This window comes from Neoarius graeffei, chromosome 20, assembly GCF_027579695.1.
Source record: "Neoarius graeffei isolate fNeoGra1 chromosome 20, fNeoGra1.pri, whole genome shotgun sequence".
Classification (NCBI taxonomy): domain Eukaryota; kingdom Metazoa; phylum Chordata; class Actinopteri; order Siluriformes; family Ariidae; genus Neoarius; species Neoarius graeffei.
This window is the reverse complement of record NC_083588.1, coordinates 8,392,098-8,464,186: the sequence shown is the minus strand read 5'-3', so window position 1 is coordinate 8,464,186 and position 72,089 is coordinate 8,392,098. Positions and strand designations below refer to the sequence as shown.

General features: G+C 41.0%; 1 protein-coding gene, 1 pseudogene and 6 gene segments (V, D, J or C); all 8 read left to right on the top strand.

Annotated features, from left to right (window-relative positions):
* Nucleotides 1–1,151: 1,151 nt before the first annotated feature.
* LOC132869420 (Ig heavy chain V region 914-like) lies at nucleotides 1,152–1,663 on the top strand (annotated as a pseudogene).
* Nucleotides 1,664–24,737: 23,074 nt separating this feature from the next.
* LOC132868338 (Ig heavy chain V region 914-like) lies at nucleotides 24,738–25,233 on the top strand. The segment is given in 2 exon segments: nucleotides 24,738–24,824; nucleotides 24,923–25,233. Coding segments are annotated over 2 exon segments (351 nt in total).
* A 6,287-nt stretch (nucleotides 25,234–31,520) lies between these two features.
* Nucleotides 31,521–33,774, top strand: LOC132869419 (immunoglobulin heavy variable 4-61-like). The segment is given in 3 exon segments: nucleotides 31,521–31,563; nucleotides 31,647–31,954; nucleotides 33,736–33,774. Coding segments are annotated over 3 exon segments (390 nt in total).
* Nucleotides 33,775–35,526: 1,752 nt separating this feature from the next.
* LOC132869418 (immunoglobulin heavy variable 3-7-like) lies at nucleotides 35,527–35,992 on the top strand. The segment is given in 2 exon segments: nucleotides 35,527–35,578; nucleotides 35,679–35,992. Coding segments are annotated over 2 exon segments (366 nt in total).
* A 3,339-nt stretch (nucleotides 35,993–39,331) lies between these two features.
* On the top strand, nucleotides 39,332–39,792 carry LOC132869417 (immunoglobulin heavy variable 3-74-like). The segment is given in 2 exon segments: nucleotides 39,332–39,383; nucleotides 39,482–39,792. Coding segments are annotated over 2 exon segments (354 nt in total).
* Nucleotides 39,793–47,125: 7,333 nt separating this feature from the next.
* On the top strand, nucleotides 47,126–51,978 carry LOC132869416 (Ig heavy chain V region 914-like). The segment is given in 4 exon segments: nucleotides 47,126–47,165; nucleotides 47,253–47,577; nucleotides 51,719–51,816; nucleotides 51,920–51,978. Coding segments are annotated over 4 exon segments (522 nt in total).
* A 6,095-nt stretch (nucleotides 51,979–58,073) lies between these two features.
* Nucleotides 58,074–60,910, top strand: LOC132869414 (immunoglobulin alpha-2 heavy chain-like). Its single transcript, XM_060902729.1, has 5 exons — nucleotides 58,074–58,116; nucleotides 58,210–58,515; nucleotides 59,612–59,695; nucleotides 59,792–60,036; nucleotides 60,887–60,910. The coding sequence occupies exons 1-5, from the start codon at nucleotides 58,074–58,076 to the stop codon at nucleotides 60,908–60,910; spliced, it is 702 nt and encodes a 233-aa protein (XP_060758712.1).
* An 863-nt stretch (nucleotides 60,911–61,773) lies between these two features.
* LOC132869154 (Ig heavy chain V region 914-like) lies at nucleotides 61,774–62,221 on the top strand (the record flags this gene model as incomplete). The annotated part of the segment is given in 2 exon segments: nucleotides 61,774–61,832; nucleotides 61,926–62,221. Coding segments are annotated over 2 exon segments (339 nt in total), but the record flags the coding sequence as incomplete, so codon positions are not given.
* Between the last annotated feature and the right edge of the window lie 9,868 nt (nucleotides 62,222–72,089).

Here is a 72,089-nt window from a genome sequence, read left to right as displayed (position 1 = left end):
ACCCTGGGCGGATGTGGCAAGGCCTGCAGCACTTCACAGACTTCAGGACCAGCACCATCAGCTCCACAGACAGCCTGCCGGATGACCTCAACACTTTCTACACCCGCTTTGAGACCTCCAGCTACAGCACATAGAAGAGGCACACAAACCTGCACCAACCAATGCCCCACCACCACCACCATCAACAGTCTCATCAGGCCTGGTACACAAAGCTCTGAGGAAGATCAACCCCAGGAAGGCAGCAGAACCAGACAACATCCCTGGGCGGTCCCTCAGAGTATGTGCCAATGAGCTGGCTGATGTTTTCACCACTATCTTCAACCTTTCCCTCAGCCAGAGCACCGTTCCCTCCTGCTTCAAGACCACAACCATTGTCCCTCTTCCCAAGAAGAGCCCACCCACCTGCCTGAATGATTTCAGGCTGATAGCACTCACTCCATTCATCTCAAAGTGCTTTGAGAGAGTGGTACTGGCCCACATTCAAGCCAGTATACTGGACCCCCTGCACTATGCCTACAGGCCCAACAGGTCCAGCTCAGATGCCATCGCTGCTGCCCTCCATTATACCCTCTCCCACCTGTAAAACAAAGACTCCTACATCAGAAGACTCTTTGTTGACTAAAGCTCTGCCTTCAACAGGGTCATCCCCACAAACTCACCCATAAACTGTCCACACTTGGTTTGCACCCCACCCTCAGTGACTGGCTCTAAGGTAAATAAGGGGAAAAAAGGTAAATACATTACCTTTATTTTGTAATATACTGTTTGTTTTTTTTTTTTTTTGCATTTTATTTTGCACTATATTGGCTTAACTTTGTATTATTTCTTCCACCTATTTATTGTTGTAATTTGGCACTCATGGAGGATGGCAAACTAAGAATTTCATTGTGCAAGAGGACATGTTCCTTACTGTGCATATGACAATAAACACTTTGAAACACTTTGAAACTTGAATCAGTTGGTCACAGAGATACGCAAGTGTTTAGTTTTAAAAGCCGAGTCTTCAAGGTCATGTGATGCATTTGATGCAAATCCTTCACTGAGGTCTCTTATATGAGGTTGGGGAGTGTGTGTGTGTGTGTGTGTGTGTGTGTGGTGAGGAGGAGAGCAGCTGAACAGTTTAATTCACTTCAGTTTTATCCCAAACAACGATGCTCTCATCAGTGCTGCTGCTGCTCACAGCTGCATTCTGTAAGTCTCCATGTTGGCTGAATGAGTTTAGATTTCATACCTGGTTGGGAAAATGATTTGATGATGTTTTATTGTTGTTGTTCTCAGTTGGTGTTGGTGCTGTGGAGCTCACTCAGTCAGCCTCTGTGCTCGTGAAACCTGGAGAGTCGTTCTCCATCTCTTGTAAGACTTCAGAGTCGAGCTATTGTTTCACTGGATACGACAACCTGCTGGGAAAGCTCTGGAATGGCTCGGATATCTGTGTAGTGGTGGTAGCACTAATCTCAAAGATACAGTGAAGAGCAAGATCAGTTTCAGCCAGGACACATCCAGCAGAACAGTTTATTTAAGAGGACAAAACTCTCAGACCGAGGACACGGCTGTGTATTACTGCGCCAGATACACAGCACTACAGACTCCCTGCAGCCCTGTACAAAAACATCCCTGTTCATTTTCATCTCCCTGCAGTCCACTTGTCCCCAGGGACACCTGATATAAATGAGCTCACAGGGTTCAGACCCCTCTGTATTTCAAAGACAAAGGGAAATCAACATCATGTTTCATCTTTGGCCTCAACATGAAATTATATCTTGTCCTGAGCTGAATATACAGTTAATCCATCATGAATAATCTGTCAATCCATTCCATTCCAATCCATAGTTAATGTGAATGAGGTGAAGTGTTACTGCAGCATTCAGACTCTCCAAAGGCCAGGTGATATGAACATCACAGTTTACGATTTGAACCTAATGTCTGTCTTTGGACACTGAAAGTTTGGCTTTAACAGTTTTAATAATGATCATATTCCAGTTCTCTAAACTAGTCTGATCAGTTGGAGGTAAATCTCCTCGTCTACAGATGTGAAAGAGCTCAGAAGTTGTGCCTCTTTTTGCCTGGAAAGTATGTTCACTTCACACAGTGCACAATGACAAAATAATCTCACAAATTTAGCTGTTTAAATTCGTGCTCCAAGCAACACCAGAATGATTTGTGTCCAGGAGTCCACAAGACAACAAATAACGCTGCTCATTAGTTGAGAACCAGCACCATTAGAATGAGGGGTTCAGTGATGTACTGCTCTTCTGGATCGATAAATGAAACTTCAAGAATTAACATTGCCATCATAAACATTAAAAAACATGAACTAGGATCTTCATACACATGAGATTGATCTCTGTCTTCGTGCAATTCTCAACAGTGCAGTCTGAACAGGGCTGATAATGATATAAAAGCTTGTTTTTTCTCATCATAATTATTATTATTATTATTATTATTATTTTGATGTATTATGGCAAAAATTCAGTTTACTTTTCATGATAACCAAAATAAGAAGGGAGAATTGCATCATTTATTTATTTATGAACCATTATTTTCACCAAAAAAAATCTTACTCATAATAATTATAAATAAATTATTTCCCACATTAAAGTGATGCTAAATCGAGACATGTGATGTGACTGTGATGAACATCTGCAGAGCTGCACTCAACACAGCTCCTCTGTGATGTTTATGCAAATCTCCATCTCCTCTTGTAATATTAGCACCGTGCTTATCTCGAGAGGAAGCGGTTCTCATTCGTCCTCCTTCAACACAAACATGTTTGCTTCAGCTCCACTGCTGCTGCTGGCTCTTGCCCCCTGTGAGTGTTTGGATCGAAGCTTTATGAGTTCATCTGATCCTTTCAGTTCAACATGGCAACCTTTTCTTTTTCTCTTTTCACAGATGTGTTCTGTGCTACTGAGCTCATCCAGCCAGACTCAGTGGTGATAAAGCCAGGAGAGACTTTAACCCTCACCTGTAGAGTGTCTGGAGCTTCGATCACTGATAGCAGCAGCCACTATGGAACAGCTTGGATTCGACAACCTGCAGGAAAACCTTTGGAATGGATCAACACCATTTATTATACTGGGGGTATTAACAAGAAAGATTCACTGAAAGACAAATTTGTCGTCTCTCGCGACACTTCCAGTAACACTGTGACCTTACGGGGACAGAACATGCAGAGTGAAGACACAGCTGTGTATTACTGCGCTCGTGAACCACACAGTGAGACAAATCAACAACATCCCTGTACAAAAACACCTCATACAGTGTACAGTATAACAGAATGACCACAAGATACAAAACTTGTCCATCCACATCGAACTAAAAAATAAATAATCCCACAAATTTCAACGGAGTTTCATGTTAATTTTTTATTCGTTTGTGGCGTAGATTTGAAACCACAGTGCTACATCTCTCACACTGCTGCACATTTATACACACTGTTATAACCAGAGATTAAATTGGGCGGAGCCCTCTGGAGCCCAGCTCCGCCTCCTCGCCTCGGCAGTACAGCCAGCAGGAGCTGAGCTCCTTCTGCTTCCGTCAGTCCCCCCAGGATTCCGCAGGCCTTTTTTGTGATTGTTGCGGGCTAAAATGTCTGATGTTGTGGGGGGGTTTCCAAAAAATTGCGATGAAAGTTGCGTTTTTTTTAGGTTTTTGTTGCGATTACATTGCGGGAGGAAGTGAAAGTTGCGAGAAATTGTTGCGATTTTCTCTTTTTGTGATTAAAATTGAATGATATGTTAAATATTAAGTTATTACTGAAAAGCGATTGATTAAAAAAAACAAAGACACTGAGAAATGGTCCTATATAACAACTTTACCTATATAAAAGATTACCAGGACTACAAAAATGCAGAAAATAGGCTTTACTTATCCAAATGCACCTGTTGGTTCAAAAGTTAAAGTGCATAGAACCTCACAGCACAACATGAAGTTACCTTAAAATATAATATAAATGCCTCAGCTTTCATGTAAGAAAAAAAAAAAAACTATTAATACTAGTACTGTGTGCAGGCAGTCTCTCCTGAAGACTAAATTAAACAATAATTATAAACTAATAAAATAAATGTCTCGGGCTTCATAGAAGAAAAAAAAACAATTTGAACAGAATCTCACAGTATGATGCTGAAGCTTCCTAAACAATGGAAAATAAAATACCATTTTGGCAAAAAATGTTGGCGTCCATTAATTTCTTATGAAGTAAAAAATAATGTAAAGTGCACACAGTCCTTCACTGTAAACATAACACACTTTCAGTAACAGAATTTAAGCCTACATAAACACTGACTCACAAGTTTGTCGACGTCACCTCAAGACGACGCCAACGATTGGTCAAATTTGCGGGAAAGTTGCGGTGATTGGATATAACTGCAACACCACCCTGAATTAGCTGGGATTGGTTGAATTTGCGTTGAAGTTGCAAATCGCAACATCCTGGAGGGTCTGTTCAGTGTTTATTATATCATACTTTTATTCATTTTCATCTATTCTAAAAACACCAATATGAGAGTTTGTCAATAATGATTTAGACAACAAAAAAATAAGCTAAAGTGAATTACACCCATCAATTTAAAAAAAAACATTTTCATTGGAATTATCATTGAATGCGCATGCGCTGCGAGAATGCGTGACGTCACACAGCATCATCATACGTTTCATGTTAACGTTAGTGGACTTCAGCTCGAGAAATTGGCACCACTGTTTTCTATCAGTCCGTCATACTTTATATTTTATGAAGATTTATGTCATACGAAGTTGTAACTATCTGCTAAACATGATGCCTTAGCAAAGAAGTCATGGTTCTTTTGTCTTTAGTTGAGAAACTTTCTCAGGCAAAATATACTAGTGCAGCAGATGGCAGCAGTAGCGTTAGCCAACACTGACAGACAGGATGCTAGTCGAAAAATTCACGCCTCCATTTGCTGAAGTTCAGATCTTTTTGTCTCTAGTTCTGTCATATTTTATCTTCATTTACTAAGTTGTAGCTGTTTTCTGTGTTTTTAGCTTTTAGGTAAATATCAGAAAATTGAGTTAGCTAATTTAATGGATGCCCGCTAACTTGTCTGTGCGCGTGGAACGTTAGCAAACCTCCCTCGTGATGGTGAGAACTGGCAGCCTGGACTTTTCCATTGGCGCGTGCGCTCCACTCCCAGTCCAATGCTGCTTTGGTCAGCCAGAGTGATGAGGCTGCTGTGGGACATAAAGACTCGACTAAATGACAAAATTAAACAATTCAGACATCCCTTGTCTCCCGGACGCTCTGGGAGTCTCCCGGATTTAGACAGTGGCCCTTGCGCACCCGCCTTCGTGCTAAAGAAGCTATCATTTTAAAGACGAAATGATTTGATGAGAGAGATAGAGGTCGTCTGCAAAAATACTACACAGGACTGATCACTCGCACATTTCACTTGCGAGTGGGAGGAGCTGCTAGAACCAGTGGCAGAGGCAGCGCGAGGGAGTGACGGGGAGGGGGAGTGTGAGCATCAGTCCAGACATGTGGAATCCAACCAAACATGTTAAGAAGTGGGTTATGACCCAGAGGTCGGCAGACCATATAGCATGTAGACAGAGACAGGAAAGGCAGGAAAAACTTGATCTAAGTCCTATTTGGAAAGTTGTAAATTAAATTGTAATGACTGGCTATTGCTGATATGCTGTTTGATGTTGTGACATGGAAGTAAGTTTAGCAAACAATTGATTTGATTGATGTAGATTTATGGTGTGAGATGTAAAGAACTATTGTTAATATGTGAATTGATGGTGTGAGATGTAAACAAGTAATGCAAATAATAGTGTAGATTGATGAGATGTAAATAACTATTGCTAATACAGTGGGGCAAAAAAGTATTTAGTCAGTCCCCAATTGTGCAAGTTCTCCCACTTAAAAAGATGAGAGAGGCCTGTAATTTTCATCATAGGTATACCTCAACTATGAGAGACAGAATGAGAAAAATAATCCAGAAAAAAAAAATCACATTGTCTGATTTTTAAAGAATGTATTTGCAAATTATGGTGGAAAATAAGTATTTGGTCAAAAACAAAAGTTCATCTCAATACTTTGTTATATACCCTTTGTTGGCAATGACAGAGGTCAAACGTTTTCTGTAAGTCTTCACAAGGTTTTCACACACTGTTGCTGGTATTTTGGCCCATTCCTCCATGCAGATCTCCTCTAGAGCAGTGATGTTTTGGGGCTGTCGCTGGGCAACACGGACTTTCAACTCCCTCCAAAGATTTTCTATGGGGTTGAGATCTGGAGACTGGCTAGGCCACTCCAGGACCTTGAAATGCTTCTTACGAAGCCACTCCTTCGTTGCCCGGGCAGTGTGTTTGGGATCATTGTCATGCTGAAAGACCCAGCCACGTTTCATCTTCAATGCCCTTGCTGATGGAAGTAGGTTTTCGCTCAAAATCTCACGATACATGGCCCCATTCATTCTTTCCTTTACACAGATCAGTTGTCCTGGTCCCTTTGCAGAAAAACAGCCCCAAAGCATGATGTTTCCACCCCCATGCTTCACAGTACAGTAGGTATGGTGTTCTTTGAATGCAACTCAGCATTCTTTCTCCTCCAAACACGACAAGTTGAGTTTTTACCAAAAAGTTCTATTTTGGTTTCATCTGACCATATGACATTCTCCCAATCCTCTTCTGGATCATCCAAATGCTCTCTAGCAAACTTCAGATGGGCCTGGACACGTACTGGCTTAAGCAGGGGGATACGTCTGGCACTGCAGGATTTGAGTCCCTGGTGGCGTAGTGTGTTACTGATGGTAGCCTTTGTTACTTTGGTCCCAGCTCTCTGCAGGTCATTCACTAGGTCCCCCTGTGTGGTTCTGGGATTTTTGCTCACCGTTCTTGTGATCATTTTGACCCCACGGGGTGAGATCTTGCGTGGAGCCCCAGATCGAGGGAGATTATCAGTGGTCTTGTATGTCTTCCATTTTCTAATAATTGCTCCCACAGTTGATTTCTTCACACCAAGCTGCTTACCTATTGCAGATTCAGTCTTCCCAGTCTGGTGCAGGTCTACAATTTTGTTTCTGGTGTCCTTTGACAGCTCTTTGGTCTTGGCCATAGTGGAGTTTGGAGTGTGACTGTTTGAGGTTGTGGACAGGTGTCTTTTATACTGATAACGAGTTCAAACAGGTGCCATTAATACAGGTCACGAGTGGAGGACAGAGGAGCCTCTTAAAGAAGTTACAGGTCTGTGAGAGCCAGAAATCTTGCTTGTTTGTAGGTGACCAAATACTTATTTTACCGAGGAATTTACCAATTAATTCATTAAAAATCCTACAATGTAATTTCCTGGATTCTTTCCCCCCATTCTGTCTCTCATAGTTGAAGTGTACCTATGATGAAAATTACAGGCCTCTCTCATCTTTTTAAGTGGGAGAACTTGCACAATTGGTGGCTGACTAAATACTTTTTTGCCCCACTGTATAGTATTTGATAACGAGGCTTCTGTTCCATTAAAAGCCACACATTCTCCATCAGATGAATCTCCTCCCCATGTTTGAAATAAATTTCACTGGAATGAAGTTTTAATCAAAGAACTGTATTAAAATTATATTCTTTCAAGATTCGTCAGATTGAACCTTTCATTCGTTTCACAGAATATTTCATGAACAGTGAAAATAAATGTGTAAATGTTTCTGCACCTATAGAGGGCAGTATCTCACTTCTCCTGAGGTTAAACTCATGAAACTTGCTTTTTTTTCTGAAATGAGAAAAGACACAACTATTATCTCTCAGAAATAGGAGCAGAGACATCGTCTAAATAACAACAGCAACACTCAACATATTAATTCAGACACCTTCAACATGTATATTATAAACACTGATATAGACAGTGACTAAAGTCAAGGAAATTACTGAATTACAAGAACTTTGAAGGTCACTTGCATGTTCACCAATTATTAAAATCAACCACTCAGCTGAACTGACAAACTGTAAAATGTGTCATCGCTCTCATCCTCGGCACATGCAAAATCAGCCCATGGATCTTCATATTATAGACCTGACAAAGCTTTAACAACAGACAAGGATTGGCATGAGCTCCTGACTGAATGAGTCAGTGATGATTTGTGAACTGAATTATTTCTGGAACTCCATTCAGTTTCTCTCGGATAATCTGGATAAGAGACACAGCTGAAAAATGAAATCTGTAAAGTTTGTGTTGTTCAGTGATGATCAGTGATCAGAAAACTTCATGTTCTTCTGGGTGTTACAGTGATGCACGAAAAGGTCATGAAATCTAATGAGTAAAGAGCAGTTATGGACTTGACAGCAGGAAACACAGCTGGAGTTTTACTGTCAATTTTTTATCTTCATGGCTGTTCCTCTGTGAATCTTTTTATGTCTCCAGTGGGCGTGACATGCAAATGAAATCCTGTGTTTGAACCATTTATGCCGATACATTCAGCTCAATAACATACCAGTAGTTTGTGTTTATTTACAGCAACAGGAATCATTTGAATTCTTTGAGATGGGACGAGGCAGAGTTTTGAGTTACTTTGCTCTCGCAATGTTTATTCAATGTTAGTCTTATCGAATTCACAATTAAAATATAACATCTTTTCCCTTCTTTATTTCTTTCGTTTTAACTGTACCACCTGTCTTTGTGTGTTCTTGTATTTCAGATTCCTGCAGTCAGACACTGATCGAGTCTGATTCAGTGATCATCAAACCTGATCAGTCTCATAAACTGACCTGCACTGCTTCTGGATTTAACTTTGGGAGCTCCTGGATGGCTTGGATCAGACAGGCTCCTGGGAAAGGGCTGGAATTTGTTGCAACTATAGAGTATGATAGTGTTAACAAGTATTTCTCCAGTGCAGTTAATGGCCGCTTCACCATCTCCAGAGACAACAGTCAGAAGCAGGTGTAGTAATGCTGTGGTGCTTTATTTAATTAGTTTAGTTACAACTAGCTTAGTTCAAAATCCTAGTGAAATCTGACAATACAGACAAATATGAATGCTACTCAGGGCTTAATTGGAGCCGGAACATGACGGAACAAGATCCGGAACCTCCGTCGTCGGATCCGGCAGCTATTTTCATTTCATTCGGTGAACAAAGGTGTTCTGTAAAGTTATCCTACCTCTTGGATTTGTCCTACCAAGCCTATTGCGCATGCGCGAAATCCAGGAGGGTAGGAAAATTCAACAGACTCGTCTGCCGAGCTGTGCTGCTTGTCAGGAAAATTCTATCTCAAGCTTCCAGCTGTTTTTTTTTAAATATTACATTCAAATTGTTTGATTTACTCAACCAAATAAGCTAAATTCAATAATTACAATGTAGGCATATTTGCAATTCAGAAACGTATAAAATACAGTATTTATAAACAAACGAAACGATGCCCCGTCATAACTTTGGCTGCACAGTGCCCACTGTGTGACAGAATTAGCAAGTTCTCGTACAGACCGTTTTATTATTCAAAACAAGTCATTACAAATTATTTGGCTCGGCCAAAGACTCGACCAATACGCACAAAACATAAAAATCGGCAAATGCGTGAAATACTCACCGATTTTCTATCAGCCCAGCTGATCGGTAGGACAAAATGCTTCTTCCTCTTCTGTTAAGTTTTATGGCAGTTGACAAACAATGTATTACCGCCAACTACTGGACTGGGGTGTAATCACGCGGACATTATTTAAAAAAAAAACGATAAGATTAAATGCAACCAGCTATCTTAGTGTCTTTAATAAAAGTTGTTACTGCATTAGTGATATGCCTTGATCTAGGCTCCCCCAGTAGGGTCTCTAAAGAGAAATCCTTTTTGGCTGCTTCAACTATTCTCTTAAGACCTTGTCTTTGTCTTGAGTATTTTACACATCTTAATAACATGCTCCACATCTTCTCTATCTCCACAAAACTCACACATGCCAGTGGGATTCTTATGAATAATATGTATGCTGCTATTTAATCCAGTGTGGCCTATTCTCATATGTGTGAACCATACCTCTTCTTGTCTTCCTGAGTAACTTGATTTGCTGCTTGATATTTCTTTTTGTATGCTGTACAAATGTCTTCCCTTCTTCTCCTTGTCCCAATCTGCTTGCCAGATTTTATTTACCTTATGTTTGATTAATACCTTGATTTCTGTACGACTAAGTGGAATATTCAACTGGACTTCATTTTTGACAGCTTCCTTTGCTAGCTTGTCTGCTTCTTCATTGCCCTTCACTCCACTGTGGGCAGGAACCCATACAAGCTGGATGACTATTCTCTGTTGATGTATTACAAATAAGAGGTGATTAATTTCATTCAATAGGTCCTGACGGCATGAAGAATTACCACTTTGTATGGATACCAGGGATGACATGGAGTCTGAACAAATGACTGCTTTAGGGGGCTTAACATCTTCTATCCATTGCAGAGCAAATACAATAGCTGACATTTCAGCTGCTAGAATAGACATGTTATCGGAAGTTCTCTTTTTAATGTTAACTTTATATTCTGGTATGTGTATACCTATACCCGTTTTACCTTCTGTGTCTTTTGATGCATCTGTATAAATTTGAGTAGTGTCACAGTACATAATCTCTAGATACTGCTCTACATCCTGATATACTCCACCATTCTTAGCTATTTCTTTTGTTTCCATTATTACAACAGGTGTACTAAACAACCAAGGAGGAGTTCTAACTAATGGAACAGTTTCACAACATGGAATGGCATCTATTTCCAACTCCTTTGCCTTCTTATTGCCTTCCCAACCAAAACTATGGACAGATCTGCCATACTCCCAACAATCTAATAGAACTTGTTTAGTAGGATGTGACTCCTCATGCCCACCCAAATTAACCCAGTATGCCATGCTTAGTTTAATACGCCTAAGATATAAAGGCATTTCTCCTGTTTCAATTTGTATTGCTGGTATTGAGGAAGTTCTAAATGCCCCACAACATATTCTTAAACTTTTAGCTTGGACTCTATCTAGTTCACTTAACAATGTCTTACATGCTGACATAACCACAATACATCCATAGTCCAACACTGACCTAATCAAAGCTATATAGATCCTTTTCAAGGAGGACCCTGATGCTCCCCAGTTATATCCTGAAATACACTTCAGTATATTAACACCTTTTTTTGCATTTTCCTACTACTTTCTGTATATGCTCCTTAAAGTTAACTTAATGTCCAACCACACACCCAAATATCTGATGACATTTACTTGCTTAAGATTTTGACCATATAGTTTAAGCTGAATTGTGGAATTTACCCTTTTCTTTGAAAAACAGATATATTGTGTTTTCTCTATAGACAACCTAAAACCCCACTCATTAGTCCACCTTTCTACTTCGTTTATTGCTGCTTGCATTTTGGTTCTTAAGTTATCTATATTTCGGCCTCTTATCCAAAGAGCTCCATCGTCAGCATATAAAGCTCTGTTAACTCTAATATCTTCTATTGCATTAAAAACATCATTTATCATAATGTTGAATAAAACAGGACTACACACACTTCCCTGAGGTGTTCCATTTTCTACTGAGTAGATACTTGATAGATTTGTCACTCTTACTTCTATAGTTCTATCCTTTAGAAAATCTTTGACCCAGTTAAACATTTTGCCACCAAAGCCCATCCTATTCAGTTTAAGCAGCAGACCTTCTTTCCATAGCATATCATATGCTTTCTCAATATCAAAAAAGGTTGCTAATACACATTCTTTGTTGATTTGGGCTTTTCTTATTTCATTCTCCAGACAAATAACAGGATCCATAGTGGTCCGCCCACTGCGAAACCCACTTTGATGGGGTGAGAATAGTCCTCTTTTCTCAACTTCATACACTAGCCTTTTCGTTACCATTCTTTCCATAATCTTGCATAAATTTGACGTTAAAGCAATAGGTCTATAACTCTTAACTTCAGTTTTATCTTTCCCTGGTTTACCAATGGGGACCACTACTGAATATTTCCAGTTCCTAGGTAATTTCCCTTGATTCCATATCTTATTATAAAGTTTTAAGATAACACATTTAGCAACATCATCAATTTCATGAATCATCTTATAACACACGCCGTCCTTCCCTGGCAAAGTGTTCTTGACTCTATTCAGGGCACTTTTAATCTCACTTAATGTAAACTCCTTATCAATCACACTTTCACCAGTCAATTTCTTTCCCAATATCTCTCTGTTTTCATCTATTACCCTATTCCTCCAGCGCAATTCTTCATCAGATAGATTATCTGAGCTATGAACTTTAACAAAAGCCTTGGCCAGCACTTCTGCTTTTTCTTGATTGGTTACTGCCTCCACATTATTATTTTTAATCACAGGTATATAAAATTCTCTTCTAATTCAGGACAAAACTCAGTCCAAATTCCAAGATATGACGTCATGTGTTCTGCGCATGCGCAGTATCACCTCCGTGGCCATCACAAAGGGGGAAAAAATCAAACAATAAATTAAATAAATAAGTAAATTAAAATTTGTTTCGTGTTCGGTTTTGATTTTGATATCTGTTATTGATTTCTCTCCTATGACATCCACAAAATCTATATGCGAAGGGGGGGGGGGGGACATGGGGTGTATACTTCCGCTCAATAGAACACCGGGTTTTTTTGTAGCCGTTAGCTTGCGCTGTGGAAAAAAATGGCAAAAAAAAAAACAAGAAAGCTTACTAAAATGTTTAAAATGAATTCTCCAACTTGTTTTGTAAACCCTTTATTTCTTAACTATTACTTGAATTGATTGCACTTATGTTTGCTGGCACTGCTTTTAAATCATTCTCTTTTGGGGGCTTTTTCCACCTTTATTGGATAGGACAGTGTAGAGGTAGTCTGGTTAACACCAGACCATATCACAAGTGAAATATGGTCTGGAATCCGCCTATTGAATTTCTCGTAGGGGAGGTGTGGTTTACGATTGTCAACGGCCGTTTATTGGACGTTGTGAATGTCTATCATTTGGGGTATGGCCAATCATGGCAGTTGTACCCGGTGACGTAGTTAGAGCGACGAAGAAGAGAAGGAAATATTGGTGGGACATAGCGATTCATTTCCGCCAGTTCGTTCATGTCGGTCAGTTCAGCAAAGAAATTCGTTCGTTCAGTTCGTTCACTTTGATGACGTCACACCAAAGCGGCACAACAATGGCTGTCGTCCGAAGTTTAGTTCATCTTGAGTGAACGAGAGGCGGCAGAGGTACCATCCACAATAGATTTTCATACATTACAATGTGCTTGAGAAAAAGATGGAAGAAAAACATTATCCTAGCATTATCTGAGAAAGACTACATAAACAAAGCTCTGAAAGTTAATTAAATGTAGATGAGAATAAAGCTGTTTTTATATTTATTATATTTATTTTAGTAGAGCCATGGTCTGCCGGCTATGCAGTTGTTCTCTCAAACCCATTAAGCAAAAAAAAAAAAATTGCTTATTTAACAGCAACACTCATTTCAGAGAATAAACAACTTTACAAGTCATCGTATTCAGCGAACAGTAGCCTGCGATGTCTCTCTGCTGCATTCATGATCATTCATTGTTTGGCCTGGTCATGGACATGGAAACGGTTGTTATGCACGAACATTCGATTGACGTCACGTCTAGCGAGACCTTTTCCAGCTGTTTGAGCAAGAGACCTCCTTTAAACCCATTAAGTAACACCCATTTTGCTCATATTCAACAGCAACGCTCATTACAAAGAACAAACCACTTTATTACAAATTGCATTAACATTAAAAAAACGAACACAGTATGCCGCGATCTCCAGAGCCACGTTCTTCATTGTTTATCACAGTCATGGAAACCGTTGCTATGCGCCCAGCCCAGTATTGGCAGCAGGCAGGCTGGCTGCTGGCTGTTCGTTCGTTCGCGAACTGCTGAGCTCGTTCGCTGTGAACTGAAATGTATTGCTGAGTGAGAGCTCTAAATTGTAAAATAAAGACCTGGCATGTGTCAACGCTCTGATAATAGGGCTCAGATAGCCCTTAAAGAAGTAAAGTGGCGCTGCTCTGCACAGATCAAAATGCAAGTTGGACGCCCTTCTGCTACTGAACAGATCCTGCTGATTCGCCAACGACCGAGATTCAGCGACCGCCCTGCTGCCAGCGAGCAGAGACTGCTGATTCGCGAACGACCGAGAACGAGAGGCAGCGCGAACTAGTTCTAGTCGTTCACTTCGAAGACTCGTTCAAAAAGAATGGTTCGTTCGTGAACGACACACCACTAGAAGGAAAGAGAAGGCAAAACAAAAATAGGAAAACAATGGCACCGAACGATTACTGCCGTTTTAAAACAAACTTTCGCTCTAAACTATTCAGAACAGTGTCTAAAGCTTGATCGAAAGTTTGGTTCGTATCGCTCGCCGCCATGTTAAATGTGATCCGTAAACAGTCCCAAATAAACTACAAGCTTCCGTTTGTCGAGTAGTACGCGTCACCATCTTTCCACCCCTCCCCACTCTCTGATTGGCTCCCTAACTCAGGCGAGCCTTTAGACCATAGTTTCCATGCTGTCTTTTCAGATCGGAACGATTGTGCAAAGCAGCATGGGATTTCCCAGGCTAGTGTAGAGACAGGAAATGAGCAGGAGAAAAACAGGGAGGGCGCAGAAAATGACCGCAGGTTGGAATCGAATCCGGGTCGCCGGATTTATGATATGGCATGGCACCTTATCCACCTGAGCCACAAAAACCTGCTGGCGCTGCTTTTAAATACCGTACTTAAATCGTTAAAATGAGTCATTTAACGCTTGTCTTGTGTGATCTGATCTCCAGTGGTGAAATAAACCGGTTGTGATATGAGTACAGTCTGTTATTTTAGAAGATAAATTTAATATATAATTTAATATATAGCCTAATAAAAAATAATATTTTATAACATAATATCACAACATATTACTGTCTGTACTAACTGTTCGTCACTAAAGCGTTTTCTAAGATCATAATGTCTGATATTATAAGGAGGTGTGTGTGCGTAAAGTTATAGTAAACCACCCCCCGCCTTTTTTTATTTTTATTTTTTTTGAGTCGCCGGACCCACCCACCTCCTGCGTTCCGGGACCTCCCACTTCACAAATTAAGCACTGATGCTACTCAAACATTTATTCTGCCAAATGAGAATACAGTATACCTTAACCCTTTTCAGAGCAGATATCAAACAAATAAATAAGCTTAAAGTGATAGTGAAGTTTAGAAAGAAAATTTGCTCACCATTTCTGTCCTATCTCAAAAACAGCTTTCATTATTTAAGTGCTAGCTAGAGCTACTTTACGAGATGGGCTAAAACACAAAGAAAAAAACTAAGGTCTTACTTGGTCTTACTTAGTTTAGCCCAAAATATAAGTTGTCATAAGTTGCCAAGTTGTACAACAACATCACAGGAAAGATGAACATCCTTGAGACTATTTCACAGTACGCATTCTTATAAACTCAATGTGTATGTCTGACTGAGTCTGACATAAGAGTTTTAATGTAAGTAACAGTGATATGTTAGAGAACAGAGGAGGAAATATCTTTAAATCAACAATTAAAGACAAAATTACAGTATATAACTAAGTAGAAGAACTTATAATACAGAAAGTCAACTATCCATTCTTATCACTGTTGTGAACTGAATATGAAATAAGGGGCTAGTTTATGCCATGCAAGACGGCTAATTCAACAGAAACAGAGGTGCACTAAAGGTGTTGATCAGACAGGAGCAGCTGAGTGGGCCATCGCTTGCCATTTGCTTTTATCCAAGCTTAATTAAGGCATATAAATATGGGGATTACTTTATTTTCACTCTTATATCATTCAACTGGAGGTGGATAGCCTACCGTGCATGTTGTCTTTTTTTCTTTTTAATTCAGTGGGTTTTTGATAGCCTGCACATCAGTGCTGATATGCTGACTTCTGATACACCCACCAAACGAAAGAAAACAAATTCAGAAGCCTATTGCAAAGGCCAATGCGGTCACAATGTTTTGAAATGTTTTCCTACAGTTTCCATTCTTATGCAATGTGTTGTCATCTTTAACTCGAGGAAAGCGTTGTGGGCTACTACGTTGCAGCCAAATAGGCTACCTCTTTCAATTAGTGGCTAGATCAAACTGGAGCTAAACCGTCTCAAAACGGTGCATTGGTTGAACTCGGCCCTGTTTTCTCTGTTGACATTTACTGACCTCGATCACGCAGACCTCTTCAGCATCAGCTCCCTTGTCACTCTCCTGTTCCTCACTCACTCTCTTAAAAAATCGTCATATATCCATCTCACCAATGAATTGAAAGGACACATTAAATCTTCTCTCGCCATCACTATTGCTACTAATGGCATTTAGTTTTCACTCACAATAGTTGAAGAACATACCAATACACAGATGGGACAGAATATAGAAAGCTGTCAAGTTTAACTGTTCATGCTAATATTGGCTAACATTTTCCATATGCTGCCATAATGTTAAAAGGGACAAGTAGCCTACAACATCACATTTTCTTCCCCTTAGATAAACGTAGGTAACGTTAAGCAATTAACAATGACTGACATCAACTTACAATCTCTTGTTCACTGTATCATTCACTGCGAATTAAGTCCTCTTCTTCTCTTAACAACTCTGCTGGCCTCAGGAACGTACCGTAACGTGACAGCAAATAGGCCTAATAGCATACAGCTCCCGCCTGAACCGCGCATGCCCGCCTACCTGGCTATGCTGGGAAACATAACGATAATTTTATTTGTGTCATAGCTAGAACTTGTAGACATATTGACTCGTTTTCTTGCTGGTTTGTGTTATGTGCAATTCTGCACTATTTTCAATATACAGGTACATATATAAAAACACTGAAAATTATAGGGGGGCTTGGGAACATTTTAGGGGGGCTTAAGCCAGACGTCACCTGTTACGCTCCAGTCATGCATACAAGAGGATTGCAGGCCAGTTCTTGCTTACCATGTGGGACAGAGGATCATGTTATCCACAGCTAATCTCCCCCTTAAGGTCTTCTCCCATAAGCTGGCCCCCGGGTTTGTTGGTCCCTTTCCTATTTCTAAGGTCATTAACACCACAGTGGTTCGATTGTCATTGCCCAAGTCCATGCAGCGCATCTACCTGTCCTTTTGTGTCTTTGTGTGACTGAGGCCCCTCCCCCTCAGATCATAGATGGAGGCAAGGCCTACATGATTGGTAAACAACTTGAGGTCTGTCGATGTGGTCGGCGGTTACAGTATTTGGTTAACTGGAAGGATTACAGCCTGAAGGAGAGGTGTTGTGTGCCAGCACACTTCACCCTCGACCCTTCGATCCTCAGGGACTTCCACCATAAGAATGCGGAAACTCTGTCTGGGGCACCTGGAAGCATCCGTAAGGGGGGGGGGGGGGGGGGTGTACTGTCATGATCCAGCCCAGAACTTCCAAATCCTGACACGTGCATTTGTGTTCCACACCGTGTTTCCCCGTTCTCCACATGCTGTGCTAGTACACCTGCTCTGAATTTGCTTTCAGTCACTCTGTATAAATACAGCATGGAGAATGACATGACACAGAAAAAGACTCACCATCAGGTTTTGTCTAATTCACGCTTTTGGTTTTTCTCTGCTACTTTTCCCTGGTTTTCTGATTGTTTGACTGTGACTGAATCTGGATTCTGTTTTTTCCAGTTTACCATTTGCTGGCTGTTTTTGGATGTCTTCCTGGTATTTATGTGACATGTATAATGTGTCTACCCTGCCTTTTTCGGATCTTTGCCAGGAAAGGACTGACTGTGTTGCTGTGACTGCTTCCAGTCTGTGTGCCTCACTGCTCTGCTCAACAGGTACATCTCAGTCTTTTATTTGTGATTTCTGGAGTTGCTCATTGGATCCAAATCTGCACCTAGGACCTTCGGGTTGTAACAATGTGGCCTCATCACGTCATCTGATATCAGTTGGAGGAAAATCCACAGCACAGGTTGGATAAATTAAGACTCAAAAAGAACAGAAACTGAAGACACAGTTGTGTATTATGGGACGACATCCTTCTGCGGTGTGAGATTTCTCAGGAACATGACAAGACGCATTTTATCATGCTGTTATAAAGTAAGGATTCAAATTAAAAATAACTATAAATGAATAAAAATACAATTTCCTGTTCTTTGAATGAATTCACATGAAAACACCTGATAAACTCACTCATTAACAACTGCCTTCAGCTTCTGATTTGTTAAAACAGAAACACAAACAGGACTGATAGATCGAGCTACAAACAGACATGATAAAATGTTTTAAATTATGATATATTTAAACTCACAGATTAGAGATGTTTGAGAGATGGGGAGGTTTTCTCATGTAGAAGAATCCATTAAATTTCCCTGAAGATAAGGAGTGTCTCCATGCAAATGTCCTTCCCTGTTGTATATTTAAGCAGTGAAGACCAAGAACTTTTACTACTTCTGCTTCAACACACACCATGATCTCTACATCCCTCCTGCTGCTGCTGCTGGCAGCCGTACAAAGTGTTTTTACATTCGATATTTAATACATTCATTTTGTGATTGCTTTTTTGCTTTTCATTACAATAACTTTTTCCCCCCAGGTGTTCACTGTGTTGATCTGATCCAGACCGGATCCACAGTATTAACCCCTGGTCAGTCACTGACTCTGACCTGTAAAGTGTCTGGATATTCATTAACTGATAGCAGCTACTGTACACACTGGATCCGACAACCTGCAGGAAAAACTCTGGAGTGGATCGGACAGATATGTTATGATGGGAGCATTTTATACAGTGAGAAACTGAAAAGCAGGTTTCAGGTTTCCAGAGACACGTACAGCAGCACAGTAACATTAACAGGGCAGAACATGCAGACTGAAGACACAACTGTGTATTACTGCGCTCGTGAACCACAGTGAGACAAATCAACAACATCCCTGTACAAAAACACCTCATACAGTGTACAGTATAACAGAATGTCCACAAGATACAAATCTTATCCATCCTGTTTCACTGATCCTTTCCTATCTGATTGAAAATTATAGGATATGATAAAAAGGCTTCTGTTCCATGAAAAGTCACACATTCTCCATCAGATGAATCTCCTCCCCATGTTTTCAGTAAATTTCACTGGAATGAAATTTTCATAGTTTGTGTAATTTCAAACACACAAACAATAGTTTTAATCAAAGAACTTCATTAAAATTATATTCTTTCAAGATTAGTCATATTGAACCTTTTTTCATTTCTTCACTTCACAGAATATTTCATGAACAGTCAAAATGAATGTGTAAATGTTTCTGCACCTATAGAGGGCAGTATCTCACTTCTCCTGAGGTTAAACTAATGAAACTTGCTTTTTTTTCTGAAATGAGAAAAGAAACAAGTATTATCTCTCGGAATTAGAAGCAGAGACATCGTCTAAATAACAACAGTAACACACTCAACATGGCCGGCACGGTGGTGTAGTGGTTAGCGCTGTTGCCTCACAGCAAGAAGGTCTGGGTTCGAGCCCCATGGCTGGCGAGGGCCTTTCTGTGCGGAGTTTGCATGTTCTCCCTGTGTCCGCGTGGGTTTCTTCTGGGTGCTCCAGTTTCCCCCCACAGTCCAAAGACATGCAGGTTAGGTTAACTGGTGACTCTAAATTGACCGTAGGTGTGAGTGTGAATGGTTGTCTGTGTCTATGTGTCAGCCCTGTGATGACCTGGCGACTTGTCCAGGGTGTACCCTGCCTTTCGCCCGTAGTCAGCTGGGATAGGTTCCAGCTTGCCTGCGACCCTGTAGAACAGGATAAAGCGGCGAGAGATAATGAGATGAGATGAGAGGAGACACACTCAACATATCAATTCGGACACCTTCAACATGTATATTATAAACACTGATATCGACAGTGCCTTAGTCATTCAATAAAATATGTTCATTCATAATTAACCATCTCTGAAGTGAAGGAAATTACTAAATTACAAGAACTCTGACGGCCACTTGCATGTTCACCAATTATTAAAAACAACCACGAAACTGAACTGACAAACTGTAAAATGTGTCATCGCTCTCATCCTCGGCACATGCAAAATCAGCCCGTGGATCTTCATATTATAGACCTGACTCTATTGGTTAAAAGGATGTTGATGCAAATCCATCCTGTTCTTATTTGCTCTGCATAAAAATCAGTGCGTTGCTCAGCTAAATCTCATATCACCCAACTGAATTCCAGAACTTCCAGCCATCACAGAGTTTGATTATGGAGCTGAGCGTCATTCAGCAGTGCATTTTTATCCTCATGTTAACACAAGGTCTCTGAGACTTCTTTCTATGTTTCCCACTGAGTGTATGATTGAATGTGTTCATGATTATTTCTGATTGCTTTATCTGGCAGGTTTTTGCAGTGCTGAGATCAGACTGGACCAGTCTCCTGCTGTGGTAAAGAGACCTGGAGAAACTGTGAAGATTTCTTGTAAAATAAGTGGATATTCGATGACGAGCAACTACATACACTGGATACGACAGAAACCAGGGAAAGCTCTGGAATGGATTGGGAGGATGGATACAGGCAGGAATCAAGCAACATATGCAGAGTCTGTGAAGAACCAGTTCACCATGACAGAAAATGTCCCAGCAAGCACACAGTACTTAGAGGCCAAGAGTCTGAGGACAGAGGACACTGCGGTTTATTACTGCGCCCGAAGAGCCACAGTGACTGGAGCTGAGGAAGCAGCTGTACAAAAACCAGACACAGACTGTATCTGAACTAACTGAAGCTGCTTCAGCTGGAATTGATAGGAAAACATTCTCTGTATCTCTTTACTGCTCCAAATATCCACGTGTTTCTGGATTTAAAACAAATGTAGGAAGGGCCTGAACTAGATTTTTTTTCTTCAAAATATATACATATGGGCGGCACGGTGGTGTAGTGGTTAGCACTGTCGCCTCACAGCAAGAAGGTCCTGGGTTCGAGCCCTGGGGCCGGCAAGGGCCTTTCTGTATGGAGTTTGCATGTTCTCCCCGTGTCCGCATGGGTTTCCTCCGGGTGCTCCGGTTTCCCCCACAGTCCAAAGACATGCAGGTTAGGTTAACTGGCGACTCTAAATTGACCGTAGGTGTGAATGGTTGTCTGTGTCTATGTGTCAGCCCTGTGATGACCTGGCGACTTGTCCAGGGTGTACCCCGCCTTTCGCCCGTAGTCACCTGGGATAGGCTCCAGCTTGCCTGCGACCCTGTAGAAGGATGAAGCGGCTTGAGATAATGAGATGAGATGAATATATACATATATCTATGAACTTTGCCCCTGGAAACACTGGAAAAACTCCCAGAGGTAGAAATGGCATCAGTGTCAGCATGGTGTGTGAATTGTGGCTCTGATGGTTCTTCACCCAACAAACTAAGAGTCATCCCAGTCCCAATCCACACCTCTAGTCTCAACCAGGTTTAGTGGAAGATTCACATGTCCACAAGATACAAAACTTATTCAGCAAGATGAACTTAAAAAAAAATCCCACAAAACATAAATCAACACTTTAAGCAGATTCAAGAATTCAGCAGAACTGTGGTGTCAGTGCATTTCATCTTTCAGGAAGTTTCTTTATTTTGCTCTTTAAATGACATTAAAGAAGCTTCATCACAGAGAGTGAAGAACAAACTCCATCAAAAAGACACGGTTATAAATTACTTAATTTCCCACTGATACTGGATCTGAGCGCTTTCTTTCTTTTAAACCATGCTGATACAAATGCTCCAATCTGGAATTCAGACTTCCTTCATTTGTATCGCTGCTCCATGGGAGACCTTTTTACTGACAGCAAGTACATTTGAACCTTTTTTTTTTTTAAATCTCTCCTTCCAGTTCTGGATATTTTGACAACACTTTTGTGCCTCTAGAGGGCAGTCTGTGCAAACTCAACCATCTCAACCTGTTGCTCTCTGCACATTCAGGCCATTTTTATGCCTCCACCACCGTAAGTTGCAGGAGGCATTATGTTTTCGGGTTGTCCGTCTGTCATGCGTGTGTCCGTCCGTCCTGAAACCTTGTGAACGCGATATCACAAAGGCCGATGAAAGGAATTTCACCAAACTTTCAGCATTTGTACGCTTTAGGACAAACATGAACTGATTAGATTTTGAGATCAAAAGGCCTAAGGTCAAGGTCACTGTGAGGTCAAATGTCTGTCTGAAAACCTTGTGAACACAATATCTCCAAGGCTAATACAAGTACTTTCACCAGGTCAAGATTACTGTGAGGTCAAATGTCCATCCCCAAATCACAACTTAATAAGGCATGTAGTCTACCAGGCGGAGGCATCCCCAGCGACGCCGTTAGTGTCGAGTTCTATCTCTTTAAACATAAACTGCTTACAAGGACAATCCTCAAAAACTTCCACTGTCACTACTCCTGTCTGCAAATTGTTACATAAAACTTTAGCCCCTGCACCCGGTCACATTTATACATGTATTTGTAATTAAATGTGATACAAACCTGCAAATAACTTTGTACATCCTCTGTATATTGCCATAGGGAAACAGGCAACATCTAACTTCCACATATTTATGCCTCCGCCACCTTAAGGTGCAGGAGGCATGATGTTTTCGGGTTGGCCGTCTGTCCGTGCATGCAGCTGTCCCGAAACCTTATGAACACGATATATCAAAGGCTGATGAAAGGAATTTCACCAAACTTTCACCATTTGTGCACTTTGGGACAAACATGAATTGATTAGATTTTGAGATCAAAAGGTCTAAGGTCAAGGTCACTGTGAGGCCAAATGTCTGTCCGAAAACCTTGTGAACACAATGTCTCTAAGGCTAATACAAGTAATTTCACCAGGTCAAGATTACTGTGAGGTCAAATTTCCATCCCAAAATCACAACTTAATAAGGTGTGTAGTCTCCCAGGCGGAGGCATCCCCATCGACGCCATTGGCGTCGAGTTCTATCTTTTTATTTTTAACAAATTCGATAAATAAAAACTTGATACAAAATGTCTAACAATACGGAAGCCGAGAGAGGCCCTTCATATAATCCTTTTTTTATTCACCTTGTTATCCCGAGATAACGACAATTAATTCAGGATCTCGAGAAAACAACACAACTAATTCAAGATCTCGAGAAAACAAAACCGTTATTTCGAGATCTCGAGAAAACAATTATTCCGTGATCTCGAGAAAACAAAACAATTATTCCGTGATCTCGAGAAAACAAAACAATTATTCCGTGATCTCGAGAAAACAAAACAATTATTCCGTGATCTCGAGAAAACAAAACAATTATTTCATGATCTCGAGTAAACAGCTGAGAAATGGTTCATTCAGGTGCGCCAAGAAGAGACTTGTGATATGCTGACTTTGGGGCTATTTCTCATTCTGTATAGACGCAACTTTGGTCATTAGAATGACTGGAATAATCGATCACCTAATAAGGCAATATTTTGATCAGGGGTTGACACAGGGAGAGATTGCATTAAGTCTTTTAATAAGGGATAATTTCAAAATTAGTCCGCGGCACCTCCGCAGAAGACTGGCCCGGCTTCGTCTCTACCGACGGAGACACAGTGATCCAGCTGAGATCATGAAACAATTGTTTTGTTTTCTAGAGATCACAAAATAACGGTTTTGTTTTCTCGAGATCTCAAATTAGTTGTGTTGTTTTCTCGAGATCCTGAATTAATTATGTCGTTATCTCGGGATAACAAGGTGAATAAAAAAAGATTATATGAAGGGCCTCTCACGGCTTCCATACAACAAGATAATTTCTGCTTAGAATGTAAACAAACTGGCAAAATGACAGTAGCAATTTGTGAAAAATGCTAGAATAATAATTATTGAAAAATAAAAAAGATGCGTTCATACCATCAAATACTTTTATTCCGTATTTTGTTGCTTTTTTTGGGGGGAGGGTTGTTATGCCTCCGCCACCTTAAGGTGCAGGAGGCATTATGTTTTCAGGTTGTCCGTGTGTCCATCCGTGCGTGCGTCCATCCGTCTGTCCCGCAACCTTGTGAACACGATATCTCAAAGGCTACTGAAAGGAATTTCACCAAACTTTCACCATCTGTGCGCATTGGGACAAACATGAACTGATTAGATTTTGAGATCAAAAGGTCTAACGTCAAGGTCACTGTGAGGTCAAATGTCTGTCCGAAAACCTTGTGAACACAATATCTCCAAGGCTAATACAAGTATTTTCACCAGGTCAAGGTTACTGTGAGGTCAAATATCCATCCCCAAATCACAACTTAATAAGGCGTGAAGTCTACCGGGTGGAGGCATCCCATCGACGCCGTTGGTGTCGAGTTCTATCTAGTTCTTCTCACATTCTGCTGTGAATCATGACCCTCAGATTAAACAGAATTACGTACAGCATATCAGCAACCTGCATTGTGTTGATCAGTAGATAAGGCTCTTTGTTCTGGAGAACCTGATTTCATGGTAAATTCATAAGGATTGAAATAAGGCAGTTGATCGATTTGTCTAATTTTATACAAATACCGTAATCCCTGTTTAAACTTTTCATCTGAAATGTGAATCTGTTTGATGTTACACTGTATAAAATCATATCCTTTTTTTCCCATTCAGAGACGTTCGAATGGTTTAAAGGTTCTGTGGATGATTAAGGGTTCTCAGCTTCTAAAAATGGTTTTATTCTCAACTCTTTCTAACCGTGAAACATTCTGTTGTTGAGTTCCACATAGAACCTTCTAATCATCCACTCATCTCTACACTGAGCAGCCTGTGGTTGTGGGTTTAATCCATCCATAGTGCTCATGGACACTCCCTATTCAAATAGAGTCGGGTATAAACAGCATGTTCTTGGCTCTTCTAGTTTCCAGTGAGCTGTGTGATAGATAACACTCCCACACACTTTAAATCTGGCTGAAACAGAACTCGGAGAAGGATGATTTTTAGACATTGTATTTTATTTGCACTCATTTCATGTAAGTTTCAGATTTTTCATGAGATTATTGGGAGGAAAAAGAGCCATTCTGTCCTGATAAAGATTATAACATTACCGAGTTATACTCTTCTTTTCCAGATTCTTATGGACAGTCCCTGACCTCCTCTGCTTCTGTGGTGAAGAGACCTGGAGAGTCAGTCACACTGTCCTGTACTGTCTCCGGATTCTCAATGGGCAGCTACTACACGCACTGGATCCGTCAGAAACCAGGACGAGGACTGGAGTGGATTGGGCGCATTGACACTGGCACTGGCACAATATTTGCTCAGTCTCTGCAGGGCCAGTTCTCCATCACTAAAGACACCAGTAAAAACATTCTGTACCTCGAAGTGAAGAGTCTGAAAGCTGAAGACACGGCTGTTTATTACTGTGCACGAGGCTCACAATGACACAACAGACTCCAGAGCTGTACAAAAACTGACACAAGCACATCCTCATGAGCTGTAAATATTCCCTCAGCAGGAAACTGAACCCCAGAGTCATTTATTATGAACATCTTCATGAACATTCTGCTTTTTATTTTGCTTCAAGTCCTCTGAGAGGCGCTCTTTCTCTACTTCGACAACATCTGCCCCACATGTTGAGGATAAAATGACTGAGAGATTAAACGGACTGAGAGAGGACTTATGTCCAACAATGTGTCTAGAAATATGTTTCATTTTGAAAAAAAAAGAAGAAGAAACAATTGTCAGAAAAGTCCAAACTTGAGGTGTGCATCAGGATGGGAATCAGCTGTAAGAAAGTCACAGGAGCATGTGGTCAGATATGAAGCTTGTGGGAGCCACAAAAGACCAGAAACATGAACATGGCAGTGTATTGGGAGCTCATGTGATGCTGCGTGACACGTTTTCTGCTTCATCCTTGTTCACGTCACTGCGGTTTCAAGGACTAATGTGTTTATATTGTGAGAAAAAGAACCAACAGAGTTTGTGAGAAAATATTGCAAAGAAAAATAAATGCAGAAGTGGGCAGGCGTGGAATTTATTTCCTCAAGCACAGATAATAATTATCGCTCTAAATTTAGTATCTAATCCTTGTTGTGAGTTTCTCTGTATGTATAATTCCCTCTATTATTGACCTGGTATTGAAGTTGGAAAAGAGCTTTCTGTCATGGCAAAGATTTGTTCCATTAAAAAGCCACACATTCTCCATAAGATGAATATCTTCCTCAAGAATTAAATAAATTTTAAATCTGTTGTCCTCCCATCATCAGCAGATAAGCAAATACAAGCATCAGGGCTGGATATCGATCTATTTATGTGATGGTCTCTGTTAAGCATTGGAGAACAGAGAAGACCCCAGTACAAACAACACACACCATGTTCTCTCCATCTCGACTGCTCCTGCTGGCAACTGCTTCCTGTGAGTGCTTTATCAAATTCATTCATTTACAACAATAACAGTAAATGTGCAGCGTATATTGCATGAGATATCACCGTATGAGATATCAGCGTATATTGCATGAGATAGAATTGTATTATTTTCATAATGAACCTTTATATTAGTTATCCCATTTGCAATTGCGCTTCCTATTTGGAAGTAGTGTTAATGTTTTTACCCACTTTGGTATACCGCATATCATCGTGTCCTGACTAGTTAGTGAATGCTCTAGTATGCCGTGCTGCCTAATACAGTGGCCAGCACTGCACCGAACTGTGTTCTGAACAATCTGAAAGGAACATGGCATTTATTTGTTCACATTAAACCACTTGCTTTAAGCCAGTTAGCGAGTGGTGATGGTTTTCACTGTAACTGCGTTGCATATGCAATCATTTTGAGTTCGTGTATATTTTTGCTGAAGCTAAGAAAAGGAAATATCATTCCTAATAATGTAAATATGTTATAATAGTGTTGTAATGGTTAAAAGGTGTTGATACAGCAATTAACAATATATGAAAAGACACAATACACACTTAAGATTGAACTAGAAAATTTATTGTTTAATTCATGCAATACATTTTCTTTACACTGGGGAGAAAGTAATGTGAATGCTTACTGTATATTGTAACATTGTGGGTTAATGTAATGAGTTATTCACATTATGGTTAAAAAGGGATGTACCCTTGGATACTGGTTACAGAAATGAGTAACAGAATATGAAGAAATGAGATCTCAGAATTAGAACACTCATGAGTCTACATTTTGTGTAGGCTGGGTTTTTTTTGTGGATAAAGAAACAGATTCCAAGATGGCGAGCCAAGCCCAGCGAGGACGTAAGGCCTCTGCATGCTCTTGCGACAAGGCTTTCTCAGATAGCTTTTCGCAGACAGTTGTAATTTATTGTTGAGCGGGGAGTATAGGCGTGCGCGATGTTATTCACCGGCACAACGCAAGGGGGCGGGAAGTCGCTAGGAGTAGTTGGTGGGTGTGGTTAGTGGAGTGTTTATCCTCCGGTTACTTATAATGACTAGAACTTTTTTATATAATGACTAGATCTGGAGTTGTATAGATGTATGTACTTCCTCAATCAACCGCTCTTCATGCTGCTCCATCTTCGCTCGTGTTTTTAAAAATGCCGGTCATGAAAACAAAACAAACCGGGAAAGTAGGGAAGCGGAAGTGCGTGTACAGCGGATGTAGAGTGGACCAGTCAGAGCCCTCTTGTCTGCGACGCTGTCTGCGAGGCTTCTGCAGTGGTCACAATTTTTGGGAGGTGCGCACAGAGCGTCTGTGAAAGTGGGGGGCTACGCAGACGCTGTCTGCGACAACGTCTGCGAGGACTGGGTTGTCAGCATAAATTGGCCTTGAGGATGGTCAGGAGAGCGGTGTGGCCAGCTGTGTGACTGCCTCAGCGGAACCCACTTGAATCACTGATACCAGATAAGAGTACTCTTGACCAGTTAACTCCATTGACTCAGCCTGAGTTTGAACTGTTATATAGGATTATTTTTTAGGAACGGACTCTTATTGGGGACACATTTTTGATATTTTCGGGAACTAAGGACTGAATTATCCTTATTTATTTTATTTTGACGAGCTCTTCTTTAAATTTTTCTTTTCTTGTCTGTGACTCAGTCACAACATTTCCATGTTAACGCTGTGCCTGGAGTGCACAGCTGGTGTATATATTCAATAAATCTGCCAATTGTTCCACTTCTCAATAAGTGTTTCCTGATTAGTTTTTTTTTTTTTTTTCCAGAGTTGTGAGATTTTTTAAGCCATACCTCTCTACCGAGCCTAGGTAGATATTTAGTGCTTTTCCACAGTTCCAGAGTACAAGTGCTTCACTTCACATTCTACACACTATGATAATCTCATCACAAACAAGAACTTGGTATACTGTCATATCATTCGGGAACAGTAATCACTTCAACCAGTCAGAGTTTGTAATATCATGTGTGAGAAAGTGTGAGAGCATTTTGTCATGACTTTGAAGAGTAGTATAATTTTTCCACAATCATGATCCCAATATCCTCAAGCATTGATAATCATAATCATTTTAAATTCAGCATTTAATCCTGATTGCCTATTTCACTGATCCTTGAATATTTGATTGAAAATTATAGCACATGATAAAGAGGCTTCTGTTCCATTAAAAGCCACACATTCTCCATCAGATGAATCTCCTCCCCATGTTTTAAATAAATTTATGTGGAGCATCCATGATATAAGTGTCTGTGTAAATTATTTAAAAATGAAAACATATTAGAACAAGCACTGTTCTGTAAACCTTGAAGCTGAAACTACTGTCAGAGCCGCTGTTCTAGAAATATAAGGGTCTGCAACATCGTGCCCACCATACAGATCAGGAAGTTCCCCAACCAAAAGCCCTGGATAAACAGTCAGGTATGATGCATGTTGCATGCTCACTCTCTTGCATTTAGATCAGGCAATGAAATGGAGTACAAAGCGGCAAAGTATGGACTGAGGAAAGCCATTACAGTGGCGAAGAGGCAGTACAGAGAGAAGCTGGACAGCTTCTATTCTACTGCCGACCCTGGGCGGATGTGGCAAGGCCTGCAGCACTTCACAGATTTTAGGACCGGCACCATCAGCTCCACAAAAAGCCTGCCAGATGACCTCAACACTTTCTACACCCGCTTTGAGACCTCCAGCTACAGCACAGAGAGGAGGCACACACACCTGCACCAACCAACGCACCACCATCAACAGTCTCCCATCAACAGTCTCATCAGGCCAGGTACACAAAGCTCTGAGGAAGATCAACCTCAGGAAGGCAGCAGGACCAGACAACATCCCTGGTCGGTCCCTCAGAGTATGTGCCAATGAGCTGGCTGATGTTTTCACTGCTATGTTCAACCTTTCCCTCAGCCAGAGCACCGTTCCCTCCTGCTTCAAGACCACAACCATTGTCACTCTTCCCAAGAAGAGCCCACCCACCTGCTTGAATGATTTCAGGCCGATCGCACTCACTACATTCATCTCAAAGTGCTTTGAGAGAGTGGTACTGGCCCACATTCAAACCAGTATACCGGACCCCCTGCAGTATGCCTACAGGCCCAACAGGTCTAGCTCAGATGCCATCACTGCTGCCCTCCATTATACTCTCTCCCACCTGGAAAACAAAGACTCCTACATCAGAAGACTCTTTGTTGACTACAGCTCTGCCTTCAACAGGGTCATCCCCCACAAACTCACCCATAAACTGTCCATACTTGGTTTGCACCCCACCCTCAGTGACTGGCTCTGAGGTAAATAAGGAAAAAAAAAGGTAAATACATTACCTTTATTTTGTAATATACTGGTTTTTTTTTTTGCTTTTTATTTTGCCCTATATTGCCTTTACTTTCTATGATTTCTTCCACCTATTTATTGTTGTAATTTGGCACTCATGGTGGACGATAGACTAAGAATTTCATTGTGCAAGAGGACATGTTCCTTACTGTGCATATGACAATGAACACTTTGAAACACTTTGAAACTTGAATCAGTTGGTCACAGAGATACGCAAGTGTTTAGTTTTAAAACCCAAGTCTTCAAGGTCATGTGATGCGTTTGATGCAAATCCTTCACTGATGTCTCTTATATGAGGTTGGTGATTGTGAGTGTGTGTGTGGTGAGGAGGAGAGCAGCTGAACAGTTTAATTCACTTCAGTTTTATCCCAAACAACGAGGCTCTCATCAGTGCTGCTGCTGCTCACAGCTGCATTCTGTAAGTCTCCATGTTGGCTGAATGAGTTTAGATTTCATACCTGGTTGGGCAAATGATTTGATGATGTTTTATTGTTGTTGTTCTCAGGTGGTGTTGGTGCTGTGGAGCTCACTCAGTCAGCCTCTGTGCTCGTGAAACCTGGAGAGTCGTTCTCCATCTCTTGTAAAACCTCAGAGTCGAGCTATTGTATTAACTGGATATGACAACCTGCTGGGAAAGCTTTGGAATGGCTTGGATATCTGTGTAGTGGTGGTAGCACGAATCTCAAAGATACAGTGAAGAACAAGATCAGTTTCAGCCAGGACACATCCAGCAGAACAGTTTATTTAAGAGGACAAAACTCTCAGACCGAGGACACGGCTGTGTATTACTGCGCCAGAGACACACAGCACTACAGACTCCCTGCAGCCCTGTACAAAAACATCCCTGTTCATTTTCATCTCCCTGCAGTCCACTTGTCCCCAGGGACACCTGGTATAAATGAGCTCAGAGGGTTCAGACCCCTCTGTATTTCAAAGACAAAGGGAAATCTACCTCATGTTTCATCTTTGGCGTCAACATGAAATCATTTCTTGTCCTGAGCTGGATATACAGTTAATCCGTCATGAATAATCTGTCAATCCATTCCATTCCAATCCATAGTTAATGTGAAGGAGGTGAAGTGTAACTGCAGGATTCAGACTCTCCAAAGGTCAGGTGATACTGTATGAACATCACAGTTTATGATTTGAACATAATGTCAGTCTTTGGACATTGAAAGTTTGGCTTTAACAGCTTGATTGATGATCATATTCCAGTTCTCTAAACTGCTCTGATCAGTTGGAGGTAAATCTCCTCGTCTACAGATGTGATGGAGCTGAGAATTGTGCCTCTTGTTGCCTGGAAAGTATTTTCACTTCACACGGTGCACAAAGACAAAATAATCTCACAAATTTAGCTGTTTAAATTCATGCTCCGATCAACACCAGAATGATTTGTGTTCAGGAGTCCACAAGACAACAAATAACGTCACTCATTAGTTGAGAACCAGCACCATTAGAATGAGAGGTTCAGTGATGCACTGCTCTTCTGGATCGATAAATGAAACTTCAAGATTTGACATTGCCATCATAAACATTAAAAATCATAAACTAGGATCTTCATACACATGAGATTGATCTCTGTCTTCATGCAATTCTGAACAGGGCTGATAATGATATAAAAGCTTGTTTTTCTCATTATTATTATTATTATTATTATTATTATTTTGATGTATTATGGCAAAAATTCAGTTTATTTTTCATGACAACCAAAATAAGAAGGGAGAATTGCATCATTTATTTATTTATGAACCATTATTTTAAACAAAAAAAAATCTTACTCGTAATAATCATAAATTAATTATTTCCCACATTAAATTGATGTTAAATTGAGACGTGATTTGACTGTGATGAACATCTGCAGAGCTGCACTCAACACAGCTCGTCTGTCATGTTTATGCAAATCTCCATCTCCTCTTGTAATATTAGCACCATGCTTATCTCGAGAGGAAGCGGTTCTCATTCGTCCTCCTTCAACACAAACATGTTTGCTTCAGCTCCACTGCTGCTGCTGGCTCTCGCCCCCTGTGAGTGTTTGGATCGAAGCTTTATGAGTTCATCTGATCCTTTCAGTTCAGCATGTCAACCTTTTCTTTTTCTCTTTTCACAGATGTGTTCTGTGCTACTGAGCTCATCCAGCCAGACTCAGTGGTGATAAAGCCAGGAGAGACTTTAACCCTCACCTGTAGAGTGTCTGGAGCTTCGATCACTGACAGCAGCAGCCACTATGGAACAGCTTGGATTCGACAACCTGCAGGAAAACCTTTGGAATGGATCAACACCATTTATTATAATGGGAACATTGATAAGAAAGATTCACTGAAAGACAAGTTTGTTGTTTCTCGAGACACTTCCAGTAACACTGTGACCTTACGGGGACAGAACATGCAGAGTGAAGACACAGCTGTGTATTACTGCGCTCGTTATCCACACAGTGAGACAAATCAACAACATCCCTGTACAAAAACACCTCATACAGTGTACAGTATAACAGAATGACCACAAGATACAAAACTTATCCATCCACATCGAACTAAAAAATAAATAATCCCACAAATTTCACCAGGGTTTCATGTTAATTTTTTTTATTCGTTTGTGGTGTAGATTTGAAACCACAGTGCTACATCTCTAACACTGCTACACATTAATACACACTATTATAATCACATCACTGACAAAAACGTGTTCTACTGTTATATCATTAAATAACTATAATCACCCCCAACAAATCAGAGTTTGTGTATCATGTGCGAGAAAGTGTGAGAGCATTTTGTCATGACTTTGAAGTAGAATTTTTCCATGATCATGATCCCAATGTCCTCAAGCATTGAGAATAATTATCATTCTTACATTCAGTTTTTCATTAAAACAAACCAAATTCAGCAACAAAGAACATTTTTCATTCTGATGATTAAAACCTGTTGAGGACAGAAACCAGCAGGCTGTTTTGAATGGAAGAGCATCACAATATGCAAATGTTTCTGCCAAATTCCCCCCCTTCCAACTACAGATAGAGAAATATCAGCCTCAGTCACTGTGGGCTCTGGATAAATTTGCACTGCTTTTAGTTCAACGATGTTCTTTCCATTTTTGTTGCTGCTGTCAGCTTCATCCTGTGAGTTTCACTTCAATCATGAACTCGGTGCTTATAGCTCTGTAAACCATCTGTAACACTTTTTTTGGGGGTGGTGAAACACTGAAGCAGTGGGACAGGAGGATTCACTGCAGGGCAATTTTTATTTCAGCTTTTTTGCTGATTTCACATCCAAACACAGCACACAGGGAGGCGCTTTCTCCCTCCACATCAGCCCTCAGCTGGCACTGAAAGACAAAGACACACACACACACACATACGGACCAATAATTTGACACAGGTGTGATCATTTTGCCACTGACCTTCCCCGGCCTCGCCCTCCAGTCACAAACTGGGGCTCGACCACGCCCCCACTGCCACGCCCTCTCAGTCATAATTTTCTTTCCATTGCAAGAAAGTTTGAATAGTTTGTGCTATTTTTAGATCCATGGCATCATCTGAATAATGTGGAGTATATTATTACAACAAAACACTAAAAGTGTAGTTTTGTTGTCTGTCCTTTTGTGTAATTTGTATTTGATCAGAAAATGTGTCATTAGTCCACTGACTTTTAGTTTCTCCTCCAAAGGCATTCTGGAGAAAAAGGAAGGTTGAGTAAATCATCCATAAATCTATTCTCTGCCATCAAGAAGCTATTGAACAGGCAGAGAAAAATAATGCAACTGTTTCTCATCAGGAAAAGTGCAAATTATTTTCCTTTTTTGACAAACGGTCAAATTTAGAAAGTTTCCTCCACCTTTGGTCTTGTAGTTTCTCCTGTATATTGATTCTGCAGCCACATGAGAAATGTCTGAATATGATGTTTTTCTTTCAGCTTTAAGGCCTGTGAGGGGCGCTCTTTCTCTATTCACACAACATCTACCCAATATGCTGAGCTTCGAAGGACTGAGAGAGTGGAATAAATATGAGAACATGTTCTCCTGGGATTTACATTAAAGTTATAAACTCTAACTACAACATTGTTATGAAGCTAAGACCTTACAGATCGATTATATCAGTGTCTCATTGAACCAGGCTGCAGAATCCACACTGTTTGGTGAATTAGTCAGTAAATCGTCAGGAACTCTTATATTTTGTGAATGTGTACGTGTTTTTCCATTTGCAGGAAATGCCTCATGTCTCTAAGCCTGCTGTGCCTTTATGAAAGCCTCAACACTGTCATGCAAATCAAACCCCCTATAAAATATTTGAGGTGCACTCAAGAGAAGTGAGGTTCCAGGTTCAGGTTCCATGCAAACCATGTTCTCAACATTTGTACTCCTGCTGTTAACAGCTGCATCTGGTAAGTATGTGGAGAATTTTGGAGAGAAACAGATAATTGTGGACATATTTCCTTTAGAAAGAAGGCACCTGAATAATTGTTTGTTGTTCACAGGAATTAAATGTATTGAACTGGTTCAGCCTGCAGTCATGGTGGTTAAGCCTGGAGAATCATTTTCAGTCCCCTGTAAGATCACTGGATACTCAGCCACAAGTTCCTGTACTAACTGGATATGACAGGCATCAGGACACGCGCTGGAATGGATCGGCTGGTACTGCAGCTCCAGTGATACCGGCAGCAAAGATTCACTCAAGAGCAAGATCCATTTTAGAGACATGTCCAGCAGCACAGTAACATTAACAGGGCAGAACATGCAGACTGAAGACACAGCTGTGTATTACTGCACTCGTGATCCACAGTGAGACAAATCAACATCCCTGTACAAAAACACCTCATACAGTGTACAGTATAACAAAATGTCCACAAGATACAAAATTTATCAATCCTGTTTCACTGATACTTTCAAATTTGATTGAAAATTATAGCATTTAATAAAGAGGCTTCTGCTCCATTAAAAGCCACACATTCTCCATCAGATGAATCTCCTCCTCATGTTTTAAATAAATTTCATTGGAATGAAGTTTTAATCAAAGAACTGTATTCAAATTATAAAAGATTCGTCAGATTGAACCTTTCATTCATTTCACAGAATATTTCATGAACAGTGAAAATAAATGTGTAAATGTTTCTGCACCTATAGAGGGCAGTATCTCACTTCTCCTGAGGTTAAACTCATGAAACTTGCTTTTTTTTCTGAAATGAGAAAAGACAAGTCTTATCTCTCAGGATTAGGAGCAGAGACATCGTCTCAATAACAACAGTAACACACTCAACATATCAATTCAGACACCTTCAACAATATTATAAACACTGAAATAGACAGTGACTAAAAACATTTCTTCTTTCTATCAAATATGTTCATTCATAATTAACAACCATCTCGAAAATGAAGGAAATTACGAAATTACAAGAACTTTGAAGGTCACTTGGATGTTCACCAATTATTAAAAACAACCACTAAACTGAACTGAAAAACTGTAAAATGTGTCATCGCTCTCATCCTCGGCACATGCAAAATCAGCCCTTGGATCTTCATATTATAGACCTGACAAAGCTTTAACAACAGGCAAGTTGGCATGAGCTCCTGACTGAATGAGTCAGTGATGATTTGTGAACTGAATTATTTCTGGAACTCCATTCAATTTATCTCTGATAATCTGGATGAGAGACACAGCTGAAAAATAAAATCTGTAAAGTTTGTGTTGTTCAGTGATGATCAGAAAACTTCATGTTCTTCTGGGTGTTACAGTGATACACAGTGATGCACTAAAAGGACATGAGATCTAATGAGTAACGAGCAGTTATGGATTTGACAGCAGGAAACACAGCTGGAGTTTTACTGTCAACTTTTTCTCTTCATGGCTGTTCCTCTGTGAATCTTTTTTACGTCTCCAGTGGGCGTGACATGCAAATGAAATCCTGCGTTTGAACCATTTATGGCGAGACATTCAGCTCAATAACACACCTGCAGTTTGTGTTCATTTACAGCAACAGGAATCATTTGAATTCTTTGAGATGGGACGAGGCAGAGTTTTGAGTTACTTTGCTCTCACAATGTTCATTCAATGTTAGTCTTATCGATTTCACAATTAAAATATAACATCTTTTCCCTTCTTTATTTTTTTCGTTTTAACTGTACCACCTGTCTTTGTGTTCTTGTATTTCAGATTCCTGCAGTCAGACACTGATTGAGTCTGATTCAGTGATCATCAAACCTGATCAGTCTCATAAACTGACCTGCACAGCTTCTGGATTTGACTTTGGGAGCTCATGGATGGCTTGGATCAGACAGGCTCCTGGAAAAGGGCTGGAATTTGTTGCAACTATCGAGGATGATAGTGATAGGAAGTTTTTCTCCAGTGCAGTTAATGGCCGCTTCACCATCTCCAGAGACAACAGTAAGAAGCAGGTGTATCTGCACATGAACAGCGTGAGGACAGAAGACACTGCAGTGTATTACTGCGCCCGACACACACAGTGATACTTAGGGTGACCATTCGTCCGGATTTCGTCCGGACAGTCCGGTTTTAGAGCCGTCTGTCCGGACGTCTGTCACGCGTCCTCACTTTTTACATTTTGTCCTCATTTCGGACCCTCAGCCGCCACCGTTGCATCAATCGTCACAAATCCCCGCCCATTATTTACACTTGCTATTCTGCAATGACATACAGGCAAAGATAGCCTACAGGGATTTCTCGTATACAAACATTCGCGCTGCGCACGCAGCTGATGGCGCCTCTGCAGCCTCTGATTGTCAGGAAGCTGCTGTCACTCAAAAGCTGCGCTCACGCGATTGACTGATTTTTGCTCCTCCGAGCTGCGCGCACAGTGCGAATGTTTGTACGGAAAAACCTATGAATGTTGGCACGCATGCTGTTGAACAATACTCATGCCGAAACGAAAGACATCCTTTAAAAATGCTTGGTGCTTAGAGCATCGTTTTGTCGGCAAGAGCCAAAAAGGAGAACACTTCGCCTTCTGCAAGCTCTGTCGCATTGACATTGATGTGGGGAGCAGAGGTAAATGTGCGATAGCCAGACACGCGGACACAGACCGCCACAGAGAGAATGCCAGCAGTGCTGGACAGTCATCTTTAGTATCATTTTTTGCCCCAGCTCTACCAACCCCAATCGATGACAAAACCACTGCTGCTGAGCTGACTAAATTGTTCCACACCATTAAACACCATCACTCGTACAGGAGTTTAGACTGCTCTGCAAAAGTTGACAGGCAGGTATACAGTGATTCAGCAGTGGCCAAAGGATTGACATTGGGCAGAACGAAAGCACAAGCGCTGTGCTCGAATGTGTTAGCCCCATATTCCACACGCACCCACATCGACTACATAAAAGAAAACGATCTGTATTTTTCTCTCGCCTCAGATGCCTCGAACAAGGGCGCAATCAAGTGTTTCCCGATAGTTCTCAGATATTTCCACTTCGAACTGGGAGTCCAACACTTCCTGATGGATTTTTATAATGACAGTGACGAGACATCTGCAGCTTTTGCCAACCAAATAATGAGCAAGCTGGAATCCGCTGGTCTGGATTTGAACAAAGTGTCGGCTTACACAGCAGATAATGCCAGCGTTAATTACGGGAAGCATAACAGTGTGTTTCAGAAACTAAATGACGCAAATGAAGGCATTCGTTCTGCCAACTGCCTCGCACATCTGTTGCACAATACCAGTAAATTCGCAACAGCAAAAATGAGTGTGGACGTGGAAAATGTTGTCCTCAAAATCTACAGCCATTTCAGCACCTCTGCCACAAGGACAGCGCACCTTCAGGAATTTTGCGAGTTCCTCGAAATGGATCGATGCAACATTGTGCGACATGTGATGACACGGGGGCTATCTCTACTGCCAGCTGTGGACAAGATTGTGAAGTACTGGGGACCACTCTCAAGCTACTTCAGGAGCCTGGGAGAGGATGCATGTTCAAAAGTCCTGTGGGAGTGCTTCGGAGATGAAGAGCAGTCACTGCATGAGCTGTACTTTTTTTTTTTCCTCAGCCATGTATTGGTGCTATTCAGTGAGTGCATTCAGGCACTTGAAGGGAAATCCTTCTGCATCACCTCCGTCTACCACCTGATGACCAATTTACAGAACCAACTGGAGAGGAAACAACGAGACAGCTACTTCAGATTCACTGTGAACAATAAGCTGAAAGAGCTCACTCCACATCTGAGCAAGAGATACAAGGCTGAGTTTGTTGTGGTCTACGAAAGGGCACTCAAATATCTCCAAGACAGATATGACTTCTCTGAACAGAGCTTCCACAGCCAGGTGAGCAAGTTAAGTCTGAAACATGCAGTCCTCTTTGATCAGTTCTGTGAAGCAGTGAAGGTGTGCAGAGTGGATGTGGAAATGGATGACCTCTATGAAGAGTATTCCTTTGTGGAGAAATTTGTCAGCAGCTCTGTGGAGGTGGAGAACTGGAGCACTGAGGAGAGATATTTGAAACTCTTCACCCAGACAGATGTATCTCTGAACAGCTTGAAGATCATCAGTGCCTACCTATTTTCCATTCCCTGCAGCAATGCTCATACTGAAAGAGTGTTTTCCATAATGACCACTGCATGGCATAATGAAAGGAATCGTCTCGAGGTAGACTCAGTGAAGGCAGAGCTCCAGGTCTGAATCAACCTTACAGAGGATTGCACAGAGATGTACGAGAAGTTCCTGGCCAATAAGGCACTTTTGGAGGTAGCCAGGAAAGGGCTGAAATATAAGAAGTAGGCCTAGCCTAAAACATCTCTGGTGAGTGGTTACCCATGGCATTAGCCTTTATATAAAAAGTTATAGGCTTATTACAACAAAATCATTTAATGTAAATTAAAATGTGATTCAGTATTTCAAATAAATTAATACTGTCGGCTTTCTCCTAGGTGAATTGGCAGAGCAGTCAGAGCAGAGCAGAGCAAAAAGACCAGAATGGAGGAAGAGCCTAAATGATGCCTGGATGAGCAAATGAACATTCTAGACTAATGTTTTTGTTGTTCAGTAATGTTTAATGATGTTTTCTCCAAATTCCTGTGTTATAGGTTATAGGCCAAATGTAAATGACATGGTTGACTGTCATTTTTCATGTTTTTCTTTTTGATATTTTTTTGGATAAGCATAAAATTTGAACCTTTTTCTTTAAAATCTCTCCTTCCAGTTCTGGATATTTTGAAAATAGGACTTTTGTGCCTCTAGAGGGCAGTCTGTACAAACTCAGCCATCTCAACTTGTTGCTCTCTGCACATTCAGGCCATTTTTCTTCTCACATCCTGCTGTGAATCATGACCCTCAGATTAAACAGACTTACATCCAGCGTTCAGCGACCTGTGCTGTGTTGATCAGTAGATAAGGCTCTTTGTTCTGGAGAACCTGTTTTCATGGTAAATTCATAAGGACTGAAATGAGGAAGTTGATCAATAGTCTAATTTTATACAAATAAACCCCTGTTTAAACTTTTCCTATGAAATGTGAATCTGTATGATGTTACACTGTATAAAATCATATCCTTTTTTCCATTCAGAGACATTCAAATGGTTTAAAGGTTCTGTGGATGATTAAGGGTTCTCAGCTTCTAAAAATGGTTTTACTCTCAACTCTTTCGTTGTCGGGTTCCACATACCGGTAGAACCTTCTAATCATCCACTCATCTCTACACTGAGCAGCCTGTGGTTGTGGGTTTAATCCATCCAAAGTGCTCATGGACACTCCCTATTCAAATAGAGTCGGGTATAAACAGCATGTTCTTGGCTCTTCTAGTTTCCAGTGAGCTGTGTGATAGATAACACTCCCATAAACTTTCAATCTGGCTGAAGCAGAACTCAGAGAATGATGATTTCAGGACAGTGTATTTTATTTGGACTCATTTCATGTAAGTTTCAGATTTTTCATGAGATTATTGGGAGGAAAAAGAGCCATTCAGCCCTGATAAACATGATAACATTACCAAGTTATACTCTTCTCTTCCAGATTCTTATGGACAGTCCCTGACCTCCTCTGCTTCTGTGGTGAAGAGACCTGGAGAGTCAGTCACTCTGTCCTGTACTGTCTCTGGATTCTCAATGGGCAGCTACTGGATGCACTGGATCCGTCAGAAACCAGGAAAAGGACTGGAGTGGATCGGCTACATTGACACTGGCACTAGCACGACATTTGCTCAGTCTCTGCAGGGCCAGTTCTCCATCACTAAAGACACCAATAAAAACATGCTGTACCTCGAAGTGAAGAGTCTGAAAGCTGAAGACACGGCTGTTTATTATTGTGCACGAGACTCACACTGATACAACAGACTCCAGAGCTGTACAAAAACTTACACAAGCACATCCTCATGAGCTGTAAATATTCCCTCAGCAGGAAACTGAACCCCAGAGTCATTTATCATGAACATCTTCATGAACATTCTGCTTTTCATTTTGCTTCAAGTCCTCTGAGAGGTGCTCTTTCTCTACTTTGACAACATCTGCCCCACATGTTGAGGTTAAAATGACTGAGAGAAGACTGATGTCCAACAATGTGTCTGGAAATATGTTTCATTTAAAAAGAAAGAAAGAAAGAATTGTCAGAAAAGTCCAATTTTGAGGTGTGCATCAGGAGGGGAATAAGCTCTAATAAAGTCTCAGGAGCATGTGGTCAGATATGAAGCTTGTGGGAGCCACAAAAGACCAGAAAAATGAACATGGCAGTGTATTGGGAGCTCATGTGATGCTGCTTGACACGTTTCTTCATCCTTGTTCACGTCACTGTGGTTTCAAGACATAATGTGTTTATATTGTGGGAAAAAGAACTAACAGAGTTTGTGAGAAAATATTATAAAATAAAAATAAATGCAGACATGGGCAGGAGGGGAATTTATGTCCTCAAGCACAGATAATAATTATCACCCTAAATATAGTATCTAATCCTTGTTGCAAGTTTCTCTGTACAATTCCCTCTATTATTGATCTGGTATTGAAGTTGGTAAAGAACTTTCTGTTATGGAAAAGATTTGTTCCATTAAAAAGCCACACATTCTCCATTCGATGAATCTCCTCCTCATGATTTAATTAAATTTTAAATCGATTCTCCTCCCATCATCAGCAGAAAAGCAAATACAAACGCCAAGGCTGGATATTGCTCTATTTATGTGGTCTGATGGTCTCTGTTAAACGTTGGAGAACAGAGAAGACCCCAGTACAAACAACACACACCTTGTTCTCTCCATCTCGACTGCTCCTGCTGGCAGCTGCTTCCTGTGAGTGCTTTATCAAATTCATTCATTTACTACAATGACAATAAATGTGTAGCATATATTGCGTGCACTGTAAAAAAAAAAAGTGACCATCTCAACTTAAATTTTCTAGGCAACATGATGCAAGAGAATTTTGTTTTGAGATGGTCAACAACAAAAGGTAAGTTGGTTGAAGTCAAATTTAAACAAGAAAATCCTTCTTAAGTCAACAAAGATCCTTGTTAAGTCAACAAGGATTTCTGAGTTTAAATTTGAGTTCAGCCAACATACTACTTGTTGTTGACCATCTCAACTCAAAATTCTCTTGCATCATGTTGCCTAGAAAATTTGAGTTTACATTTGATTTCAACCAACGTATTTTTGCTGTTACCCAAATTAGGTTACTCTTCTTATAATAACAAATAAATGTTTGCTATAATAACATGTATTTCTACATTTCATATGATGTTTTTTTCAAGTTACCTGTACCTTAAAACATACAATAAATCACTGGCGCAAAAAAGACACTTACAAATAATTGTCAAAGGAAAACACTGACCAAAATGTTAACGTTTTTAATGACTGATATTTCCATTGTGTTCACTTCATGAACAAATGTATCATAAATATACAGTGTATCACAGAATTGAGTACACCCCTCAAGTTTCTGCAGATTTGCAAGTATATCTTTTCATGGGACAACAGTAAAGAAATGTAACTTTGATACAATGAAAAGTCAAGCATGTGTGGCGGTAACCAAGTGAGTAGTACAAAGAAAAGTGTCCCATGCTTACAGTCAAGCATGGTAGTGGGACTGGTTGGGGGCTGAATTAATGCTGTTAACATTGGGAAGCTGAAGATCACCCAAAGAAACATGCATGTCAACATGTACTGTGACTACTGAAGATGATCACAACCCCCTCTATGCATTTTTTACATAGGGGTGTACTCACTTTTGTTGCCAGAGGATGAGACATTAATGGCTGTATTCTGAATTATTTTGAGTGAATAAATTGAAACAGTTATATAAGCTGTACACTGACTACTTTTCATTGTGTCACAGTGAAATTTCTTTAATGTTGTCCCATGAAAAGATATACTTACAAATCTGCAGAAATGTGAGGGGTGTACTCATTTCTGTGATACAATGTATTGTCCTCCAGTTTAAACCTTAGTTGAAGTTCAAATACATGACTTCAATGCCAGGAAAAAGGGTGTCTGAAATCTGGATTTTAACAGGTTTTCAATAGTCATACAACAATAGGATAAGAACATTTCAAATGGTAAATCCTTACTAGAGCCCTGCACTCCCGCGGGAGTCCCGTGGGACTCGCGGGACCCGCCGCAAAGCAGTGCGGCGTGGGACAAATTTTGAAAGCTCATTGAGGGCGCAGGTGGGACCGGAAGTGCACATATGCGGGCGGGAGTGGGAGTGCACATATGCAGGCGCAGGTGGGAGCAGTGATAAGCTGCAGTCCCGCTAACTAAAAATGTGTTTTAAACAGGTTACACAGTGACGGTAGGCTTGACTCAATGCTATCCCAGAAATCCTTCCTGTAATATGCAAATTTGGCTGTCCAATCAGAGGCGGCCAAATTTGCATATTACAGGAAGGATTTCTGGGATAGCATTGAGTCAAGCCTACGGTCACTGTGTAACCTGTCTCTCTGATTAGAGTTGTAGACTAACTCAAGCAGTAAATCACTTCACTCATGGTACAAAGTAAGCCCATTCACTTTTTTATGCTGATCAGAGAATTACAATGGTTTCTCATGTGACAAAAATGTGCGATTTGCAATTAAATATTTTAATCGCTTGACAGCACTAATTATTATTATTAGAGACACTACATGCTGAATTCAGAAACAAGGAAAATAATAACAAATGTGAATGTGAGCTGTAGATATTTATGCTCAAATCCACTCAAAGTAGGGGGCGGGGCACCATCACGCTGTGTCAAGACAAGAACTTTCCTGAGAAATAACGCGAACGTCTGCATCATGCGGGGTTTGCGGGCGGGAGCGGGATAAAATATGGCAGGCGAGGGCAGAAGCGGGACTGAAAATCATAATTCTTTGTGGGCGCGGGCAGGAGCAGGACTGAAAAATCATAATTCTTTGCAGGCGCGGGCGGGAGCGGGACTGCACAATGCGGGAGCGAGCGGGAGCGGGACTGAAAAATCCGACCCGCGCAGACCTCTAATCCTTACCTCCCTCGGTGAAAACAGTGCAGGCCATCTCTCCTGGACCTCAGACACCATAGGCTGCATCTCCACAATTTCCTTATGGCGTAGGGAAAAGGTCAGACTCATCTTCATCCTCATCTCGGCCGTGTTCTTGTTTTTTTTCTTGAATTCTTCCACCAGAGCAAGCCGCTCCTCTTCAAGTGTACTATCATCATGGTGGTCAGGGTCGTCTGGGATGTGATTCACTTCTCCCCTTCTGGCTTTTTTGAGAGTGAATGGGATATCTTCCCCATCTCCTTGTCGCCTTTTACTGTTCACGTCCATCTCATTGCATCCTGCCTCATGCAGTTTTGCCCTGTAGTTGCCAAGCTTGTACTTGAGACTCACAAGCCATGCATTGTAACCGGTTATGCTGTCTGTGTCTCTTAGGCATGGATACTTGAGCACCAGAGCAGATACAACTGATTCAAGTTCATCTTTGGCAGGGTAGCCTCCTCTGAGGTCAAAAATGGCCTGTGCAAGTTTATCCAAAATTTCTGTTTTTATAGCTCTGCTCACCTCAAGAGCTTTATTTTCTTTTGCATAGACCTCATTTCCTTTCTGCAATTTTAGCTCAATGTCATAGGAGAGTTTTGGGATGGGGAATGGAGAGGGCCACTTCCTGTCCTCTCTCAGTGGGCTCTTGACAGTGTCTGTTTGGAGAGAAGAGCTGGGCCTGGAATCGTCTGAATGTAAACTTGCTGTGTCCAAGGAGGAGATTGATCCAGAGATGTTGCTGTCAGATTGGTCACAAGCAGAAGAGGGGAGGGAAGAGGTCCACATAGTATGTAGGACAGCATGTCCTTCTGGCAACTCCGACATTGTGGTCAACAGCCAAAAACACACAGTAGGCTCGGCAAGCTTGATACACCTTTTCACACTTGTACCGTGGACTATGTAATAGCATACGTGCCCGCACCCGCGCTTGAAGATCCTGTCTCCAATACCATGTTCCCTGTAAATGTTCATTCACAGTGCCATAAATGCTAGTGCAATTTCTGCGAAATGTATGATCGTCACCTCAAAACGTAGACTCTGTGGTGCAGTTATTTTTAGGAATACTATTTAATCCCACATGAAAGTTAATGGATTCGAAACTGTTGTATGGCTAACATGGTGAACGTGACTAGCGAAGCTAACACCAGTTAACAATCCCAACTTGGCTAATGCAGTTCGTTGGAGACAATAAACATTCACAATAACTGATCCATTTTATATAGTCCTATAGAAGAACACGATGACGAGCACAACCCGTCTTCTAAAACAAGCAAACATACACTACTCACCATGAAAGACAACCAATACTCCAAGCAAGGCAAAGTTCTTCAGAACAAGCACGTTCCTCCTTGATGTGATTTGCCCCTGTGCAGAGGTAAGGAAACCCCATACAGCACGTGTATATATGCGTCATTGGTTCTACCAACAAGGATACCGACATGCAGCGTTGCAACAGGTTGCAGCTAGTTCTATCAACAAGGATATCTTTGATATTTGGATGTTAAAATTCTCGATAGCTCAACATGATATCACAATGAGAGAAAGTGTATTAGGCTGACCTGGTTTAGTTGGTTGTAAGTGAAAATGACATTTCTGAGTCAAATGATATGTAAAATCTATGTTCAATCAACACCCGCCCGTAAAATTTTTTACAGTGTGAGATATCACCATGACAGTCCAGCCAGGCCAGAGTCTCTCTGTCCAATGCAAGGTTTCATAGTCAGTCACGAGTGAAGGTACGTCATGGATGCGACAACCTGCAGGAAAAAACTCTGGAGTGGATTGGACACATCTATCGTGGTGGGAGTCTATATTCCAATGAGAAACTAAAAACTAAGTTCAGCATCTCCAGAGACACTGCTACTAACACAATCACAATTCGAGGACAGAATCTGCAGACTGAAGACACAGCTGTGTATTATTGTGCTCTCTCTCCACAGTGAGACAAATAAACAACATCCCTGTACAAAAACACCTCATGCAGTGTCCATTGTAACAGAATGTCTTCATGGGGTGGCCTTGGGCTGAATTCCCCTTGAGCAAGGTACCGTACCTAACCCCTAACTGCTCCCCGCGCACTGTAGGATGGCTGCCCACTGCTCTGGGTGTGTGTGCGTGTGTTCACTGCTTCAGATGGGTTAAATGCAGAGGATGAATTTCACTGTGCTTGAGTGTGCATGTGACAAATAAAGGTTTATTCTTCATCTTCTGTTGAAAATGTCTTATAGATCCAAGTCAAACTAAAAAATAAATAATCCCACAAATTACAACAAAGTTCCATGTTAATTATTTTTTCAGTAGTTTGGAGCATAGATTTTAAACCCCTGTGTGACATCTCCATTATTGCTTCACATTCTGCACACTATTATAATCACATCACGAACAAGAACTTGTTGTAGTATAGTATCATTCAGCAGCAGCAATAATCACCTCAACCAATTAGAGTTTGTGTATCATGTGTGAAAAAGTGTGAGAGCATTTTGTCATGACTTTGAAGAGAAGTAGAATTTTTCCACGATCATGATCCCAGTATCCTAAAGCATTGATAATAATTATCATTCTAAATTCAGTATTTAATCCTTATTGCCTATATCACTGATCCTTGAATATTTGATTGAAATTATAGGATATGATAGAGAGGCTTCTGTTCCATAAAAAGCCACACATTCTCCATCAGATGAATCTCCTCCCCATGTTTTAAATAAATTTATGTGGAGCATCCATGATATAAGTGTCTGTGTAAATTATTTCGAAATGAAAACATATTCGACCAAGCACTGTTCTGTCAACCTTGTTGCCGAAACTACTGTCAGAGCCGCTGTTCTAAAAATGTGAGAGTCTGCAACATCGTGCCCACCATACAGATCAGGAAGCTCCCCAACCAAAAGCCCTGGATAAACAGTCAGGTATGACGCATGCTGTATGCTCAATCTCTTCCATTTAGATCAGGCAATGAAATGGAGTACAAAGCGGCAAAGTATGGACTGAGGAAAGCCATTACAGCGGCCAAGAGGCAGTACAGAGAGAAGCTGGACAGCTTCTATTCTACTACTGACCCCGGGCGGATGTGGCATGGCCTGCAGCACTTCACAGACTTCAGGACCACCACCAGCAGCATCAGCTCCACAGACAGCCTGCCGGATGAACTCAACACTTTCTACACCCGCTTTGAGACCTCCAGCTACAGCACAGAGAGGAGGCACACACACCTGCACCAACCAATCCCCCCACCCCACCATCAACAGTTTCATCAGGCCAGGTACACAAAGCTCTGAGGAAGATCAACCCCAGGAAGGCAGCAGGACCAGACAACATCCCTGGGCGGTCCCTCAGAGTATGTGCCAATGAGCTGGCTGATGTTTTCACCGCTATCTTCAACCTTTCCCTCAGCCAGAGCACCGTTCCCTCCTGCTTCAAGACCACAACCATTGTCCCTCTTCCCAAGAAGAGCCCACCCACCTGCCTGAATGATTACAGGCCGAAAGCACTCACTTCAATCATCTCAAAATTCTTTGATTGAGTGGTACTGGCCCACATTCAAAGCAGTATACCGGACCCCCTGCAGTATGCCTACAGGCCCAACAGGTCCACCTCAGACGCCATTGCTGCTGCCCTCCGTTATACCCTCTCCCACCTGGAAAACAAAAACTCCTACATCAGAAGACTCTTTGTTGACTACAGCTCTACCTTCAACAGGGTCATCCCCCACAAACTCATCCAAAAACTGTCCACACTTGGTTTGCACCCCACCCTCAGTGACTGGCTCTGAGGTAAATAAGGAAAAAAAAAGGTAAATACATAACTTTTATTTTGTAATATACTGTTTTTTTTCTTTTTATTTTGCACTATATTTGCTTGACTTTGTAAAATTGATTCCACCTATTTATTGTTGTCATGTGGCACTCATGGTGGACGGCAAACTAAGAATTTCATTGTGCAAGAGGACATGTTCCTTACTGTGCATATGACAATAAACACTTTGAAACTCTTTGAAACTTGAATCAGTTGGTCACAGAGATACGCAAGTGTTTAGTTTTAAAACCCGAGTCTTCAAGGTCATGTGATGCATTTGATGCAAATCCTTCACTGATGTCTCTTATATGAGGTTGGTGAGTGTGAGTGTGTGTGTGGTGAGGAGGAGAGCAGCTGAACAGTTTAATTCACTTCAGTTTTATCCCAAACAACGATGCTCTCATCAGTGCTGCTGCTGCTCACAGCTGCATTCTGTAAGTCTCCATGTTGGCTGAATGAGTTTAGATTTCATACCTGGTTGGGAAAATGATTTGACGATGTTTTATTGTTGTTGTTGTCAGGTGGTGTTGGTGCTGTGGAGCTCACTCAGTCAGCCTCTGTGCTCGTGAAACCTGGAGAGTCGTTCACCATCTCTTGTAAGACGTCAGAGTCGAGCTATTGTATTTACTGGATACGACAACCTGCTGGGAAAGCTCTTGAATGGCTCGGATATCTGTGTAGTGTTGTTGGCACTAATCTCAAAGATACAGTGAAGAGCAAGATCAGTTTCAGCCAGGACACATCCAGCAGAACAGTTTATTTAAGAGGACAAAACTCTCAGACCGAGGACACGGCTGTGTATTACTGCGCCAGAGACACACAGCATGACAGACTCCCTGCAGCCCTGTACAAAAACATCCCTGTTCATGTTCATCTCCCTGCAGTCCACTTGTCCCCAGGAACGCCTGGTATAAATGAGCTCGCAGGGCTCAGACCCCTCTGTATTTCAAAGACAAAGGGAAATCAACATCATGTTTCATCTTTGGCCTCAACATGAAATAATTTCTTGTCCTGAGCTGGATATACAGTTAATCCATCATGAATAATTTGTCAATCCATTCCATTCCAATCCATAGTTAATGTGAAGAAGGTAAAGTGTGACTGCAGCATTCAGACTCTCCAAAGGCCAGGTGATATGAACATCACAGTTTATGATTTGAACATAATGTCTGTCTTTGGACATTGAAAGTTTGGCTTTAACAGCTTTAATGATGATCATTTTCCAGTTCTTTAAACTGCTCTGATCAGTTGGAGGTAAATCTCCTCATCTACAGATGTGACGGAGCTCAGAATTTGTGCCACTTGTTGCTTGGAAAGTACAGTTAGATCCATATATATTTGGACACTGACACAAATTTTGTTTCTTTACCTGTTTACTGAAACATATTCAAGTTATAGTTATATAATGGACATGGACATAAAGTCCAGACTTTCAGCTTTCATTTGAGGGTATCCAAATTAAAATTGGATGAAGGGTTTAGGAGTTTCAGCTCCTTAACCTGTGCCACCCCATTTTTAAAGGGACCAAAAGTAATTGGACAATTGACTCAAAGGCTATTTCATGGGCAGGTCTGGGAAATTCCTTCATTATGTCATTCTCAATTAAGCAGATAAAAGGCCTGGAATTGATTTGAGGTGTGGTGCTTGGATTTGGAAGATTTTGCTGTGAAGAAAACATACGGTCAAAGGAGCTCTCCATGCAGGTGAAAAAAGCCATCCTTAAGCTGCAAAAACAGAAAAAAAACCATCCGAGAAATTGCTACAATATTAGGAGTGGCAAAATCTACAGTTTGATACATCCTGAGAAAGAAAGAAAGAAAGAAAGAAAGAAAGAAAGAAAGAAAGAAAGAAAGAAAGAAAGAAAGAAAGAAAGCACTGGTGAACTCATCAATGCAAAAAGACCTGGACACCCACAGAAGACAACAGTGGTGGATGATTGCAGAATAATTTCCATGGTGAAGAGAAACCCCTTCACAACAGCCAACCAAATGAACAACACTCTCCAGGAGGTAGGCGTATCAATATCCAAATCTACCATAAAGAGAAGACTGCATGAAAGTAAATACAGAGGGTTCACTGCACAGTGCGAGCCACTCATAAGCCTCAAGAATAAAAAGGCTAGATTGGACTTTGCTAAAAAACATATAAAAAAAGCCAGCACAGTTCTGGAAGAACATTCTTTGGACAGATGAAACCAAGATCAACCTTTACCAGAATGATGGCAAGAAAAAAGTATGGCGAAGGCGTGGTACAGCTCATGATCCAAAGCATACCACATCATCTGGAAAACACGGCGGAGGCAGTGTGATGGCTTGGGCATGCATGGCTGCCAGTGGCACTGGGTCACTAGTGTTTATTGATGATGTGACACAGGAGAGAAGCAGCCGGATGAATTCTGAGGTATTCAGAGACATACTGTGTGCTCAAATCCAGCCAAACTGATTGGTCGGCGTTTCATAATACAGATGGACAACGACCCAAAACATAAAGCCCAAGCAACCCAGGAGTTTATTAAAGCAAAGAAGTGGAATATTCTTGAATGGCCAAGTCAGTCACCTGATCTCAACCCAATTGAGCATGCATTTCACTTGTTCAAGACTAAACTTCAGACAGAAAGGCCCACAAACAAACAACAACTGAAAACCGCTGCAGTAAAGGCCTGGCAGAGCATTTAAAAGGAGGAAACGCAGCATCTGGTGATGTCCATGAGTTCAAGACTTCAGGCAGTCATTGCCAACAAAGGGTTTTCAACCAAGTATTAGAAATGAACATTTTATTTACAATTATTTAATTTGTCCAATTACTTTTGAGCCCCTGAAATGAAGGGATTGTGTTTTTAAAAATGGTTTAGTTCCTCACATTTTTATGCAATCATTTTGTTCAACCCACTGAATTAAAGCTGAAAGTCTGAACTTCAACTGCATCTGAATTGTTTTGTTCAAAATTCATTGTGGTAATGTACAGAACCAAAATTAGAAAAACGTTGTCTCTGTCCAAATATTTATGGACCTAACTGTATGTTCACTTCACTCAGTGCACAATGACAAAATAATTTCACAAATTTAGCTGTTTAAATTCATGCTCTGAGCAACACCAGAATAATTTGTGCAGGACTGTGAAATAGAAATGACAAAATCCGAAACAATTTTAGCAGGGGGTCTGGGGGGCGCATCCCCCCAGAAGCTGAACAGATTTTGTGTATATTGATAGATTTGAAGCATCTCCTGAAAGCGAATATTTTCTCAAACATGCCATTTAATTTGAACTGTTATTATTATGTTGAAATAATACAATATGAACTGATTTACCTTTTAACTGATAAGGGTTCACTTGAAGAATGAAAATATATCAATAACATTCCTCATATTGTAAATTCACTTATATTCTTCTGTTGATTCGTATCAATTCATTGGGTACCATAATGTCTTTTCCGGGGGGAAATTCTAGACTGACTATTAAATAATAGTCACGAATGTTCTTGTTTTTGAACTGATTCAATACCAAAATGTCTTTCTTGTTCATGTTAGACAGATTCTAGTCAAAAACTATATACAACTATTTACAAGTCAATATTTATATTTATTTCCTTTTCTTTGTTAGCAGTTTCTTCAGCTTAGAAAGCCTACTCTTTTCTTTCTGACTTTCTATATGGCTTTTCCTTGCTCTTTTGGTCTCTCTTTCATTACGTATTCATGATAATAATGAACATTATGAACAATAACATAAGTTAAAACTACATAAATAATAAATGTGAACAAGATGGTCTACCTGGTAATCTATAGTTCAACAGCTTCAATTTCACAAATTCCGCATGTTTTTTTTCCTTTAACATGGTCAACTAAATGTGTTCTTCCACCAGAACCGTACTTCACATCCTGATGGCACAAGATGCAGTAAGCTTTCCCCGGTTCTTTTATCTTCCGTATGTGCTCATGGAGATATTCACTACCGGCTTTAAACTCCAGCCATCGCCAATTCCATGGATTTTTGATACGGTTTTCCTTGTCAATGGTTTTGACATCATCGGTCTCACCGTCCTCCCTCTGAACGATGTCCCTCCATGACGGGGACATACCGCAAAATTCTCCTTTTCAAAACCATTGATATCGAAAGCGTGTTTAAAGAGCACAATGGTAAAATGAAAAGAACACAATTTCGCGCCGTGGTTTGTAAGCATGGCACAAATGCGGTAAACTGGTCTGTCATTGTCGCAAAAGAAAAAAAGATACCAAAAAAATTACAATGTCGTGACATAAAGAACAATTTGTGGTAGGCTCTTTCCCAGACTCGCCGGCTCGGTGACACTCGCTGTACGAGACTACTCGCGGTCGGTAGACAACAATCCCCCCCCCCCCCCCCCCCCCCCATTTTTTATTGGAAAATTAGATGATTTACTAAAATTATATTTTTGGCGGCCAAATTCGCAGAATTCCGCGGATTTTTCACAGCCCTGCTTGTGTTCAGGAGTCCACAAGACAACAAATAACGCTGCTCATTAGTTGAGAACCAGCACCATTAGAATGAGGGGTTCAGTGACGTACTGCTCTTCTGGATCAATAAATGAAACTTTAAGATTTGACATTGCCATCATAAACATTAAAAACTAGAAGCTAGGATCTTCATACACATGAGATTGATCTCTGTCTTCGTGCAATTCTCAAGAGTGCAGTCTGAACAGGGCTGATAATGATATAAAAACTTGTTTTTCTCATTATTATTATTATTTTGATGTATTATGGCAAAAATTCAGTTTATTTTTCACGACAACCAATATAACAAGGGAGAATTGCATTATTTATTTATTTATGAACCATTATTTTCAACAAAAAAATCTTACTAGTAATAATCATAAATTAATTATTTCCAACATTAAATTGATGTTAAATCGAGATATGCGATGTGACTGTGATGAACATCTGCAGAGCTGCACTCAACACAGTTCCTCTGTAATGTTTATGCAAATCTCCATCTCCTCTTGTAATATTAGCACCGTGCTTATCTCAAGAGGAAGCGGTTCTCATTCGTCCTCCTTCAACACAAACATGTTTGCGTCAGCTCCACTGCTGCTGCTGGCTCTCGCCCCCTGTGAGTGTTTGGATCGAAGCTTTATGAATTCATCTGATCCTTTCAGTTCAACATGGCAACCTTTTCTTTTTCTCTTTTCACAGATGTGTTCTGTGCTACTGAGCTCATCCAGCCAGACTCATTGGTGATAAAGCCAGAAGAGACTTTAACCCTCACCTGTAGAGTGTCTGGCGCTTCGATCACTGATAGCAGCAGCCACCTTGGAACAGCTTGGATTCGACAACCTGCAGGAAAATCTTTGGAATGGATCAATATAATTTATTATAATGGGGATATTTACAAGAAAGATTCACTGAAAGACAAATTTGTCGTCTCTCGCGACACTTCCAGTAACACTGTGACCTTACAGGGACAGAACATGCAGACTGAAGACACAGCTGTGTATTACTGCGCTCGTGAACCACAGTGAGACAAATCAACAACATCCCTGTAAAAAAACACCTCATACAGTGGAGAGGATAACAGAATGTCCACAAGATACAAAACTCATCCATTCACGTCGAAGTAAAAAATAAATAATCCCACAAAATAACAAGAGAGTTTCATGTTAATTTTTTTTTATTCATTTGTGGCGTAGATTTGAAACCACACTGCTACATCTCTCACCCTGCTGCACATTTATACACACTATTATAATCACATCACTAACAAGAACTTGTTCTGCTGTTATATCATTAAATAACAATAATCACCCCAACAAATCAGAGTTTGTGTATCGTGTGAGAAAGTGTGAGAGCATTTTGTCATGACTTTGAAGAAAAGTAGAATTTTTCCATCTCTCCAATTAACCTGCTGTGGCAGTGGGGGCGTGGCCAAGCGTCAGTCTGTCAATGGAGGGCGGAGTCAGCGAAGGTCAGTGGTGGAATCATTACACCTGATGGGAATTAACCTGTGTTTGTTAGTTAGTTAGTTGACTTTATTAGTACCCAAAGGTAGATTTGGTTTGCAGTCAAGTGATCTCTGCTCATACAAAACACCCAAACATCTTGGACACACATAACATACAAACATTCCACACTAAACACAAGACATAACATACAAGCATTTCACACTAAACACAAGACAACACCAAAAGTAGTGCATCCTATTTAAGAGACATGGTATCATATAGTTAAAATACCCTAGAAATGTGCCATCACAATCCATGTTTAGAGGCTATTTTATTAATTTCTCTAATAGCAGAGGGGACAAAGCTTCCTCTGAAGCGCTTTGTTTTACAGGCAGGTTGGCTGCATCTATAACCAGAGGGTAAGAGCTGAAATTCCTTATTTAATGGGTGGGAGCCATCTTGTAAAATGGATTCCGCTATCCTCTGCAGTTGCCTGTTGTATAAAGATTCAGGGCTAAGCTGTGGCTCTCCAATGAGTCTGCTAGACCATTTAACTATTTGATTAAGTGAGTTTTTGTTTTTCAAAGATAGGTTGTTAAACCAGCATACCAAACAGAAGGATAAAATAGATTCAATAAAAGCACGATAAAACAGAGTCAGTAGGGTTCGGTCAATGTGGAAGTAAGACAATTTCCTCAGACAATACATACGTTGGTTGGCCTTTTTAAAAACAGCTTCACAATTTGCCTCAAAAGTGAGTTTGTTATCGATGATAGTGCCAAGATATTTATATTTGTCCACTATCTCCACACTCTGGCCATGTATTTCTGTGGGAATCTGAGTCTGGGGGTGCTTCCTAAAATCAACAATCATGTCCTTGGTCTTCAAAACATTCATCTGTAAAAAGGACGTGTCACACCAGTCTTTGAATTCATCTACTATTGGGCCATGGCTTGTCTCACTACCATGTAACAAACTTAAAATAACTGTGTCATCAGCATATTTTATAATGGATCTGCCAGCTCTGTTGCTCTGACACATATTTGTATATAAAATGAACAACAGAGGGGACAGAACACATCCTTGTGGTGATCCAGTGGAACAGCAAGTCTGGTCAGACATAGTCCCATTGATCCGTACTCTCTGTGTCCGGTTTATTAGAAAGTCTAAAATCCACCCCAAAAGGTTTTTACTCAAATTAAATTCCTCCTCAAGCCTTCCCATCAGAACATGAGGTTGGATACAATTAAAAGCAGACATAAAATCAATAAATAAGAGTCGTGCATGAGTGTCTTTCCCTTCTAAATGTTTAAAAATCATATTCAGAAGGGTGGCAGTGGCATCTTCAACTCCCCTCTGTGGTCTATAGGCAAACTGCAATGCATCCATGTCAGGCTGTGTCCTCAGCATAACTACAGATTTAATTAGTTTTTCAAAAGTTTTCATGACTATGGATGTGAGCGCTATGGGTCTGAAGTCGTTTAATACTTTAGGGCAGCTGGATTTAGGGACTGGGACCACCACAGCATCCTTCCAACATTTGGGCACACGCTGGATTTGCAGGGACTTGTTGAATATGTGGTGGAATATTGGAGCCAGTTCTTTTGAGCATGTTTTCAGCAGACGACCACAGATACCATCCGGTCCTTTACTCTTGTTTGTTTTTGTGTGTGCGAATGCTCTCAAAATGTCCTTTTCTCTTATTTGATGGTGATCCTGGTCCTTAAGTCTATGTCTCAGGTCATGTATTTCACTGTTAAAATCAGTTCTATCAAAACGGTTATAAAAACTGTTCAGGGCATTTGCAAGGTCATAGTCAGAATCAAAGCCCTCAAGGGTGATGGTATTACTTGAGTCAGACTTGTTACCTGCAATGCTTTTCATGCATGACCATGCAGAGCCCATTTTATTTATGGCCACGTTATGTTGCAATTTGTCCTTATAGCTCTGTTTTGCTCTTAGTATTTCAATTTTCATATTTTTCGTGGCTAATTGTATGTCAGATGCAGATCCCTGTTTGAAGGCATTTTTCTTGGCCTGAATGCAGTTTTTAACGGATTTGTTAACCCATGGTCTATTGTTGGGATAGATTTTAACTTTTTTAGTCGGGAGGATCATGTCACGACAAAATGCAGCATATGAACATGTCACATCGGTAAGCTCGTCAAGGTCTTCTCCGCAGGCATCTACAAACACGTTCCAATCAGTACACTCATAGCAACCCTGCAGACTCAGGATAGAGTCCTCAGTCCATGTTTTTACTTCTTTATATGTAATCTTTTCCCTTTTTAAAACAGTTCTGTATGTGGGTAGGAGGAGCACGCAGTTGTGGTCTCCACTACCCATAGGGGGAAGAGGAATTGATTTATATGCGTCCTTGATGGATCCATAACATTGGTCGAGAATTTTATCTCGTCTTGTCGCACAAGTTACGTATTGGTACATATTTGGAAGAGTCTTTTTAAGTGAAACGTGATTGAAGTCACCAGTGACGAATATAGGCACGTCAGGGGACATACACTGGAGTTTGTGTACAGCGTTGGAGATGGTTTTACAGGCGGAGGGGGCGTGTGCTTTCGGATGGATATAAACAACTGCAAGGAAAAGTTGATTAAACTCGCGGGGCAAATAGAAAGGCCGCAGTGACACAGCCAGGAGTTCTACATCAGGTGTACAGATACGCTCTCTAACTGTCACTGCAGTACAGTATCTTTGATTGACGTACAAACACACCCCTCCACCCAGAGTTTTCCCCGTCACCTCTCTGCTTCGATCCAGGCGATGTGGTATTCCAAAGCCGCTGATCAGTAGGTCAGAGTCCGGATCGTTTCCACTGAGCCATGTCTCCGTGAAGGCCATCAGACAACAGTCTTTAAAATCCTTAAGAAAACGTACATTCCCTTGGAGCTCGTCCACTTTATTCCTAAGTGAACGGACATTTCCAAGGATCATGGAGGGAAGAGGGAGGCGATTTAATTGCATCTTTTTCGTCCTAAGTCGAACTCCCCCACGCTTCCCCCTCTTTCTTCTTTTTCCATTTATTCTTCCGTGGCTTTCATCTTTATTTGGGCCTAATTGTCTTTTAATGTTGTCTGGGATCTGTAGCGTGATATCCGACATGCCACTGATACTCCCAGTGTTAAGTTGCAAAAGTTCATTTCTGCTGTAACGCCATCTGACTTGGCTGGCGTAGACGAGAGGTGCACTTACAAACAAAAGCAGCAATATAATACGCAGTAACTCCATGTCGCCTCAATTGTCTGCACATGCACTTTTCAGTGTTTTCCAATTTCGCATTGGAAAGTAAGACTCACAATTAATAAATAAAACAAATTAACCGTAAAATAAACAAACACGCTGAGCTGAGCTCTCACTCTCTGCTGGTCGCAGCGTGCGCATGCGCCCCCCCCCAGTGTGTCTTCCCCAGTGACCGCGCCCTTTAAAAGGAGAGAGAGAGCAGAGAAAGGGTGCTCTCTCCCCAACCAGAACACTTGCGTGTGGCTGGGAGAGTGTAGAAAGCTGAAAAGCTAAAGAATAAGAGTTTTTGTGAACTCAGTCCTAGCCTTCCGTGCTTCTGTGCTCCACCCACCTGGTCAGATACAATACCTACGAATTGTGGAATCTTCCAAAACAGTGGGACTTGAATACTGTATCAACATTTTAGTCTTATTTTGCTTCTGTCCCAACTAGTTTGAGTGTGTTGCAGGCGTCAAATTCTAACTTTGTTCATATTCACCAAATATCATGAAGTTGGTCAGTAAAACTATTGAAAATCTTTTCTTTGTACTTTTGTCAATTAAATAAACGCTCACATTCATTAACGAACCACAGATTTTTGTTTTTATTGCATTTTGGAAAATATCCCAAATTTTCCAGAAATGGGGTTCGAGAGATCTGCAGCAACATTAGAAATGCATGAACATTTTGCTTTTCATTTTGCTTCAAGTCCTCTAAGAGGCGCTCTTTCTCTACTTCAACAACATCTGCCCAACATGTTGAGGTTAAAAGGAGAGAGATTAAAATGACTGAGAGAGAACTGATGTCCAACAATGTGACTGGAATTAGTTTGATTTTGAAAAAAAAAGTTATCAGAAAAGTCCAATCTTGAGGTGTGCATTAGGATGGGAATCAGCTCTAATAAAGTCACAGGAGCATGTGGTCAGATATGAAGCTTGTGGGAGCCACAAAAGACCAGAAACATGAACATGGCAGTGTATTGGGAGCTCATGTGATGCTGCGTGACATATTTTCTGCTTCATCCTTGTTCATGTCACTCATCGGCATCGCGGTCTCAGAAGACCATGGATTTCTTGTGCCTGGAGTTAGGTTTTTGTGCAGCATCTGCTTTGGCTGAGAAGACCAGTCCGTGAGAGGCAGACTCGGCTGCAGATATCACATGCGTAGATCGGTTCCGTTAATGTTGGTGGTGTAGTGGTGTCCTGTTGTTGGTTCCTCCTTGTCCTCTTTGCTTCCTGGTGACAAGCCAGGGTGGTTTCATATTCTAGCAGCCCCCTACCGAGTGCCTGCTGCCACTGAAGGCGGTCCTGAGCTACATTTTCCCAAGTGACAGAGCTGATGTTGAAGCACTTGAGGTCTTGCTTACAGACGTCCTTGTAGCGAATCTGGGGGTGACCAGTTTGTCTCTTGCCAGATGACAGTTCTGCATAGAGGATCTCCTTCGGAATTCGTCCATCGTCCATCCGCCGGACATGGCCCAGCCAGTGGAGATGTCGCTGCCTCAGAAGAGAGTACATGCTGGGAAGCTGCGCTCTCTCCAGGACTGCTTTGTTGGTGATCCTATCCCTCCAGGTGATACCCAGTATACGCCTCAGGCAGCAAAGGTGGAAGCTGTTTAGCCGCCACTCTTGGTATGAGTATGGTGTCCAGGTTTCACTACCATACAGGAGTGTGCTGATGACACAGGATGTGTACACCTGCACTTTTGTATGGGCAGTGAGTTTTCCATTGTCCCATACTCTCTCACTATGGTTAAAAAACTAATGTGTTTATATTGTGGCGAAAAGAACCAACAGAGTTTGTGAGAAAATATTACAAAACAAAAATAAATGCAGAAGTGGGCAGGAGGGGAATTTATGTCCTGAAACACAAATAAGAATCATCTCCCTAAGTTTAGTATCTAATCCTTGTTGTGAATTTCTCTATATGTATAATTCCCTCTATTATTGATTGATAAATAATGGAAGTTGGTAAAGAGCTTTCTATCATGGAAAAGATTTGTTCTATTAAAAAGCCAGACATTCTCCATAAGATGAATCTCCTCCTCAATTTAAATAAATTGAAATCCGTTCTCCTCCCATCAAACAGCAGATAAAAGCGTCAGGGCTGGATATCGCTCTATTTATGTGGTGTGATGGTCTCTGTTAAACTTTGGAGAACAGAGAAGATCCCAGTACAAACAACACACACCATGTTCTCTCCATCTCTACTGCTCCTGCTGGCAGCTGCTTCCTGTGAGTGCTTTATCAAATTAATTTATTGACGACAATAACAATAAATGTGCAGCGTATATTGTGGGAGATGTCACCATGTGTTTTCCTCCACAGATATGCATGGTGAGGAACTGACTCAGCCTGCTTCCATGACAGTCCAGCCAGGCCAGAGTCTCTCCATCCACTGCAAGGTTTCATACTCAATTACAAGCTATTATACAGATTGGATCCGACAACCTGCAGGAAAAACTCTGGAGTGGATTGGACACATCAGTGGTGGTGGGAGTCTCTATTACAGTGAGAAACTGAAAACTAAGTTCAGCATCTCCAGAGACACTGCTACTAACACAATAACAATTCGAGGACAGAATCTGCAGACTGAAGACACAGATGTGTATTACTGCGCTCGTAATGCACACAGTGACACAGAATAGTGGATTCCCCTGACAAAATCTTTGAGACGTGTTGGAGACATCCTCTCAATGCAACTAATAAACCATCTCAGTCACACTTTTACTTTTTATCTTCTTCTGATTCAATTCATTTACCCAAAACATTTCTGACAACAAAAACCTCGTTCACTTCAGCGAAACATTTCCGAGCAGCAATATTTATATTAATTAGTGTTGAAGATTTCTTCATTCTACATCATGAATATCACATGCATGCTTTTCAAGAAGGTGTGAACTTGTTAAAAAAAGTTCAGTTTATTGAACGACATTTAATTATTCGTGTTAACATTAGGTTTGTCCTCCACTCAAACAGAAACAAGGCAACATCTATCAGTCGCTTGACACTGAATATATTAAAGATGAGTATTGAATTATATCACGAGGTCTCACTGATGGCAGAATAAGAATGATGTGTGGAAAACAAATACATACACTTAAAGACAGTTGCAATTATCATTTTTAATTTTCTCAGTGTTTCAAATGTATAATTCTCTATTGGGTTCATGCCATGTTTCCTCCAAATACCAAACATGATAAACAAAGTTTCACAAACAAACACTAAATTTATGACTCTGATGTTTGTCCTTTTGTGTGATTTGTACTTTGGGAGGACAGTGTGTCAGAATAATTCCTCACATCAAGAAATGAATGAATGCTGAGACAAAATGGAATGCAGTCACTTGCAAATCTCTAAATAAAGAGTGAATCTTATCATGGATTTCTTTGAGGTTTTTTTTTCAATTTCCCCCATCGTTGATTATTTTTCTATAACTGCACACTCTATAACTGTTGTGTTTTATTCATTCCCAAATGTGGTGATATTCTCATGTGATTGCTTCATATAAATTCACCTGAAAACAGGTAATAGTCCATAAGCTCACCCCTGAACAACTGTTTTCATTTTTTTAATTGTTCAAATATTTGGTCCAAATTATTATTTTTAAAACTCACAGATTAGAGATGTTTGAGAGATGGGAGATTTTCTCATATTGAAGAAACCATCAAATTTCCCTGAAGATAAGGAGTGTCTCCATGCAAATGTCCTTCCCTGTTATATATTTAAGCAGTGAAGACCAAGAGCTTTTACTTCTTCTGCTTCAACACACACCATGATCTCTACATCCCTCCTGCTGCTGCTGCTGGCAGCCGTACACTGTAAGTGTTTTTACATTTGACATTTAATACACTTTTTCTTCCTGAGAGCTTTATGCTTTTCCAACATTAAAATAACTTTTCTTTCCCAGGTGTTCACTGTGTTGAGCTGATCCAGACCGGATCCACAGTATTAACCCCTGGTCAGTCACTGACTCTGACCTGTAAAGTGTCTGGATATTCAGTAACTGATAGCAGCTACTGTACAGACTGGATCCGACAACCTGCAGGAAAAACTCTGGAGTGGATCGGAGAGATATGTGGGAGTGGTAGCACTTACTACAGTGAGAAACTGAAAAGCAGGTTTCAGGTTTCCAGAGACACGTCCAGCAACACAGTAACATTAACAGGGCAGAACATGCAGACTGAAGACACAGCTGTGTATTACTGCGCTCGTCAACCACAGTGAGACAAATCAACAACATCCCTGTACAAAAACACCTCATACAGTGTACAGTATAACCGAATGTCCACAAGATACAAAACTTATCCATCCTGTTTCACTGATACTTTAGTATTTGATTGAAAATTATAGTATTTAATAAAGAGGTTTCTGTTTCATTAAAAGCCACACATTCTCCATCAGATGAATCTCCTCCCCATGTTTTCAATAAATTTCACTGGAATGAAGTTTTAATAGTTTGTGTCATTTCAAACACACAAAAAGTAAGTTTGATCAATGAACTGCATAATAATGATATTCTTTCAAGATTAGTCATTTTGAACCTTTTATTATTTCTTCATTTCACAGAATCCTTCATCTCATCTCATTATCTCTAGCCGCTTTATCCTTCTACAGGGTCGCAGGCAAGCTGGAGCCTATCCCAGCTGACTACGGGCGAAAGGTGGGGTACACCCTGGACAAGTCGCCAGGTCATCACAGGGCTGACACATAGACACAGACAACCATTCACACTCACGTTCACACCTACGGTCAATTTAGAGTCACCAGTTAACCTAACCTGCATGTCTTTGGACTGTGGGGGAAACCGGAGCACCCGGAGGAAACCCACGCGGACACGGGGAAAACATGCAAACTCCACACAGAAAGGCCCGCGCCGGCCCCGGGGCTCGAACCCAGGACCTTCTTGCTGTGAGGCGACAGCGCTAACCACTACACCACCGTGCGGCCCCAGAATCCTTCATGAACTGTAAAAATAAATGTGTAAATGTTTTTGCACCTATAGAGGGCAGTATCTCACTTCTCCTGAGGTTAAACTCATGAAACTTTCTTTTTGTTCTGAAATGAGAAAAAAACCCACAATGATTATCTCTCAGAATTAGAGGCAGAGACATCGTCTAAATCAGGGCTTCTCAACCTTTTCTGCTTTGAGGCCCACCTTTTCATACTGGTCATGATTCAGGGCCCATTATAAAAGATCCCCAATTATTTTGGCTCATCTATTCTATTAGAATCTAATAATCTGTTGGAAAGTTGGAATGGGATGCAACATCACTCCCTGTTATCAATGGGAGCCCAGGAATTAAATAAGTGCAATAAAAACTAATTATTTTGAATTGTAGGTATTGTATTTAAAACTGTATGGATGAGCCACACAAGACCAGAAACATGAACATGGCAGCGTATTGGGAGCTCATGTGATGCTGCGTGACACGTTTTCTGCTTCATCCTTGCACTGTGGTTTCAAGGATTCAAGTGTTGATATTGTGAGGAAAAGAACCAACAGAGTTTGTGAGAAAATATTGCAAAGAAAAATAAATGCAGAAGTGGGCAGGAGGGGATTTGTGTCCTCAAGCACAGATAATAATTATCGCCTGAAATTTAGGATCTAATCCTTGTTGTGAGTTTCTCTACATGTATAATTTCCTCTATTATTGATTTATAAATAATGGAAGTTGGTAAAGAACTTTCTGTCATGGAAAATATTTGTTCCATTCAAAAGCCTCACATTCTCCATAAGATGAATCTCCTCCTCATGATTTAAATCAATTTGAAATCCATTCTCCTCCCATCATCAGCAGATAAGCAAATACATGCATCAGGGTTGGATATTGCTCTATTTATGTGGGTGATGATCTCTGTTAAACTTTGGAGAACAGAGAAGATCCCAGTACAAACAACACACACCATGTTCTCTCCATCTCTACTGCTCCTGCTAGCAGCTGCTTCCTGTGAGTGCTTTATCAAATTCATTCATTTACTACAATGACAATAAATGTGCAGCGTATATTGTGTGAGATACCACCATGTGTTTTCCTCCACAGATGTGCATGGTGAGGAACTGACTCAGCCTGCTTCCATGACAGTCCAGCCAGGCCAGAGTCTCTCCATCCACTGCAAGGTTTCATACTCAGTTATGAGCTATCATACACACTGGATTCGACAACCTGCAGGAAAAACTCTGGAGTGGTTTGGAAAAATGAGCAGTGGTGGGAGTACAGATTACAGTGAGAAACTGAAAAATAAGTTCAGCATTTCCAGAGACACTGCTACTAACACAATAACAATTCGAGGACGGAATCTGCAGACTGAAGACACAGCTGTGTATTACTGCGCTCGTGAACCACACAGTGAGACAAATCAACAACATCCCTGCACAAAAACACCTCATTCAGTGTACAGTATGACAGAATGTCTTGTTGATGCAAGTCAAACTAAAAAATAAATAATCCCACAAATTACAACAGTGTTGCATGTTAATTAGTTTTCAAGTAGTTTGTAGTGTAGATTTGAAACCCAGGATTACATCTCTAACGTTGCTTCACATTATACACACTATTCTAATCACTTCACGAACAAGAACTTGTGATACTGTAGTCTCATTAGGGAACAATAATCACCTCAACAAATCAGAGCTTGTGTGAGAAAGTGTAAGACCATTTTGTCATGATTTTGAAGAGATGTAGATTTTTTTTTCCCTGTTCATGATCCCAATTTACTCAAGTACTGATAATAATAATCAGTGGCAGAACAACTGCACACAAGGCCCCGGGGCAAAACACCAATCAGGCCCCCCCACACACATGGTGAAATTGCAAACAAATTAGAAGGCTTGTGGCATATAGGCCTACTCAGGCTATATCTAACAAAAAGCAGTTTCTGTGCTCACTCTAGGACCCAAATTGTTTTAGCAAAAAGTGCTAAAGACTCAAATTTTTCTTTAGCAATTTGCAATTTCGCTTAGCAAGAAATGCTAAAAGAACAATTTTCTTTTTAGCAAAGTAATTTTTAGCAAGATATGTTATACTTCTAAATGTTTCTTGCACTGACATAATATTGAAAAATGAATTGTTATTGTAGTTTGTTGGTGAATCCTCTTATTTTGATCATTTCATCAACTGTATATATGTAATGAAATTGTGTGTTTAATTTAACCGCTTAATCTGGTTTACGGAGTCCATATTTTTCATTATAATTATATCTAACATCTGGTGTGATGTGCTTTGCATTCTTTGCTATCTATGCATAGGCCAGTATGCTGACTGGCCTGTGTATGTGTGTGTGTGTGTGTATAATTGGGATCCGTGTGTGTGTGTGTTTAGGGGGAGGGGGGTGTCTTTATGGGTAGGATGAAGGGAGCTCAGGGAGTTAAAATCAATGTTTGTTTCTTAAAAATTAATCTCATAACCCAAATATAATGATATTCACCATTCATTTCTCAAATGAAACACTTGCAGTCAAAACTTTGAACCATGTGCGTCAAAACGCTCTGAAAACAAGGTACACTTGGTCGATATATCCTGGTTCATCTGTGAGTTCTTCCAAAGTTCTGTCAGGGTTGATATTATGTAGAAAATACATCTTTAGAATGGTTATATCGTGTTTTTATCCCTAACTGAGAAAGCTAACAGAATATTCTAATATGTTCTCACTTTTTAGATAAGTTTTTGTCATACTTTACGTCGGATAATTTATTTTAAACAAACCTCGCTATAATCTTGTTCACTAATGAGCGAGAATTGCTGACATTATCAGCGCAACTCGGAAATTGATCATTTTATATGTAAGGTCCGATGCTATTGGAAGACGTAATTTGCGGTCAACCAATAAGAAGCTTCGAAACTCGGGGGCGTTGGTTATAAATCAAAACATCGAAGATGGACACGAAAGGCAGGGCCTGAATTTCATTTTCAGAATGGGGGGAAATTCCCCCCTCAGTGACTCAAATGGGGGGGATTTATACAGTTTGTGGGGAACGCTACTTGTGGGCTTAAATAGCTTAGGTCTTACCTTCTGCTACTACTCAGATTGAAGATCTCTACAGTATGTAACCTTTTGTCACCATTTGAGGTATCCTTTTTAGTAGACTTTTCATTGTGATATCTCCAAATTTGGATAGCATTGTCAGACAATGCCGGGTGGATAAATGTAAGTATTATTCCCACCAGCCGTCTAAGATATGGACTGTTCAGTTTCGGGTGGAGGGTAGAAAACCACCACAAAATGAAAGAGATCCTTTACAGCATGACATTGCTGACTGACTGTATTATGCCATCAAACACCAATAGCCTTTTTCTAGCAGTGCGAGTAAGGCTCTAGGAAGAGTTTAGAAGGTTGTGTGCCTTTTAGTTAAGCTAATTTTACAACCTCCTTGGTGTTGCTTTACACAGCTGCTTCTTCCTCATCTTCATGCACTATTCTTTAAGTGTCACTGCTTTGTTTAATTATAAAAAAAGAAAAAAATCAGTCTGTTCTTAATAGCACTCAATGAATTTATTGACACAACAAGTCTAACTTAAAATCTAACTTAAACCAGTCTGCTGACTTTTCAGGATTCTCTTAACTATGTTTGTGTTATTTGTCTCTTCTTTTTGTGACCATCTCTTTAATCAGTGACCTTTGCTTTTTCCTTTGATAACATTTTTATATCATCTTTTTTATCAGCTTTTATATCATTTTTCTATTCTCATGTTTGATCTGATCATCCCTGTCCTCTGTTTAATGTCTACAATTAAAATAAGAAAACACTATCAAACTGTTCTTAAAGGTCCCATGGCATGAAATTTTCACTTTCTGAGGTTTTTTAACGTTAAAATGAGTTCCTCTGACCTTCTTAAGTCACCCCAGTGGCTAGAAATTTCATAATGTTTAAACCAAACTATGCCCAACATTTGAGAATGGCGCATCAAAACGGTGCGTTGATAAACTCTTCCCTTGCCTACGTCAGCAAGGGAGATGATCCCCATGCCCCCCCCCGGATTCCCACCCACTGTATGGATTGCCCGCCCAGCTCAAAAGTTGTTTTAAAATCGGTGCCATGTTAGCCTTGCAATGGCTACATTAGCTGTGCAGCTAACTGCTTCCTGCAGTTAGCCAGGTACTCTGCGCTACAAAACCAAAAAGCATGCAGCATGCTCTGTTAAACTGAGTTTAGTCTGGAAATTGACTGTAACTTATGAGCTTATGTTTTGCCGTGTTTTAAAATCGGTGCCACGTTAGCCTTGCAATGGCTACATTAGCTGTGCAGCTAACCGCTTCCTGCAGTTAGCCAGGTACTCTGCACTACAAAACCAAAAAGCATGCAGCATGCTCTGTTATAATAGCCAATCAAAACAGTTTTTACAAAGACACCCACATTCTTTTTTTAAGTCACTCGTTCATTTTATTTGTTTGTTTGTTCAGTAAAAACCCAAACATTTGTTGAATTTATTTTATTTCCTCGCGTCGCACCTTAATGACGTCAGCGCGCGGTATTTTTCCCTTCGCGGTTTGTTCCTTCTCTCTCGCCATAGTAAGACACCCACATCCACTTGTTCTGACCCACTGGAGGTAGCGTCACAGTGCTGTTAGCCAATCAGAGGTAACACGTTTACATGTCATGAATATTAATGATAAGACCCGCCCCCACCCTCTACCCTTCCCCGCCTCCTGCTTCTCATTAGCAAAACGACGCACTGGGAAAAGCGCTGAAATGGGGCTTTCTCCCAGGAGGCTATATCTACGTGCCGAGGGTTCATTTCGAGAAAGGCTGCAGATATAACATCCGGAAACCTCCATGAGCCCGTTTAAAGCATCAACAAACCACCATGCCATGGGACCTTTAACACTAAATGAATTTACAAACTTTGTTTCAGTCCACATATAGAACGTTAACATGACAACAGTCTTTGTTGACTTTTCAGGATTCTCTTATACCATATAGCCCTGTCTCCTGTGTCATATGCCATCTTTAATTAAAAAAAAAATCAAATTGTTCTCAACACTGAACAATTCATCTTTGCTGAGTGCAGGATTCTTGTACATATGTAGTCTTTCCTACTCTTTCTCCTAGTGGTCATCCCTTTTGTCAGCATCAGTGTCCTTTGCTTTTCCTTGTAAATACTTTTTTCTTATAGCCATGCTCTGATCTAATCCCCTTCACAACGTCGACGTTAACGTTAGCTGTCTCGTCCTGTGTATTCTCAACGGTATCACTCACACTGCTATTACCACCATCGATTCAGGAGTTTTCCTCTTAGCAGGGGAAACTTCTGCCACTGCACTTGTACGTTTTAGCCAGCGGTCCAGGTTTGTTTTACAGCTAAAGTCCGAGAGAGGAAGAGTGCGCGCGCTGTATCTGTGTGTGTGTGTGAACTGTCTGTGTCTGCTGTTTTTTTTCTGAGTAGGCTATGGGGGGAGATAAGAGGGGGGTCAGTCAGTAAAAGGATGGTTCAATTCAAGTAACCTTGAGAACAGAAGGTAGTCGCGCATTCACACTGATCCATTATTAGATTGACGTTGTCAGGCAATGCAGTAATGTGTGCGGGAATCTCTCGCATTGGAATCGTTAAAGGTGTGGGAATTAAAAAATATATATATGCGCGATACCCGCAATCCCACACCCAAATTCAGGCCCTGAAAGGTACTGTTTATCTTGAGAAATCGCAATTGTTTGATGGATTTTGCTTAAACTTTAAATGACTTTCGCATAAAATGCGAATACAGATGATTTTTTTTTCGCAAATTGGAATAAAACTTCGCAATTTGCGGACGTGCGAGCGGCTAGCGTGAGCCCAGAGTTTTTAAGAACGTAGCCTTTGGACCTAGCCATGGCGAAATTTCAAATAAACAGAAGGCCTGCAGCATATAATCAGGCTATATGAGAACAGAACTTGCTCAAAGTTTTTTTTATTATTATTATTTTCTTTTTTATTTTTATAGGCCTTCATAGCCTGTATTTTCCATTCATTTGTTATTATGTTCCAAATAGACATGAAACAACAACAACAACAAAAATCCAGCAATCATGAATGATACACTCTCATTGTGTAAGCACGTCTTCAACTACAAAGCCAACACTGAAACCTGCGTTCGTCATTAAAAAGGCATTCGACGTGCCTTGCGCTCCGCAAAATCGTCGACTATTTGAGGGATGTTAAGTGCTCTTGCTCGCTCATTCTCAATTGATAAAATGGCCAATCCACAGAGTCTCTCTTGACCCATTGTGCTCCTGAGATAATTTTTTATCAATTTTAATTTGGAGAAAGATCACTCTGCTGTCGCAACTGAGATAGGGAGAGCTTGAAAAAACAAGAAGGCCGTGCACACCTCACTAAATGTAGAGGTTACTGCTGGATGATCTACTACCAGCAACCTGGCCAGGCTAAGCACAGATGTGTGTCTCGCTATCTGCTCCTTGAAACAAGCCCTAAATGACACTAGTTGACCAGGAAAGCTGGAGTCAATATCCCGACTATAGAGAGCGTGCACATGACATCACGAGGTCACGTGATATTTGTTTATCTGCCTTTTTGGACGGCAAGGTCGCGCATAGAACTTAGACAAACCCGTTCTAATTATCAAGTGTGTGGGAGTAGATCTTTCGAGAATGGTTATATCTTGTTCAGCATTTGGTTGTACCAATAGACAGGGCCAAAAGGAGGGCCTGTCATTTTATAGATTCCCCGCAGACGAGGAGAGACGCGAAAAATGGGTGTCCGCTGTGCGAAGAGAAAACTAGTACCCCAGTTCTACCAGCCAAATTTGTAGTGAACACTTCATATCAGGTAGGTGTAATCTTCTAATTCAATACTCCTAGTACATCTGTTAAGTTGATTTTCGGATTGAATGATAACTGCATACTTAGAAACTAGACAGTCTCTAATGTTTAAAATGGCTATGCCTAGCCCTACTACCCTGGCCTAGTCTATGACAATGTTTTATCTTTTTGGCTCATATATGCCTTTGAAAGGTCAATCCATAGTAGGGATGGCAAAAACTAAAAAAAAATCTTGACCGACCACCGAGCCTCATTAGCCAGTTAAAGTCGGTTAACCTATGAGTTTAAACAGGGATGAAAATGGCGGATGCGCCTTTTTCATGGCTGAATCGCGCAGATCCGATTTTTTTCTTTAGGGGGGGGCGTTGGAGTGTCTGAATAATTTCATCAGAGTAAATTCTGTATTAAAATTACTAAATAAGCGATAAAATGTCCTGCATAGTCTCTTTATGATAAATGTCTTAATGCCACTTACCCATGAGGTTATCAAGTAGACTTCCTTCTTCGGAACCTTCCAGAGGTATAGTTGAGATATCCATCCCGCAACAAAATATTTATAAGCTTCCAGGCTCTTGTAAGCTTTGAGGGCTTTGCCAGTGTAACACGATTCACGATTAACGAGAAAATTGTAAATGTCGTGGTAGGCCAGATCGGGCAAATCGCCGGCACCGCAGCTCCGAATTTCCCTGAACAAGGATTGCGGCAAGTTGTACGGATCTGCAATCCCCAACCTGGAACACTTTTCCACGTAACGCTGCCTAATGTCACCTTCAAAATGCTGAACAAACTTAGACAAGTAATTGCGCGATGTAGATGGGGTATTTTCCGAATTTTCTTGGGGATTACTCCCTGGATCCATTACACTCGCGCAAGGTAAACAATCCTGAAGCCGTCCAATATGGCGGAGTAGGCGGATTAAACACGGACAGGTCACATGACTGCACATCCTCTATAGTGATCACACAGTCGACGGGCCACTTCGTATAGCTCCTTGTCCTTGGCATGCTGGAGCGTATTTGGATGCAAATGAGCAGTCCGATTTAAACTGACAAACCTTTGTGACAGCTGCTGAATGATTACATCAAGGCGTGCATAGAACACATTCACCCGAAAATAATGTTCTGCATCGGAAAGCCGACTGTCTTCGCTAAGGTGATCAAAGTGGCGCTTCACTTTTTTCAACCTGTTGGCTACAAATTGCGTTTGACTGCCCCATTTCACAGCCAATGCCAGAGTGGAAGCCTTTGCCTCATCAAATTGCTCCCTGTACTCCTGTAGAGTTCGTACAGCATTCTGCAATAATGCAGACGCTTTGAGGACATCAGTGGTCTTCTCCTGCAGTAACTTTGAGATGCAGGGCTCAAAATTCGCGGTGGTCCAGTCGCCCGAGGCGACTTAATTTGTCATTTGGCGGGTAATTCCTGTCACTAGCCAGCCCAGCTGGCTAGTTGAAAATAAAAAAAATATATATGAAGCGAAGATTCAGGCACACCGTCAACTAAAGCCGCCACATATTAAGCGTGTGCCGTGTCTGTGTTAATCGATGTGTTTATCGGCAAAACGGAAATTACCGAAGAATTCCGAATCATATCGTGTACGAGTCAGGCTGTCGTTTTTTTCACTACTGCGCATGCATATAACGCATCTCGTTGAATATCGCGGTAATCACGTGTAGTATTGGACCTGGTGGGTGGAGCACAGAAGCATGGCAGGCCAGAACTGAATTCTCAATGAACTGTTTATTGCTAGCTTTTCAGCCTTTTATCATTTCCCAGCCGTGCGTGCACAAACACACACACGTGTTCTGGTCGGGGAGAGCTCCTTTTCTCTGCTCTCCTCTCCTTTTAAAGGGCGCGGTCACTGGGGAAGACACACAAACACAGGTGCAATGATTCCACCACTTACCTTCCCTGACTCCGCCCTCCATTCACAGACCGACGCTTGGCCACGCCCCCACTGCCACATCACGTTATCAAATTCAATAGATGTGGCCACATTATCGCCCATTTAAACACGTGTGTTTTTTTGTTGTTTACATCTACATCTGCCAAAGCTACGTTGCGACGTGGAATTTTCTGAAAGGTGTACAGAAACCGCCAGAGACGGGGACAAAGCAACCTCAGTCTGAAGAGGAGAAAAAGGCCGCCGATAAAGCGTACGAGAAGGAGAAACAACAAAGGACTTATAAGCAAACGTGGGAGCAGGGTAGGCCTTGGCTGCGATACGATTTTTATGGAATAATTAATTTTTTTCAAGTTGTTTCCTAGTCAATATGAAGCTCTTAATGCTTTCTCTCTCATAAATGGTTAAATACAGAAAGCATGTTGGACATATTTTGTGTGCTATAGTCACGATAGTAAGTATATTTGTTTTCAATACTCATACACCAAATTGCCAAGTTTTCCAATATATTATTATTTGTTGATATTATGGTGCTCTGTGTTGTTCTCATTTATGTATTTAACAACAGTATCAAAATACTCGGGTCTTGAAATAAGTGCACATTAGTCATGAACAATGGTAACTACTCTCTTTTGCGTTATTTTTGACAGAAGTAAAATTCATACATGAACAAATTTTGGCTAGTTGATTTTCTGTTTGGAAGGTAACTAGTCCGGCTGGCTGGTGAAAAAATATATGAATTTCTAGGCCTGAGATGGCATTAGTGCACTCCAAAATCTTTGTCTGAAGGCTGATTAAAAATACAAACTGAAATTTAGTAATGGCCTTTGTAAGTGCATCTGCCTCATCTCATTCATTCATTTTCCCGCTTGTAAGTGAGAGCTTGTCAAGAGCTTTAATGATGTCTCCATATCTGTACTTTAACGCAACAAGTGCATCATAGTGGGAGGACCGGCAGGTTGGGCAGAGGCGTTTCAAGGTTATGTCCTTGCTCTCTGGGCTCAATAAGTCGCCAAATAATTCCCATCTCTTAACACTGTTGGCAAAAAAGTTGTACAGTTGATCAACCACATCATAAAACTGTCTAATCTCTGGGATAGTTTTGACAGAATCATTCAGTACCAAATTCAGACAATGAGCCGCACAGTGCACGTACAAAGCAAGGGGCTCCCAGTCCGCTATTCTCGCTTGAACACCAGAATAAATTCTGCTCATGTTCGCTGCGCCATCATAACCCTGTCCACGGCATCTGGAGAGAGCTAAGCCATTCCCTTCAATGCAGCTAAAAATTTGGCCCTCCAGTTCAGAAGCGGATGCATTCACAGTTATCTCGAATCCAAGAAAAGCCTCAACTATCCTGATATCTGTAGCAACACCCATTTCATCTTGATCAATTAAAACATACCTGAAGACCTGGCTCAGATGATCACGCTTTGCTACATCTTGAGTTGTGTCCATAATGATGGAATAAAATGGAGATGCATTTATTTCATGAACTATGTTGATCTTGACTCTCTGTGATAATATATAAATGATCTCATCCTGAATAGCATGGCTCAGATATTTAACTGATCCCTCGGGCCGGCTGATCAGTTCTTTCAGGACAGGGTCGTAGCGGGCCAACAGTTCAATGATGGACAAAAAGTTTCCTGCATTCCCCTGCCCAATGGACTCTCGGTGTCCCCTAAATACCATGTTACATGACGCTAAAGTCAGTGTGACATTCACAATGCGCTCTAACACTTGCCTCCAAAAGTTAGCCGCATTATGAACATCCCTCTCCATATCAGCATCTATTGTACCATGGAGTTTCCACTGCTCATAGACTACACATGCACTGAGATGGATCTGGGTAGATTCATGCACTGCAATTTTGGAGGAGATATGTTTCCAATCTCTAACTCCGTTTATGCAGGCATTATTGTAGGAGGGGGCTTGATGATTAGCAAAAAGCCAGCAAGGCTCGCAATATGCACAGTCAAGCTTGGGCAAGTAGCATAACCAGCTTCATGGAAGTTTAAAACCAGCTTTAGTGACAGATGTGTAGTAATGGGTTGAAAAACTGCAATTGCCAGTGACGGGAAAGGGACCATTTGGCTTACATGGGCCAGTTTGAAGGATATACCTCTTCACATTAGCATCTGCAATGTTTTCAGGGAAATTACCATGGTCTGTTGGAAAATTAGCTGGGTTTGATGATTCCATGGGAATCATGCTGGTCACTTCAGCTAACTCGGCTAACTCTCCACGTTCCCCACCCTCCTGATTCTGGTTGCTCATCTCAGCTAACCCCTCTCCACATTCCCCACCACGGGCGACTGCTCTAAGACAACGAGGGAGGCTCAGCCTCCTCTAAAAATGCCCTTATAACTTTAATGTGTGCGTGAGTTTCTCCCCCTCGTGACAGCGCGATGCAGCGCAGCCTCAGTGGGCTTCAATGGCATTTGGGAGCTCTGCGCTTTTCAATCTCAAAATGCAAGACGATTATTGGACAAATACTGCGAAAATGCCCGCCTACGGACTCCCACGGACTCCCAGCCTCAGTGGA

Bases quoted from the DNA above. Each gene is read 5' to 3' on its own strand.
- LOC132869414 (XM_060902729.1), top strand. From the start codon at position 58,074: ATGTTCTCTCCATCTCTACTGCTCCTGCTGGCAGCTGCTTCCT. The intron at 58,117-58,209 runs GTGAGTGCTTTA...TTTCCTCCACAG, and splicing joins CCTGCTGGCAGCTGCTTCCT to ATATGCATGGTGAGGAACTG. The intron at 58,516-59,611 runs GTGACACAGAAT...TATATATTTAAG, and splicing joins CTGCGCTCGTAATGCACACA to CAGTGAAGACCAAGAGCTTT.